The following is a 72,089-nucleotide window of genomic DNA, read 5'->3' as shown; positions in this document are numbered from 1 at the left end:
CAGTCTCATAACAGTGTGGATGTAATGGGTCCGCACGCGCCTGGAGTCAAACTCGGTGCGTCCCTGAGTGTTTCCACAGCTGTCCTGAGTGCAGCCGCAGGGGAAGTTCAAGCGGTCCACCTGTGGGTGAAGGGAGATCCACTCAGGTTAATGTGGCAGATTGAAAAAAATATGTCACGTTCGATAAATATATTTTGTTTTGTAGTATGCACTACCGTTCAAAAGTTTGGGGTCACTTAGAAATGTCCTTATATTTCAAAGAAAATCACTTTTTTTTCAATTAATATAACTTTAAAGGTGCATTATGTAATAAATCTAAAGCAACTGGCCATAAAATCCTCCTAATATGTCACAGAGACTCAGGAATAATGTTCATATAATAAACTGAACTCACCAACAACAACAGTACAGACAAAATATTTGCATTAAAACATTTTTTTTGCAGACTGCAAATCATGTTTATGTTTTGAAATCATGTTTTTGGCATGTGGCGCCACCTACCGCCGTCTACCAATCATTGCAGTCAGTAGAGTCTCAGTTGCAGAGCAACCACGAGTTGCCAGTTATGTCAGAAAACAAAACCTAAAAGACCTCTGTATTTTGAATTTAAATATAGTAACTGTTTTTGGCCACATTCTTACATATGGCACCTTTAAATGAATCAGAAATACACTCTATACATTGTTAATGTGGTAAACGACTATTCTAGCTGCAAACGTCTGTTTTTAATGGAATATCAGGTGTATAGAGGCCCGTTTCCAGTGTTCTAATGGTACGTGGTGTTTGCTAATCATGTTAGAAGGCTAGTGGATGATTAGAAAACCCTCGAGCAATGATGTTAGCACAGCTGAAAACAGTTTTCTATTCACTTTGCAACTCTTTTGATGAAAAAAAGTGTGACTTTTAATGGAAAACACAAGAAAATTGTATTGGTGACCCCAAACTTTTGAACGGTAGAATAAATATTTGAGACGCTTAGAAAGCTCAATTACATATTTCATATTTCATTTACACCAGAAATATGAATCAAACCTTCTCACAGTCAGTGGTTATGTATATGCATGAGTGTTGTACCTGGCACTTGATGCCTGCTAGACTACAGGCGCAGGTCTCTGGCTCACAGAAGCCTTGGCAGTCACATCCACACGCCTCTCTGGAAAGACGCAGAGTGTGAAGCTGCCTCTTCTCCTCCCTGTCGATGCGCTTCACCCCCGCTAACTGGAGGAGCGCTTGCCGCTGTCTGGAGGAGTACGGCTGAAGGAAATTCCTCTCCTTCAGCTCATCGTCACTGATGTGGACGTTGCGGTCTTCGTCTGGGACTTGATCCACGGTGAGCGTGTCTGCTTCTTGCTGGTCCATTGCCCCACTGGTGATCAGCTGGATTCAAAAACAAACGGAAAGCGTGAGAGGACTGTGAGCGCAGAAGTGTCATGCTGACGAATGCAAAGAGGCAGCGTACGCACTTTGTGTTTTAGCGCCTTGAATCTCTCTTCTCTGCGCCTTTCCCGGAGCCTCTCCCTGCGTCTGTGCTGTTGCTCCAGTGCGTGCTCGGCCACGGTGTAGCTCTGGATGGTGCTGTGCCTCTGCGCCATGCCCAGAGTGGAGCCTCCACGTCTGGGCACGCTGGTGAAGCCCTGGCAGCGCGGGAAACTGAACACTGACACGTGGTCAAAGCGCACGCTGCTCTGGGCAATCCTGAGCCTTGGTCTCTTCAGAATGGAACGAACTGAGAGGGTTTGTAAAAGAGACAAAAAAAACCTGTATGTTAATTGTGCATGGATTTTGCTCCTGAGTGACAGCTGAAGAAACCAGTTAATTATGATTTAAATCTCTTCAGTGGCATAAAATGACATCAAAGTGATGATAAGTCATATTTCCCAAAGTGTGTTTGTACAATGCATGAATAATATATACATTTTAGTCAATCATATATTTTACAATTGAATAATTATTATTCTATTCTTACTGAATTATTGCCAAACCCTTATCAGGCCTGTTTTTTTTTTTAAAGTAGTCAACAAAACAAAAACAAAGACAATGAAGCTTTATTTCTATAGCATTTACGTAAACAAGGTTATACAAACAAAACAAGATGAGGAAAACAGATTATAGATCATTTCATAAAAATATATGACTATATAGATTTGAATAGATTTTTAAACTAGACTATGGGAAACAAATAAAACTACTACTTTTATGCTTTAAAAGTCATAAATGTAGTTATTTTATTGTAAAGTGCATTTGTACAAAGTGAAAAGCAAAATATAAATAAAATATATTGAAATGATCATGTATTGTTGTCCTGAGTCATAGTCGGGAAACTCCATAATAAACTTAAGTCGGTAAGAAGTGAAGTCCTCCTGAGTTTCTGCAGGTCACTGTTTGGCCACTAGGTGGCACACTGTGCACTTCACTGACTCACTGAGTTGATTCAGTTGGATAAGGAAATGAGATAACAAAGAGGGTTATTAGGTCTAAATGCTGTTCATTTGTGCTCAAACGGAGTGTGATTAGACTCTTTCTGCCAATTTGGGTGTTAATACCCTGTCGCTTGCTGTTGGGATTTCACAGTTTGGCTTCAGCAGACTGTGTCTGACTGTCTCGCACACGACTGAGGCTAAACTCCAGTTGCAAAGGTCACGAAACAACTGAGACCAGCTGACTAAACCTGTCTCAGCTGCTTTGTGTGTGTGTGTGGTGTCGTTGTTCTTTGGGGACATTTTCTGGCATAAACACTGACTTTGTCAGGACCTAGTAGTCCTCATGGAGACCAAAACCTGGTCCTAATAAGAGAGAACCTCACACCTGAGGTACTGGTTAAGTTCAGGGCTAAGATTTGGACTGTGGTGAAGTTGTGGTTAAGGATAATGCTTTGTTATGGCCGTCCAAATGAATGGGTGTCAATGAGGATCCTTAAAAGGATAGATGTTTGAATATGTGTGCATGTGTGTGTGTGTGTGTGTGTGGAGCTGCACACTGGGTTGCACCAGTTGTGAAACCTGGAAACAGACTCAAACAAACTGTAACACATGCGTTTTTTTTTTTTTAGAGCGAACAATAAAAAACCTTTGCAGAATGTTTGTGTCCCCGCATGACCTTTGTGACACGATGACAGGCCCATTTGATCGGTCTCCTATTAAAGGTGAACGCCGATATTCAAATCAATTCCACAACGTCCCAATGCCCAGGCAAATGATGGTTTACACGAGCGAACAACAGACAGGCGAGTCGTTCTCACTGCTGCGTTATCTCGAATGGCCCTTTTAGGTTTGGGGTTTTCATATCAGCAGCTCATTACAGCGCTGCTGCGTGCCGATAAGAGACACTCCTATAAAACACTGACGGGGAAATGGGCAGATAAGGAAGAAGTTTGCATTATTTGAAAGTGGTCATCACTGGTTTCGGTGACTTACTGGGAGGCGACGGCGAGTGGCGAGCGGCGAAATCCCGGTTGTTGTCGGAGGAGCTGCTCTCCCCATCTGACTCCCACTCTGAGGAGGCTGGGGAGGAGGAGGAGGAGGAGGAGGAGGAGCAGGAGGGATTGTCAGCTACCTCCCCAAACTTTCTCTTCGGGATGCCTCTCATACTTTGGCTGTGATGCTTGCTTCTCATTCTGCGCGGACACAAAAATAAAGTCCAAAACGTTGGTCGGGAAAGTAGAGCAACGAAAACACGAAAAAACAAGACGGTCGCCTGAACATGAAAATGAAACATTACAGTCATGATGATGATGATGATGATAAAATCTGGCTCATTCCACAACTGCTTGTGCTTAACAGACAAAAATGACAACTGGAGGAATGAGGTCTCCTTCCTGTTGAGAGCTGCAGCTCTGCTGGTTAAGCTGGTTTCAGGCCAAAAGTTTGTTTAGGCTAATTATACTTTGATGGAGATTATTTAGCGTTGTGATGTTTGGGGAGTTGGTGCAGTGGAATCCCACTTTTTACACACACACAGAGAGAGCGAGAAATCGACAGCTCTTTTTCATTTCCCTGTAGAGTAATTAACATTCCGATGATTCCTCAAGTTTTTTTTTTTTTTTTTTGCGAGAAATATGTGGAAACAGAGGGTCCAGCGGTCACGTGGCAAGCGCTCGGAGGTGTAACGCCCTTCGATTGGCTGCTATTTTTGGGACGTGGACGTGGAAAAATAAATCTAAACATGTGTAATTTCAGGGTCGCGTAGCTAAGCAGGACAAGTTACCATATAAACAGAAATCTAAGCAGAGTGTGTGCTATTACCAAATATGAATATAGAAACCTATGAAAAACATTCAGGAAGCTGCAAACACACAGTAAAAAAAATAAAAGTTGAGAAAACTCCAAATTTCAGGGCAATTTGATGCAATCATTTTTTGAGTTTACAGCCCAACAAAAGATCTAATTTTTTTCATCAACTAATATTATTTTGTTAGACAAACTTGTAAGTTAGAGTTGTGCCAACTCACATTCTCTTTTCAAACACTTTGGCTAACTAATCTTGTTCAGATAATGTAAAAAATGTATTAAAAAATAAAAATGTTAATTTTGAGCTGGCACAACTCTAACTTACACGTTTGTCTAACAAAATAATATTAGTTGATGGAACTCGAGATCTTTTGTTGGGCTGTAAACTCAAACATTGATTGCAGCAAGTTGCCTTGAAATTTTGAGTTTTTTTTTTTTTTACAGTGCAGCATATGTTTTATCTCGTCATCAGCGACAAATCAAGCCCTCACTTGCTCGTTTCGAATGTCTCGTTATGAGTAATGGCGAAAAATATTTCATAACCGAATCATCACCATCTGACTTGAACTCTTGGCCCCTGCGGGATGTTTGATCACAGTCACTCTGCTTCTGGTCAGAGCTGTGTGCACAGGCTGTGCTCGCCGGCCACGCTTTTGCACTGACACACAGTCCCTCCACAAGACAAGGGCTTTCTGATAGTCTGTAGTAAGCAAATACTCAAATACCAGTGAGGCTGTGCATGTGTGTGTGTGTGTGTGTGTGTGTGTGTGTGTGCATGTGTGTGTGTGTGTGTGCTCGCAGAGTGAGCAGCTTCCTGGATCCATCAGCAAATAAGAGGTGAAACAAGAGACAGCTTATTGTGCCATTTCAGTGTTTGCACAGTAGAACCCTCTGCTGCACACAGACAGCGAGGAGGAGTAAAGGGATTTATGATCTGTGCCGGGGAGAAAAAAAAAAGAAAAGAAAAAGAAAAACACATCTGCACCACTTTCCCCGCCGTGTCTAAAAATAATAAAGGGACAGTATTTCTAATTAAATCTGCACTGCAGCAACTTTTTTTTTTTTGTCTCTCCTCCATCACATGTATTACATTTAATAAAGAGAAGAGTGGAGAGGCTTCATGGTGCATGTGGGTATCCACTGAGACTGCATTAATAATTTAAAGGCTCAAAGCAGCAGCAGCAGCAGCAGCACTTACTGCATGTTCACATGCAGCAGGAGGAGATGAGGGAGCTTTAAAGTAAAAGACAGTGAGACTACGAGGAAGTGTAACCGCTAAAGGTTTATGATAATTGCAGTGCAGCTTTGAGAGGACACGCGTTAACCCCCCTACAGCGGACCACTTCCAAACGTCACTGGATTTAGGCTTCTAAAACATTTTCAAGCCCCAGATTTGAACCATAGACCATATGGTCACCTGCACAAAGACACCAGCTGTCAATCACTCACACATCTTATCAAATATTTTCAGATTTCCACATGTGTTTTGACATTGTTAGAAAGCTTAGAAACTACACTTTCAGAATCTGTAAATGACTCCAAACGCTCCCTCGGGAGACTTGTTCCTGTTTTTTTTTTCCATGGCTGGGCACATTCTGTGCTGTGCTTTATCTTTTATTTTCCTCTAAATGAGGACATCATTTACAAAAGTGACATCCTTTTCTGCTGAAGAAGAGCTGAAACTAGCCACGGAGAACGTTGAGAGTGGACTCATTACCCATCGACTTCAATTCCGTCTCCCCCTGGTGGCTATCTTTGTCCTACTTTCTAGACTTCACTTTTAAAAACAATCATTTTTGTCCCGATTACCCAATAAAAATGGGATCTCAATGTTGATTATCATTTTTTTTTTTTTTCAATTATTTTAGGGTCCTTTGCAGAGCATGAATGAATGATGGCTGAGTTCCATTTCGGTTCCTCAGTTTCAGGATTTCATGCAGGTCACACCACCGTGTTGACTTGACATAAACTAGAGCCATTGTTGACGTGATCAGTAACACTTTTGCTTTTCCTGCTAAAACATGGCCGCTGTGCAAGGACCCTTGATTAGCATTCTAGCATTCCATAACTAAGAAGCCTAAGGACTAAACTACAAAACTTTTATTTTTGTTGCAATTTTTCCGTCCCTGTCTGAAGTCCACCTGCAATGCCCTCCATGGCCCACCAGAGGGCCACGGCCCACACTTTGAGAAACACTGCCCTACAGGAATGCAACTTTTTTTTTTTTTTTTTTTGATTGGAGGGGAGAAGGAGTTGTTTCCTGTTTGACATTGTAGTCGTCATTATCCAGCTGACCTCACTGACAACACTGTCTCCCCCCTCTGTCTCACTGGCAGCCTCATTCCCATTTAAACCAAAGCAAACCTGTCGCTGCAGAGTCAACACAACACAACACAACACAACACAACACAACACAACACAACACAACACAACACAACACAACACAACACAAATCCGAGTTTACATAAACACTTCTGAATTAGAAACATCGATGTAACGATTTCTACAGTAGTTATCTGCCACATCTGACTCCCACACAAACACTGAGTGATAATAAACATCATAAAAGACTATAACACCTGTATATTAAACAGCACGAGGAGAGTGCCGTGACTTTACGTTACTCACCACGAAGGAAAAGGTAACATAATAAGAAAGAAAAGGGCTGAATGTGACAGGAAGTTGAGCGTGCGGGTCCGTGGAGCAGCCAGCTGAGCTCTGTGATTCCCTGCGTGTTTATGTGCACACACACAGTAGTACTAGTGTGTACATGAGCGCTGTGGCTGCGAGCTCACAAAGAGTCGATGCTCAGGCGAGATCGTTCACCCCCACCTTACTCCTCCTCCTCCACAGACATGGCGCATGCGCCTCGTTGAGTTCGGGCAGCGGAATTCCGGAAGTGAAAATGCCGTTTTCTCAAGATTTCAGCCATAACAATCAAGACAGATTTATTACAATACGCAAGAGTCAATGCTATATAATGCTCTCATGTAGATGGATGGGTAGGTAGGTATGTAGGTAGGTAGGTAGGTAGGTAGGTAGGTAGGTAGGTAGGTAGGTAGGTAGGTAGGTAGGTAGGTATGTATGTAGGTAGGTAGGTAGGTAGGTTGGGTGGTTTGTCGGGTAGGTAGGTAGGTATGTACGTCCGTCAGTTTTCATAGGTAGGTAGGTTGGTTGGATAGGTAGGTAGGTCAGATAGGTAGGTTGGGTGGTTTGTCAGTGTTGGCAGGTATGTAGGTAGGTAGGTATGTAGGCAGGTACGTCTGTCAGTTGGATAGGTAGGTAGGTTGGATAGGTAGGTAGATAGGTAGGTAGGTAGGTAGGTAGGTCAGATAGGTAGGTTTTTCGGGTTGGTAGGTAGGTAGGTACGTCAGTTGGATAGGTAGGTTGCTAGGTTGTCATTAGGTAGGATGGTTGGTTTGTCAGGTAGGTAGGTAGGTCAGTTGGTTGGCGGCTAGGTAGTTAGGTAGGTCGGTAGGTTGGTTGGTTGGTTGTGGCTAGGTAGGTATGTAGGTTGGTTGGTTGGCGGGTGGGTTGGTAGGTAGGTAGGTAGGTCTGTTAGTAGGATAGGTAGGTAAGTCGCTCGGTTGTCATAAGGTAGGTCGGTTGGTTGGTTGTCAGATAGGTATTTAGGTAGGTCGGCCAATTGTATAGATAGGTCAGTTGGTCGATAGGTAGGTCAGGTACATTGGTCGGATAGGTAGGTAGGTTGGTAGGTAGGTAAGTCTTTGGAGAGAGATTATTTTCACTTTCTTCCATTTTCCAGTAATAATTTTCTCCAAATTAAAGATAAACAGATTATCACAATTCATCTCGTACCGGGTCAGCATGGTTCCAGGCTTAAAACCCTACGATAAGATTGCATAGTTTAAAAAGTTAGCCAACATCTGCCCTGATAGCATAATCTTAACACTTGCTTGCTATGAGAGCTCGTGCTGGGGAGGCATCCTCTCGCTTCACATGTCCTCTCTGAGGCTCTCCTGTCTGTCATGACGCAGACAGTGACACAGTCAGAGGCAGAAGACGTGTTTGACAGACGCTCCTCTCCACAGATTCCTGCCTGTTGGTGCTCACACTGTGTCCTCACTCACCGTGAGGTAGTGGTGAATAAATAACATCATTGTCTTTCTTTCTTTTTTTTTAGCAGAAGGCAATCAGGGACCTTTATAAACACATGAAGTGTCTCCATGGTGACGTGTAACACTCTTTTCCTTTGTTATTATAATAATTGTTTATGTCAAATAAATAAGAAAAAACTCACTTGGATCTAGGTGGACAGAATGATGACAGCCCAGAGGAACAAAAACATAAAAGTGTGTGGTATTCAATAGTGCTTACATTTCACTTCTGAGGATTCAGTTTCCTGCATGTCTCTTTTATCTTTATGTCCTGTCTTTGTTTCCATACAGCGTCTGCTCTTTTATGTCTGCAGAAACTGCCATGAAACCTCTCGTGAATCCGGCGCTCAGACCTACATTAAAGGTGTCACACACTCCCGTGTTATTCATCTTACATTACTGTAATATGAGTCATCGGTGTTCGTCAGCGATGATGATTTTATTCTGACACTCCTCAACTCCAGTAAGCTCCCCGAGGCGTATGGAGGAGCTGTTGGACAAGCAGGATTATGGGCTGTTGGTGTAAAGCCTCTGCCTTTTCTGCTCCAAGAAAAAAAAAACCCTCCTCCTCCCCTTTTCTTATAAACAGATGTCAGTCATGGGCTGAAGTCTATGTATGCACATATTTGCACACACTTGTGTTGAACTTAAGTTTTTACAGAGAGCCTTGTCAATGAGGAACAAGTAAAGTGACTGGATTAACATGTCAGTGTCTCTGCTTTAAAGATAATTATGGAATACTGCGAAAATGAAGCTTGGTGCAGGAAAAACCAGAACAGATGGACGGACAGAAAGACAGGACCCAAATATACCCCTGAGCTTGACCTTTTGACCTCATTGTTGATACATGATGTCAGTGAATCAGTGAGGAGTTCAACAAACAAAAAAAGATGCCGCATTACAAAAATATCTGTCGGCACTGCTCATCCCCACCTCCAGCAATCAGTGCAAGTGTGTTACAAATGGTTTGACCCACTTTGCCTGGGATCACTCTCGTCTACGTGTATGTGTGTTTTCTGTTCCACTGACCTGTGCGGGCAGTAATGTGAAAACACAGTGAAGGCAGCACGTAAACATCATGTAGCGACTTTAAAGCTGCAGTGTGTAACTTTTAATATGAACACATGTCAAATGAGTTCACATGATACTGAATAAGCCTGTCAGCTACACACGATTCTCTCTGGGCTCCTCGATATAAAGCACAGTTTGAGTAAAGTTTTTTACATCACGACTGATGCAAGCTTTAGGTTAAGGCACAGGTGTCAAACTGGCGGCTCGTGGGCCATGTGCGGCCCGCCAATGGATTAAATTTGGCCCGTCACTTAACATCATGTTACAGCGCTTTAAACACAGAATAATGACAGAATATCATAGAAATATTTTTTTTACGGCAGTTAACGCACACTAATGCATGACACGTTTCCATGACGACTGAGCGGAAAAAGATGCGCGTGATGCCGCACGTACGCAGTACACAGGTACGCTGGTTATTTGTAGCGCTGCTCTTTTCCTTTAATAAACAGACCGCTCCAGTTCAACTGTAGCCACGCTAACGGCGCTAAAGGAGCTAACGGAGCTAACTGGTAACGGTGCCTGGACTCCGGTGCCGTGGCACGTAAACATGGCGTCACACGCGTCTTTTTCCGGTCAGTCGCCATGGAAACGCGCCATTTGTTAATGTGCGCCGTTAACGCGCTAAAAAAAACTTTGTTTGTTTATAATTATAGCATTACTAAATATATTATAGTCAACATTAAATGACCTATATATAAGCTTGTTAACATTCTCAAAATGATTGACTTTATCTTGCATCCTAAATATGTTTTTATTGTGAAGTGCACATCATTCTGTATCAAAACAAACACTTTTACTTTGAAATCTTGTGAAATATCATGACGACTATCTGTCATTGAGTGTTATTATTCTGTGACGCGACAGTCGCAGTGGTTTTGGGGGCGACAGAAGTTACACACTGGAGCTTTAATGGGATGCTCAAACATGGGATTAAATTATTGATATTTTTAGTCTCAGAGTTACTTACTCAGCGAAAACACATGACCAAAGTGCTACGCGAGGCTTTCAGCGCTATTTATAGCAAAATCACATTGTGTGGACAAAAATACATTTATGCAACACAGTTGGAGTTTCCTGTTCCTTCTGCTGCACATTGCTGTGCACAATCTGATTCTGTGTGGTGTGCACTGTGCTTAAAAGTGTCCGGAGGCTGATTCAGACTCTTCTTAAATACAATGATTATATGATAATAATAATAATGATAATGAAAACTGTAGTCAGTACAAAGGAAAGAAAAGATCAACAGCAGTAGATCAATGTTGGTCTCTTTGACTACACGAGAGAGCAGCGAGGATAATTCTATTTTGGTGTCCATGAGACGGCAGCTGAGGGAAAAAAATCACTCAGGAGTAAAATAGTTCCGGAAACAGGCATCGTCAAAATAAAATATATCTGATGAGCTGAGAGGCAATCCTCTTCTGCAGCATCACAGACTGTTTAGAACTAACAGGGAAAGAGATGAGTCACAGAAGTCTGATTTATACTCTCACGGCCACTTTATTAGGCACACAGGGCACCAGATAGTGTGTCATATGAGGCACTTGATGTGGTTTTGTGCTGGTGCTAGTCCATCTGCTTTTACATAATTGTGTTCGGAGATGGTTTTCATTTAAATGCTTGGTTTGACCATGTCTACATGCTGAAATGCATCATGTTGCTGTCATGTGATTGGCTGATTAGGTATTTGAATTAGCAAGCAGTGGAACAGGTGTACCTAATAAAGTGGTAAGTAAAAAAACAACGCAATTGACTGTATCCACTTTATCAAAGTCTGGCTGACCCACTTTCCCAGACTTATTTCTTTTTTTTTTTATCATTATTCCACATTGAGTTATGTAAATAGGTATTGTGAAGTGACATACAGTATTGTCCAGCTTCATTATTCCAGACGATGCTGCCTCACAAATGAGCCGCGCGAGTAAACTGTTACTGTGCGTTCAGTCCAGAGTCCACATTACACAACTTATCGTTAACCTACAATGTGACAGCAGCCTCTCAGGTTGCTGCCACCGGCTTCTGTGGCCGGTGGCAGCAGAAGCTGCCACCGGCTTCTGTTTTTTTTCTCACAGTCAAGCTGTGCCAGAAATGGCCCACATACAGCAATACAGTGAGTTTGACAAAGCGTCAGGCATGTGAAACTGTGCCCCAGTTTCTCCTCTTCCTTCCTGTGCATTCTATCTCTGGCGTTTAGCCACGTTTGAGAGACCACTCTCACTTTTCCTGGGCAAAACAGGATCCGTCAGGATTTGCGATGTTGTTTGTGCCGCTGTTGTTTCCCAGACAGGTGGCGGCGTAAGACGCCAAGTGGAGACACGTGACGTGCTGCCAGGCCAGGAGGGACACTGTTATTTTCCTGAAACACACTTCCTTGATAACAGAATCCAACAGGGTAGATGCAAAAGACATATAAGACAATAAAGAAATGACACATGGCCAGTCACCACTTCAGTAATTGAAGTATTACCATCAAATATGCTTCACGTTAATACATGTTAATAAAAGCATTTATGCTGCCTTACTTACTCTTTACTCCTCTTTCTTTTTACGGCCTCTGATGTCACATCCTGATGATCTTCACCATGGTCACAAAGGCAATAACACACAGTGGTTTCTATTTCAGGGAGGAGAAGAGACAGTGAATCATGACTGTTTTCATCGTCATCATCATCAGCAGCAGCATCATCGTCTTTGCTGTCATCAGGGTGAAAGCTTCATACGGAACATTTTGAATTGATTGATTTTTCATCACTTCAGGTTCTTCTTTTTTTTTGCTTTATTTTGTATATATATATATATATATATATATATATATACAAAATATATATATATAAACCTAGCAACCCCCTGTACATGCATTTTTTTGTCTAGCATATTTAAAGCTCATGCCTCAAATAAAGACAAAATCGCAAAAACACAAGCTCGCTCCATTCTTACCATGTTCTCAGATGCCTCCACTTACAGTATACTCTTAGAAATACCGGTTCCAAAAGGATCCTTCAACAAGGGCTGAGGTTCTACCTGGAACCATTTGCTTCAAGGGCTCTTGGTAACACTAATGGTTCCAGTAAGAAACATTTTTGATCCAGAGAACCCTTTAAAACCCCTTTCCTGAATAAAGGGTTTTAAAAGAGTTCTTGGTGGAACCCTCCAAAAAGGTTCTTCGTGGAGCCAAAAAGGGTTCTTCTATGAGGACAAGCCGAAGAACCTTATATGGTTCTACTTAGGACTTTTATTTCTAAGAGTGTAGCAGGGGGGACAGGTGCGTCGCACAAGCTTAATGTCGTAAAAACCCCCTGACCCCTGACTCCTACCCCGATCTTACTTCACCGACAAACCACTGAAATAAAAACAGAAATAACCCAAATTGGTAAAGTTCCTATGCGTTCACGTAGGAGAATGACTTGTAAAACTCAGATTCTGGGGGGGCCTTAAAACTCGCCTGTTCCAAACATCTACCAAAGAGACACCAATCTCACTTTCTCCACTGCGAAAATGCCCTCAGATGAACCAAAATGTCACAACACTGACACCTGAGGTGACGAACGGTCGGCTGTCCTTTTTGTCTGCGCCGTGGCATCAATTCACGACATGAAACCAGAGACATTGACACCCGAATGGTGAGATCAGGCCAAAGTGTAATCCTGGTCCTGGTCCAGTGGTGATATCATCTTTCTGCAGAGGAGCTAGTGGGGCTACAACAACCTTGAGTCCAAGGCTCTGTGCAAAATGTTACATTGAAGGAGATTAATGCTATAGCAGCGAGTAAAACCTGTATGCACGTATACTGAGATGAACTGTGATGTATAATTCACACGGCTTCTCTTAACAGGCTTGTCATCAGAGCGGAGGACAAAGCTGTGTCACTCATACTGAGCAGTCCTGTGCTGCTCTATAATGTTGTTCATTCAGCCAGTAGTGTAAGGCGGTAATTATGTTATGTTATGTATAATTACCAGTGTTGTAATGTAATTAAGTACAAATACTTTGTTACATGTACTTAAGTACAAAATTCACATATCTGCACTTGACTTTATTTATATTTCGAGCACCTTTTACCTTTACTCCACTACACTTACTACACTACTACTTCCTCTAACTCTCTTTGTGACTCTTTACTACCAAATAAAATCAGAAGAAGAAGAGTCGGTATTATGGTCTGTATTTATATAGAGCTTTTTCTAGTCTACAGTTTTCACCCATTCACACATCTTTCAAGGTTAAGTGTCTTGCTCAAGGTCACATATAGACAAGCAGAGCCAGGAATTGAACCAACAACCCACCACCACTGAGCTACCATGACCAATACCAACATTACATATATTTTATATCAGAAAATGACTTTTGATACTTAAGTAAATACAGTAAATGTCATATACACTAAGACTTTAACAAAAAGTGACTTGAACTTCTACCAAAGTCGTTTTCTGGTAACATACTTACTCAAGTATCCCTTTAAAGTACTTTATACAAGACTGACAATTAGTAAACAAAGTAATGCCGAGTCTGCAATTTAGATCACAGCTGCCATGTTTGCAGTTCAGTCGAGCCACCTGTTGAACATCACTTTTGGGAGTCACAAGTGATCGCCAACTATGTCAACTGTAGACTTCAAAACAATAATATGACTCGATTCACACATTTACAAACTCATACTCGCTGTGTACGAGACGTTGAAGCTGCAGCCCGGAGTGCAAAGTAGGTTACACGAGTACAGTTTTCAACATGGGTGATCTTATCTGCTGCCTCTGCATGTGAGCAGTGAAAGCTGTAACAGCAAAGCAGCTGTGTGATTGGGTTCGACACCCCTCCCTCCCTCCTCCCCCCATTTTTTTTATTTTTTTTATTTCAACAATGACCCTCTTGTCAATATTAGCCAGGGAGCTGCTGTGACCTTTCTTACTAACTTACAAACTGGCCTGTGTGTTGGACACGGATGCTTAATGCATTTTCCCCTGAAGGAGAATTATACAATGCACCGCTGGTCAGAGATTTGTATCTGAGTGTGTGTGTCTGTCTGTGTGTGTCTCCGCTTTGGCTGCTTCACCAAGTGTCCGTGTTCACACTGTGTGTGTGTGTGTGTGTGTGTGTGTGTGTGTGTGTTCCTGTTGTCAAAGTGCCACTGATTGCATCTGGATGTCAGTCCTGCAGTGGGAGCTCCTGAGTTCCTGCACAGTATGCTCTGCTCTCAGTGTTTGGCCGTCACATGTGACTGCATGTGAGGCTTTCTCAGCAGTACTTAGCAGCAGCCAGAGGAGGAGGAGGAGGAGGAGGAGGAGGAGGAGGAGGAAGGAGACCTGCTCTGTTCTCAGCTGTTCAAGACAGGATTGACTGTTCTATGTGGGTGAAACTATCCGACTCCCCAATCCCTACGCTTCACACTCACTCCCTCGCCGATTACTCCCCTTCGTTTTCAGCTGGCAAAGCACATGCATCGAAGGCCGATAACACAAGTGAGGCACCACTTATGCACAGGACATGACTTTCGCTGACTTCTCCGTCTCACAGTGGACAAACACAGGCAAGACTTCCTTCAGCATTGCACAGTCGTGTATGCACGTATAATCACAGAGCACTTCATGACAGCAACAACAAAGCCTCTGTCAACAGTGCACACTGTTCTGCTGTGTTGCCCTTTAACCACAATATTGTGTGTGAGGTGTCGCTCTGGTGCCACCTTCTGGCTTTGAAATGAACAGCAACATTACAGCATTACTTTTTCTCTAACCTTAACCATAACTAATACTGGCCTCATCCTAACCCTGACCTCTTAAGCCTGACTTTAAAAACACATCTTCACCTTAAAATGTAGTCATTTACATTATGGGGTCATGCAGACCCGGCTGCAGAAAAACATTTAAGGGGGGGCATTACATTTTTTCAGGGGGGCAAACTTTTTCAACCTATTTTTTATAGCCTATTTTATTTATTTATTTGCTTCAGGGTGAACAGTATGGCTCTGTGACCACTCCTACAGTGTGGAGAAATAATTTTGCTCTTACTAAAAAGGGGCAGTTCATCACAAAATCTACAAAAAAAAAAATGTGTCGTGCTGTGTACATTTATCAAATAAAGCATGTATTCAAGAAGATAGCACCATGCAGCTGCTTCACTACTGGAAAAAGAAGCACGGATGTCAACCTGAACACTGAAGTAAACATTCATACTGGAAGAAGTAGCTAAAGCAGCTGGGGAGCACAAGGAGCAGCACAAAGCAGTGTTACCCTTCTGCCTACACGTAACCTAAAGTTTGTGAGTGAGTGAGTGTAACTCGCCTGCATGATGCAAACTAGGCTCACCTGGAACCTAGTTTTAAGGATTTTTTTTGGCAAATGGAGCAAAGAAACCAGACAATATTCACATTTAAGAAGACATATCACAAAGTTTGTATTAATTGTAAAACAAAAAACAAAAAAAAAACCTCTCTAAAGATTTATTCATTGTTGCAGCCCTACTGGTTACCTAAATGTTTCACGAATATTACATGATAACAAAAAAATCTAAAAAAATATTTTGGGGCGCTGGGCACTATACGCCGCATGACACGTTTCCATGGCAACTGACCGGAAAAAGATGCGTGTGACGTCATGTTTACGTGCTCCCGATTGTTAAAATGTGTCTCTAAAGTAACGCTAAAATTTAAAAACAGAGGCACACATACGCAGTTACACAGGTACGCTGGTTATTTGTAGCGCTGCTGTTTTCCTTTAATAAACAGACCGCTCCAGTTCCACTGTAGGCACGCTAAGCGACACAAGGAGCTAACGGAGCTAACGTGAACAGTGCATGGACTTCGGTGCCACGGCACGAAAAACTAATTTTAACAATCGGGAGGCACGTAAACGGGCATTGCCCTGTAGCTAAAATAACGGACAATGCTGCGAGCGAAACGAAGACTTGTGGCACCCCCTGATGAATGTTTACGCCAGTGTTACTCTTTACTTCAGTGCTTCGGTTTCCAGTAGAAGTGAATGGCGCTGCTAGTAACTAGCGACCATAAACGTCAAGTGCTAACAGCGTACCATCTCATCGGTGACCCGCCCCCACCACCTGTGATTGGCCAGCATGTTGCCTTCGTTCGTTGGTTGGATTGGTTGAATTGTATGATCGATAAACCAAGATAGAAATAATAGAGAGCTGGCCACTCCGATGTAAAAAACAAAACCCAAATAAAATAAAAAGATCCCAGCCATGGACTGTATAAAAAGCCCAGGGAGGGCACGGCTGACTCTGTGGGCGGGCACGGCCCCCCAATGCCCGCCCATGCCGCCGGGACTGGGGTCATGGTTGTTTGTCCCAATAAGGAAGAAAAGTCCCCATAATGTGACTGTGTAAACAGATTTAGGTCCCCACCAGACAAGGAATACCAGGTACACACACATGTTTATGCAGCATTCAAAGTGAGGACCCTCATTGACATAATGCAATCCTGAGCCCCTTACCTTAACCATCACAACTAAGTGCCTAACCCTTAACCATAAGCCAAACCTAAACCTAAACCAAATTCTAACCCTAACCCTAACCTCAAACCAAAATGTCCTCACTCTGCATGGTTTATAACAGTGTTTCCCAACCCTGGTCTTCAGGGAACACCGCCCTGCCATGTTTTACATGTTGCCCTGCTCCAAAAACACCTGATTCAGATGAAACATTACATTTTTGGATAACAAAAAAACCCCCCAAAAAATAACAAAAGTTGAAACATTACATTTTTGCTATTTTGGGGGGATAACATTTGAAACATTACATTTTTTTTTTTTCTTTTTTTCTTTTCTTCAAAAATGTAATGTTTCATCTGAATCAGGGTTTTTTTTGAAGCAGGGCAACATGTAAAACATGGCAGAGTTCCCTGAGGACCGGGGTTGGGAAACACTGGTTTATACGATTGTTGGTCCTCACAAAGCCGCAAATATAAGAACACACACACACACACACACACACACACACACACACACACACACACACACACACACAACACACACACACACACACACACACACACACACACACACACACACACACACACACACACACACACACACACACACACACACACACACACACACTCACACACACACAGGACATTACATCAACTTACATTAATTTCCTGGAGACTAAATTAGACCATAATTCCTGCTGGACTAATCCCAACCCTGACCCTTAACCCAGTTCTAACCCTAACCCTGAAACCATATTTTAACCCTGAAAAGGCCCTTTCAAGTTGTGAGGACCAGCCCAAAATTACACTTTCTTTATTGTTATTTAACAACAACAATAATAATAATAATCTTAGGGTCTGAGCATTAGTTATTTGATTTAATACTGTATATCAAAAGCCTATCAACTCTATTTTCTCTTTATTCTGGATTAAAGGGACTTTAACTGTCACATTTTATAGAGTAATAATGTAAAAGTGTGCATTTAGTGAATCCTAAAAAGTTAACGGTTACCCAGAGTTTACTGTGTATGTGTGCAGCATGTGTCATTTCACCGCGTGAGCATGTTGGCCGTCATGATCAACACAGGTGTGAAACGCAAGCATCAGCGTTTTCCTGTTCCGCAGTTGAGTGCCGTGCCGGCAGAAACAGCAGCTCCAACCTGACACATTATCATATGAAGGGATATTAGAATGAGCGGTGGACGACTCCTTCCCCCCAAGCGTTTTACGAAAGCACGTGAAGATAAAATGCCTCTGCTCATGTTTTTGGCATGAGATACAGTAACAGAGCGGCTATGTCAGGAATCTCAACACTGGCATCTGCCTGCACCAGCTGTCATTGTGCACACAGGTCTGCTCGCTGGCTCTTAGAGCCTCGTCCTGTCATCACTGTCATATTTTTTATCAGCAATAAACATGAAATCCTAAAAAAAAAAAAAAAAAAAAAAAGCTTTGAAAGTGTCATGAAAATTCAAAATAAAAATCACGACAAGGGCAAATGTGTGCATCTTATTTCTGGTTTGTGCTTAATATTATTTAGATTTTTTTCAAGATATATCTTGTGACTGAGACTGTGGTCATGTGTTTTATTGATCCATTAGCATCAGGTCACGTTATAGTGGCACATATTTCTTTTTTATATATATACAGTATATATATCCGGACACCTTGAATCACAAGGTCTTGAAAGGACTTTGGTCTCTGGGAAAGTGCTGCGTCTGGAGTGAGATGCTCGTGAGCCACAAGTCAGCCTGACAGACTGACATGCACAGGTGACTTCTGCTTCTCTGCAGGTATGGGATTGAATATATATATAAACATTTGATTATTATTGTTGTTGTTTTTTTTGATTTCACAGTCAGATTAAGTGTTTTATACCATGTAACTTCTGGTTTTCATTCCCTGAATGAGTTTTACGGAATTAGAATTAGAACGTAGAACAAATTTGTGCTTACGTTTTGATATTTGTGACTTCTTTTTAACGTCCTTTACAAACAAACACATTATACAGTTTATACAGCAGCACACACAGATGTGTAACTTTGGCTTGTCTGTCAGTTTAGATGCTCATAAACATTAACAGAGTCATATGACCATCAGCGTGACACTCTATTATATCATCAAACTGAGTTAAAGCTCAGCTGTAATTCTAACGGCGACAGGTGAAATCATCTCAGTTCTGTCTTTCAGCGACTGGTTGACGCGTCACTATGGAGACATTTCAACTGAGGAAGACTCAGTCCCTGAAGAGTCTTTCGTGGACTAAGGAGGGGTCAGGGGTCACGACCAACCGAACCTCCTGGAACAGGAAGTCTGTGTCTCAGCTGGTGCAACAGTAAGTTTTACACCAGTGAGGGTGGAATGGCTGAGAAAGTGAATCAGATGTGTTGGTATTATGTCGTCAAGTGAAATTTTGCAGATAATTACACACTGAGCGTTGACGTGCCTGTGCAAAAGACCAGCAGAATCAGAGTAAAAGCAATAAAGTGTCGTCCTCCAGAGTTTGCTGGTTCAAATCCCCACCAGCTCAAAGGCTGGGGTAATCCCCCATTGCTCATTTTTACCTGGACACTCTAAATTGAGAGAGGGTCACATCCAGTTTTTCTCCTCGGGCCATCCAGCATTAAAACCTCTGACAACATCAAATATGTAGATTATCCACTGTGGCGCCCCCTAGAGAGGGAGAAGCCAAAAGAAACAAAAGATTAATTTGTGAAGCAGTAAATGTATGTTTAATCCAGTGTTTCCCAACCCTGGTCCACAGGGAACGCTGCCCTGCCATGTTTTACATGTTGCCCTGTTTCAAAAACACCTGATTCAAATGAAATATTACATTTTTTGAAAAAAAAAATAACAATAATAATAACAAAAGTTGATTTTTGGGGGATTTTTTTTTTTTTAAATTGTGATTTTTTTTTTCTCCAAAAATGTTATGTTTCAACTGAATCAGGTGTTTTTTGGAGCAGGGCAACATGTAAAACATGGCAGGGCAGCGTTCCCTGAGGACCAGGGTTGGGAAACACTGGATTAAACATAATCAACAAAGCAATCAGTTATTAATGGATAATGTGTAGAAGTCTATATTGCCGTTTCTGTGCTGTGTCCACATGCTTAAGTGTTTCATTCACGTTGACTTTTCACAGCTTTTGCCAGCTGATCCTTGAGTTTTAAATCCCTGTCAATTATTAATCTTCTTATAAATGTGCTCCAACAGGTATCAAAGCTGTGCTGACCTGAGCAGCATTGACAAGGTGCAGGAGCATACAATCCAGGTAATGCATGATTCATTTTAAAACAAGCATTTTAACATGGTTAAAAAAATACAACCTAGAAAGCATTTTTCTGCCACTGCGAGCAGGTGTCAGAACACTGTGCGGAGGGTCGATGGGGGAGGCAGCAGGAGAGCAGTGGGAGCGTGAGCCTCTGGGGATCAAGAAGAAGCTCCAATCTGTCCAGGAGTCGCTCCATGGACGTCCTCCCTCAGAGAGAGTCTGCGGGCACCAGAGCTCTGTGCGCCCTCTTTGAGTCCAAGGCCAATCTCGTGCAGCAGAGCTCCAACCTGGAGTGCACGTCTGCAGCAGGCAATAAAATGAGAGGAGACTGCCCCCTGCAGGAAAAGAGAAGTCACAACACTCCATTAAAGAATACTACTACTCAGGTTTGCAAGATTATATTATTATATTATATAATATTATATTATCACAGTGTGACAGAAACCGAAGAAAACCAACAAAGACAAATTATACGATTGTCCTGGCACGCATCTCTCTAAATTCGAGTGAACAGATTGTGGAAACAGACGCAAAACAATACACTATGTTCAGTTCTTATAAAAGTCACAGTTTAACATTTTAAGGAGTCTGATGAACAATACTACGTCTGTGTCAACTCTTAAAGGTTCCAGCGCTCGGTCGTACATCTAACGGTAAAACTGAACAGAAAAGTGTTTTTGGGTGGAGCCAAAATGAACGTGTGATAAAAACATGGCGGTCTTTAATGCGCTTGCCTCAAGTACACATATGAAAACCAGTCATACATAAACATAAACTTATGGCTGGTATATTACATGGTTATACACTGGACCTTAAATACTCTTAAAGGTACATTATGTAATAAATCTAAATCAACTGGCCATAAAATCCTCCTAATATGTCACAGACTCAGGAATAATGTTCATATAACAAACTGAACTCACCAACAACAACAGTACAGCCAAAATATTTGCATTAAAAAAATATTTTGCAGACTGCAAATCATGTTTATATTTTGAAATCATGTTTTGGCATGTGGTCTACCAATCATTGCAGTCAGCAGAGTCTCAGCTGCCGAGCAACCAAGGGTTGCCAGTTACGTCAGAAAACAAAACCTAAAAGACCCTGGTGTTTTGAATTTGAATGTAGTAACCGTTTTTGGCCACATTCTTACATATGGCACCTTTAACTTTTACCTGTATCACAAAACTGTTGATCAATGCCATATTTACCGTTTTTCAACAGCGAGCTGAAACCGTCTTCGTGATTATTCCATATGCTCTCGATCCACAGGGAACGACCCAGGTGGAGAGAGGAAAGTCCATGAACCCGCTCCAAGAGTCTACCGACAAAACATCCAGATACTCACACAGTGAGTAATGGTCATGTTACTCGTACTCACTGGGAACTCAGTGAGATGTGATAGGGCAGGTGGGATTAGTGCCACTGCTCCTCCAAATGCATGAGGTCACTGTTGTACTTTGGAGTCGCGGCTCATAGTTAATAATACTTGTGAAATCAAACATCATATGATTTGACCGTATTCCTTGCCAATTCTCTGTTTGTTTTCCCCTGATGAGCTATATACACATAATGTCTGAGCTGAGATACGAATGTGGACATTAGGCCTCACACACGCGATATGAACACATGAACCTATATTAAGTTCCCACTGAGCAAAAGGTATTTGACGTGTCACCACTCAAATCCTGACAGAGGAGAGTAAAGAGTAACCTCAAAGTGTTCTTTGGCCCTGAGATGCATCATCAATCAGCTAAATAAAGACCAGGATGTGCGAGTGTAAATACATAACTATGCATGAGGGGCACATGCTGAAGATAGGAGCGAGGCTGTCGCTGATGGCTCCGACAGTGACGCAGACACTGGTTTACTGATACTGATCATAGGGTACAAACCAAAACAACATTATTTCTTAGTTAATTTGGATAAAAGCATGTTTTTTGGGGGCGAAATATGAATGATTGTCTACCTACCTACCTACCTACCTACCTACCTACCTACCTACCTACCTACCTACCTACCTACCTACCTACCTACCTACCTACCTACCTACCTACCTTACCCTACCTACCTTACCCTACCTACCTACCTACCTACCTACCTACCTACCTACCTACCTACCTACCTACCCTACCCTACCCTACCCTACCCTACCCTACCCTACCCTACCTACCCACCTTTCTACCTACCTACCTAAGGGCTGAGGTTCTACCTGGAACCATTTGCGTTTGAAAAAGAAGAAAGGGGTTTTTCAAGGGTTCTTGGTAACACTAATGGTTCCAGTAAGAACCATTTTGATCCAGAGAACCCTTTCAAACCCCTATCCTGAATAAAGGGTTTTCAAAGGGTCCTTGATGGAACCCTCCAAAAGGGTTCCAGGTGGAACCTTTATAAAAAAAGGTTATTCCTGGAGCCAAAAAGGGTTCTCCTATGAGGACAAGCCGAAGAACCTTATATCGTTCTACTTAGCACTTTTATTTCTCAGAGTGAACCTTCCCACCTACCCACCTACACACTTAGAAATCAAAGTAAGAGACTGTACCTTTTGCTGTCGCTCCAGTTGTAACCTATCAGGGTACAAGCACTGTACCTTTCTCAGTGTGTACAGGTATATTTTTGTCACTAGCGTTGCAGAAATGTTCCTTTAGTCTCGTACAATTCTATCAAGAGTAAACACTTTTCTTCATTCATACACTTATAATCCACCTAACAGATTTCTTGAATGTAGTTTTAGTGTATCCAAACAGATTATTCACTATTATTATCATAATAATAAGACAAAAATAGTGTCTTTATGTGACTTCAGTTTACCAAAATAGGGCTTTTCGTGTGTTCCTGTTCCTGTGCTTTTTTTGTCTGACCCCACCAAACACCAGTGACACACATATTATAGGTCCCACCCAGCGCCTGTTATAGTGGGTGACAATGTAGCGATGGGAATGGGAGGTGGAGGGGTGCCCCAGTCCTTGGGTGACTAACGGGGGTGATTGCAGCAGCAGCAGCAGCAGCCGCCGCCGTCGCCAGCACACCCTCCCAAAAATAGCCAAAGTCTTCCACTGAGGCGGTGGGCTCTGATAAAAATCAGCTGTCGCTGAGGCCACAGCACCAGAAAGAGTTGAGTGAAGGCAGAGAAGAGAAGAGAAGAGGCAGCCAGCTGTATATCACACATCACACAGGCCCAAACACAGAGGACATACGCCGGGCACAGGGAGCGACAACAACGCTGAGTGAGTATCGTGAGGATTCATGTTATATATTCATGATATGGAGAAAGGCTGCTTTTACTACACGGTTTTATAGTATAATAGTAATTATAATATAGTCTAATACAACGTGGTTTGATTTTTTTTTTTTTTTTTTTAAATAAGCATGTTTGAAGGGTCACAGTTTGATGTTATTTTAACAAAATAAAATTCCTGTTCTGAAAATAAATGACAAGAATGACAACTCATTTTCATACAATCCAGTCTCGATCTACCATTGATAATAAATGGACATTTGTTTCACAGTTTTTATAGTAGTAATAACAAAATCACCAAAGTGCAAAGTGTTCTTAAATATGGTATACAATTTTAAATTCTATAAGGTTGATTTATCAGTTGCAGAGTGAGACGTTGGCACATTAGTAAACAGTTAATTGCTTAAACTGATCTGTTTGATTTTGTTGACACATTACTTGATCAGTTATCCCATTGTTTCCAATCTAAGATAATTGAAGCCCTGCCACAGATGGATGTGAAGTGACTGCGCTGCTTATACAGGATATAAAATCCAATCCTTTTATTGTGCACTGTTTGGGGGGTCTGAGACCCTCCGCTATGAGCTACCTTTTGGCGTGCAGGTTTTCATTACAGTCTGTGAATGTGGCTACAATTGACAACAGCTGATGGCGGTGAAGATGGTGGTGGTGGTGGTGACGAGCAAATACCAACTGCATCTCACCATCATTTGTACAGCTGCCAGCAGCCCAAAAAACGCCCTCGCATTGCTGTGCTGCTAATAGCTCCTCTCCATTCTCGGAGAATTCACCCACATCAAAGACATCATGTCAGCATGTAAAAGTCTGTCATTCCGTTTCGATTATTGGACAACAATTATTGATATTGTTGTGTGTTTGTGTGTGTGTGTGTGTGGTGTAGTTGAAGTTTTGGAGGGCGTGGACGCGTGCTGCACTTATTCTTTCTGTTCACCCAGCTATGAAAAATGCTTTAAGTCTGGACTCGTGAGAGGCGCCAGCTCGCTGCTGCATCCTTTTGTCCTGCGTGGGCTTAGTGTGTAAAAAGGAGAGATGTGCTCAAATCTGGCCATTAGTTACAGCCGGGCGGCTCGTGACCTCCATCCATTTTGTTCACTGTGCTGTACGTGTCCAGACAGCCTCTGAAGTTACCACATCTACTTGATTATTCATGATAATAATTAGAATAATAGCTAGTACAATCTTTTTTATGTCGTACGACAAACGCTCTCAGAGTTCGCTCATTTACGTAAGGTGCAAATCGCTAAAAATGGACACGAAAATTCAAAATGGCCGACTTCCTGTTGAGTTCAGGCCATGGTTCCAACTTTTCTGTTTGTCTTGGGCTTTAACATCTTCCCACCAAGTTTCGGGAAATTCTGTGGAACTCAATTTTGCTTCTGTTGGGTTCCCCTGTTTTCACCATAGCAACATTAGCAACCTTAGTCAGGACCCTGAGCAACGCACAGGCCTGCCAGTTCTCCGTGCAAAGTTTCAAGCGTCTTTATGCAAATTAACCCCCCTCAAAAATTACCGCAACGGGTGTTACCTGTTTAATTCAATTCAGTTTTATTTGTACGTTGCCAAATCATAACATACTCAAGACAACATCATGCAGCGCAGAGAAACCCAACAATACACACAATGAGCAAGCACTAGGCATCAGTGGAAAAACTCCCCTTTAACAGGAAGAAATCTCTGACAGAACCAGACTCAAAGATGTGCAGCCATCTGCCTCGACCGATTGGGGTGAAAGGAAAAATGGAGGACAGTGGAGAGGTGTTAATGCAAGAAAAAACAGAAAGAAGTCCAACAGATCACACAATGACAAAATCAAAGTCAAAGATCTGTCTCGGCTGGTTGGGGCGAGTGCAAAATAGGGGACAGAGACAACAAATCAACAAATCAACAATTATGTTAAAATAAGGGCAACAAGAGAGGGGGAGCATGACAGAATAACAATTATTCATTTTTATTCTTAATATTCACTTGCTTTAATAAATGGTAGCAATATTCAACTCCAGGTTAAAGCTGAGCTCATTTCCCTGTTTTTCAGTGGGTCAGGCTGTCACATTCCTTTAGGCAGGAGTTGATGGTTTGATGGCAGGGAGCTCACATAAACAATGTGCAAACAATCTGTTTCACCCCAGCTGAGCTTGCAGTTGTTGTTTTTTTTGTGTGTGTGTTTTTTTTTCTCTTCTTGGCGTCACAGTGTCCTGGGCAGCAGGCCAGCTGTGAGGGCCGGTTTATCTTGTCAGCTCCCAGCCATCCAATCCAATCGTAAACATATTGATTTGATGTTAGGATTGTTTAAAAAAAAAAAAAAAAAAAAATCAGCACAGTGAATCAAAGCGTGTGGTCGCCGTGCTACTCGAAGCCACTGCCAAGGTGCCAGACTGTAGCGGATGAAATTGTTTCCACAAGTCGACAGTGATAAGAAAGGTTCCAATATCACTATAAATACACACACTAAGAGCATCACTATAAATACACACACACACACACACACACACACACACACACACACACACACACACACACACACACACACACACACACACACACACACACACACACACACACACACACACACACACACACAGTTATTGCTGCCAGTCCACAGGTTATTTTACTCTCCTTATTGTTGTCTCCTATGGCAATCCATTTTAACATTTAATAGCTAGACTGGTTATGTATTACAGATATCTGTAATTCAATTCTTCCTAGTCAAAAACAACATTTCAGATATCCACAACGGCATCCTTCCCATCCACAATTGTCATTTCAGATATCCACAATGACATCCTTCCAAGGGCAAATGACATCACTTTTGCCATTCATGATTCAGATTACATTCTGGATATCTAGAATGAAACTCTCATTTCAGATATCTTCAATCCAATTGTTACTAGTCATTTGTCTTCGGAAGAATGACACTGTGGATAGGAAGAATGACACTGTGGATAGGAAGAATGTCATTGTGGATAGGAAGAATGTCTTTGTGGATATCTAAAATTAAAAACCCAATACACATGAATGGCAAAAGTGACGTCATTTGTCCCAGTAAGAATGACATTGTGGATAGGAAGAATGTAATTGTGGATAGGAAGAATGAGATTGTGGATAGGAAGAATTGAATTACAGATATCTGTAATACATATCCAGTCTAGCTATTAAATGTTAAAACAGCTTGTCATAGTCTCACTGAGTAAACTATTTCTAAACCCGTGATACCTTTTTTTGTTGTTGTTTTTTTTAATTACAGGTGATAAAAGCAGTCTATCAGCGACTAAGGGGGGCTCCCCAACCAGACCAACCGGAGACAAAATATCTACTTCCTCCTCCGTGAGAGAGAGATCCGCTCTATATCTGTCACGAGCAACAGCTATCGACTCCACAGGAGGCTCAGCACAGCCAGTGAGTTCTTGGAATTCCTCTCATTCCTCTGCACACACCGAGGTCAAGGGCTTCAGTAGAGAATGGCCGCTATGCTCCATCACAACAGAGCAACTCAGCGACACACAGACAATCTATTGCACACAAACATAAAGCGTCTATGCAGAAAGTAATGAACCAAAGTGCACAAAGAGAAACTGCAATATATATATATATATATATATATATATCCTTTTTTTCAACAGGTCATCAGTGTTCCAGCAAAAATATCTAAAAACACAAAGGTATTGTACTGTTTTCATGCCTTCTGTTGTTAACCGTGTGCTGTGGTTGTTCGCCAATTTTGCTTTGCTTGCATCAAACCCCCCCCCCCCACACACACACACACTTTAAAATGTTGTGGTACACAAGAAACAACTAAACGGTGACATAAAATGACACAACTTTTTGAACAATTTTCTTTCAGCGAAAGAAACAATGACCACAATATTATTTGAAAAATAAAAATATTACGCCTCAATTATTACTATATAAGACGTTTACAGAACTAAAACACCAATCAATCTGAAAATGCAAAGTTTTTAATAAATACAAATGTACATTTATGTGACGGCCTCCTAAATAATATCATTTTAAATAAGTATATATACTTCTTATGAGTACAACACAGTATGCCATGCAAGATCTTAGCTCAGTAATCTACTAAACTGGATTTAAAATTAAATGATAGTTCTGAATTTCACTGTTTAATCCATGTAATAATCCTGATTAACTGATCACTTGTCTTGCTATAAGTCAAAGTGGTTAATTTATGAAGAGCTTTTCCTACACCTGCAGCATTTCATACAGGTGTGAATATTGCACTTGCCTTGTCTTTAAAAAGAAAGTTTAAAAAAGTTAAATAAGAACAAATAAAAATTGGTTGAGCTTATGTTATCAAAGCCACTCAGAGTACAGGCTGAGTATTTGGCTGACATCTGCCTACTAACAGCTGTGAAGTGTTTCATTAACCCTGGTGTGACTGTGACGTGATAGCATGGTGGTGACAGGATGGTTTGCGATGAGATGACATCGAGACAGCTCAGAGAAAGGTAAAGTATGGCTTCAAATGTTCAATGCATGCTTTTCTACCATTTGCACGTGCATTCACTAATACTTAATTCTCAAAACTGAATCCTGACAATATTACTCCCATCTCTTTTTTTTTATTTCAAGATGGCTGACGCAGCCAGGAAAGTCACAGTTACACAGTCTTCTCTTGATGAAGATGACCTGCCTCTCCCTCCACCTCCTCCTGTGCCACCAAGACCCCTGGATTATGAGGTGCCTCCAGCGTTAGGTAGCCCCCCCGTGCTCCCACCCAAGGAAACCTTCTCCACGTTCTACCAAGAACGGCAGAAGAGTGAACTGAAGAGGCTCTTTAAACACATCCATCCAGACCTGCGGGCAAATATCGATGATGCCGTGGATGATGAGATAGTGAATGCCGTGCAGCCAGACAACACAAGTGCAGCAGACGCAGCTTATCAGTGTGAGGTCCAGTCCATGAGGTGGATTTTTGAAAACTGGAATCTGGACAACATTGGGGATCCTCATGCAACCAAGAAGATGCTGGATGAGGAGGAGTTAAAAGGTGGAGATGTCAGAAGCACGTCTTCTAGGTTTGAGAATATTACCGGCGTCCAACAAGGGCCTGCTCTGAGACAGACCTCCGTCTGCGGTGATGTGAGAGCATCGACATGGCTGTTTGAGACTCAGCCCATGGATTCTCTAAACAAATCCATACGAGAAGAAGGTGAGCTGGTCGAGGCGGTGCTGAAAGAACCCATCCAGCCAGGAGATGTGTCAGGAGCTCGTCTGCTTTTTGAGTCCAAACCACTCAGTGACTTGGGACGCTGCAACTCCATAGAAGATCACAGCTTCCTGAAACTTAAATCTGAGCTCCAGGAACAAAAAGGAGACATCCAGAAGACTCTGAAACTCTTCCAGGCAGAACCTTGCTGTGCTATCAGAGACAACAGCGGCAATATGCATGAAGTCAAATCCATCTGCCGGGAAGAGATCAACAGCAGCAACATCAGCACTGCCCGTTGGCTTTTTGAAACGCAGCCTTTGGATGTGATTAATAAGGGATCTGATGGAGTGAAAGTAATTCGGGGGATATCGCTGGAAGAGGGGCAGAGAGGAGGGGTTGACCAAAAGAAGTGGATGTTTGAGACTCAGCCATTTGACACGATCCAAGAGGGTGTCGGAGTGGACAAGTTTGAAGGAACGGTGGCTGAATGCACGGGAGATGCTGATGTTGTCAACAAGAGGAAGTTTTTTGAGCTGCAGCCACTGGCAGCAGTGAAAGGAGAGTCAGCAGAGATGGGAGACATAATGGGGGGAGATGTCAAGACGTCCCTGTGGCTATTTGAAACTCAACCCATCGAGACACTAAATGACACTTACGAAGTCGGGCGTCTGAAGAAAATTCCCCTTTCTGCTGACGAACAAGGAGAAGTGAAAGGCAGAAAGCAAATGTTTGAGAGCTGCAGTATTAAAGAAAAAGCCCCATTCAAAAACCAAGAGATCGAAAAGGGAGACGTTAAGGGATTCAAACATCTCTTTGAAACAATTCCTTTGAGCAAAATCCTGCATTCTGATGAGGAGATCACTGAGAAGGGAAATGCCACTGCAGCAGACAAAGCAACTCATCTTTATGCAATAAAGGACAGCTCTGGAAACCTCCATAAGGTCACAACAGTGAGCCGAGAGGAAATCATCAAAGGGAAGGTGAAAAACTACAAGTGGATGTTTGAGACCAAACCTTTAGATGGACTTGCAGAGGAAAAAGAAAATGTTGAGGTAATCAAAGGCATCACCAGACAGGAGGATATAAAGGGCGATGTCAAAATGGCAGCGTGGCTTTTTGAAACACAGACCATAGAGGGGATTCATTCCAAGTTCAACGTGGCAGAGCAAACTGCCTCCACAGAAGAGGAGTCTCGTAAAGGTGATGTGAAGGCTTGCAAATGGCTATTTGAAACACAACCAATGGATGTTTTGTATGACAAATCAGAAAAAGTGAAAGATAAAGAATCAACTGACAAGGCCAATGTGAAGTCCATTACTTGGCTTTTTGAATCGCAGCCTTTTGATAGCATCAGGGATGGAGAGGAGTGCAATTTGAAGCTCTGCAGCACCACACAAGATTCTGTGAAAGCAGAGGTTGGTGTTCAAACAGTCAAACATCTCTTTGAAACGGAAACCCTGGATAAAATAAGAAAAGATACTAGTTCAGAACAAGACATGAGATATGTTAGCCAGGTGGACTTTCAGTCGGGAGATGTCTCACGAGTCAAAGAACTCTTTGAATCCCAGTCACTTGATGAAATAGGAACCGAAATGGCGACATCATCGGATGTCCATATCCAGAGTGATCAAACCGAAAAAGGTTCAGTCCATAAATATACTTGGATGTTTGAGAACTGTCCCATGAACCTGATCAATAAGGACACTGATGATGCAAGCACTCAGAGAGTGAGCGGTGCTGACTGTGGCGATGTCCCGAACAAAAAGTTTGTATTTGAAACCTCTTCACTGAACAAAATCCACAGTGAACCTCTTGAGCAGAACTTTGTCCCTGAAGAACAGTCTGTGAGCAACGTAGATGTGAAATCCAGCACCATGATGTTTGAGTCGCTGCCGCTATACGCCATCAGAGACAAAGAGGGGCAGTTTCACGAGGTCACAACTGTGAAAAAAGAGGAGGTAATGAGTGGTGACGTAAGAGGAGCAAGGTGGATGTTTGAAACCAAACCACTCGATGCCATCAAGGCAGAGAACGAAGTTTACGTGATCCGAGCTGTCACACAAGAAGATGTCAAAAAAGGAGACGTCCAATCGGCCAGATGGAAGTTTGAGACGCAACCTTTGGACTCCCTTACCAGCCACGAGGAGTCCTCTTTCAGAGGCATTGAAGACTTTGGAAGCAATAATGTGCAGCTCAATAAACAGATATTTGAATCTGAAGAATCCTGCAAGAACTTTGTGCGAATGGTTAGTGTCACTGATGTCCAGCGAGGTGACGTCAGGACGTCCACCTGGCTATTTGAGAATCAATCAATTGACAGTCTGAAAGGGGAACCCCAGGAAGAAGGTCAAGTAAAAACAGTCCACAGGGAAGACAGCCAGAAAGGAGACGTGAAACGCTGCACTTGGCTGTTTGAATCTCAGCCTCTGGACAAGATCAAGGAGCCCGAGGATACCTCAAAGCAAGATGTTGAGGAGCAGCTACCAAAGACTGATGTGAAGTGCACTACATGGCTCTTTGAGACCACTCCATTAGACAAAATTACTGCCAACAGTGTTGCTGACAGCCTCTCCTATCTGTACCAAATGTCTTTTGTTCACTCAAGTGGCATCATAATAGAAGCAAATGAGAGTAGGAATGTGAACATGGTGAAATACCTGGTTGAAAGAAACGAAGGTGTGCAAATCCAGAAGGAAGAGGTTATTGAAGGAAACATAAAGAACATCATGTTGAAACTCTTACTCAAACCAACCCTAAAACCTCATGTGACTCTCCTCAGAGAGGTGGAGAAGGGTAATGTGGAAACCACTGTGGCAGAAATCCCTGTCTATCAGTCAGACCTCGAGAGGGATGAACAAATACAAAACATTGTCCACATGATCAATGAATTGTTTGTGGACGACAAGGCTTTGAAAAAAGGAATCATAATGCAAGAGACTCCAGAAGGACAAGCGGAGATGTCAGTCTATTCACTCATGTGCAATTATGAAACCAAAACTGAGAGTCACGTCATAGAGAGAGGAGATGTAAAGTCGGCAATTGGAAATCTGTTAGCCACTGCCAATAGTCAGAGGACTGCAGCGTCCTGTCGAGTGGATGAAAATGAAAAGGGAAATGTGAACTTGTATAAGAGCTGCATTGAGAAAGGAGATCTGCACTACCTGAAAAGTCTTCACACTGAGCTGTCAGAAGACGAAGTCGATCACGGCCTTGCTTCTAAAGAACAGATTGAAATAGTTCAAGGCAATGTGAAAGAGGCGAAGAGAAGTCTCTGCCACCACAAAGAACAGGTGGAGCGAACCATTTCTGATGTGCTGCCAGGGGATGTACAGAGTACAAAAAAGGTTTTTTCCGCAGAGGGCTCTTCTAGTGTTGAAAACTGTGTTTCAAAGGAAGAAATCATTCGTGGGGATGTCTTATCGGCAAAGCAACAACTTACAGTAAAGCAACAAGTCATCGTAGAAAAAGAAGAAATTGTTGCTGGGGATATTAAGGCCACAATGCAGTCCTTAGAACGCGCAAAGCAACAGAGCATGTGTGTAGAGCGGGAAGTCATCAAACCTGGAACTATCTATGACATCGATCTGTCGGTGCAAGGCACCGAAGAAGAAGGAAGCACAGTACAAAAAGAGGTCATCATATCTGGAGACGTGAAAGCAGCTAAAAGATCCCTTGAAATGGCGAAGCAGCAAAGCATGCACGTGGAGCGTGACGCCGTCGTTCCCGGAAACATATACAACCTCAATGTCTCAGCCCAAGAGGAACGCTCATCTGCAAGCATGCAATCTACGTGTTCGTCTGCCTCCAGAGGCCAGCAAGTCAGGACTTACCCAAAGGTCAGTGATGCAATAAAAGATCAAGAACACCATGCTTCCTTTGAGGCTTGTCAACAAAGAGCAGTTGTAGTCAGTAATTGTGCATCAGAATCACTGCCACCTTTTGTAAGCTATGACTGTAACGGCCACACATCAGAAGATGAGAGAGAAGTGATCAGAGGAGATGTAAAGGCAGCGATTAGGTCTCTGCAGACTGCAGTGCAAGAGCAAAAGCTCCCAGATAAAGAGGATGTTGTGAGAGGTAACGTTCAATTGGCTCTGCAGTCTCTTGAGAAATCTAGTGTAAATGTGTCCAAAGGAGACTATAAGGCCGCAATGATATACAAGAACTCAGGCAGGGCTTGTTCAGAGAGGAGCAAGACTGTGCACAAGCAGTGTGTTGTGGTGCCTCTGCCTCCGTCTGACACAAAATTGTCTCCTTCAATTTCAGTAACCTATGAAGAACAACCACCCATTACGACAAAGAATTCAACCCCCGACTCTGTTGCAAACGGAAGCCCAAACTCGCCGAGGTCTGAACGCGTGACCTCACCTCCACCACTCCCTCAAAAGACTAGTGAAAAACCACAGGAGCAGAAACCAGCGTTACCACCAAAGCCACAATGGGCAAAGTCAGTAAATGTGGAGAGACTGGTTCCCCCTGCCAACAAAGCTGATTGCCCCACAGATGGTGGAAAAAGTGCAACGTTTCCTCCAAAACCAAGCAAACCGTTCCCCGTACAAGAAAACAAAACCAATGAGCAACCCTTACGTGAAACACACCAGCAAAACCGTGTTCATGAAACAGTGCAAGGTTCAAGCCACACAACTGAAAATCCATCAATGAAGTCAAAGACTCAAGAAATGAAGAAGGAAAAGAATGCAACTCCACTTAATGAGGAAACATTGAGCCAAGCAACGCCCAACACTGTGGAAATGGAGAGAAATGTGATAAAAAGAATTAACGCAGCTGAGGAGATTCAAATGTGCATGAAGAGTTGCGCAGAAGATGGCGCACAGGAAATGAACGTGAGCTTACAGGCAGCGCTGCAGAACTTTCAAAAAAAAGAAACTGAGCATCTAGATAGAAGAGTGCCCTCGTTATCCAAGAAGGTAATAGTAATAAATGACGGCAACAACAAAATCCCTTCTCACAAACACAAATCAAGTCTCAAACACGGCAAAACTGAAGAATCGCCTGTGTTGACCAGCTGCCAGGTGGATACATGCCGCGTACAGCAAGACGACGAAAAGCGTCAAAAGGTTGAGGATAAAGTTGTCATGAGAGAGAAGAAAGCACGCGAGACAGAGGATCAGCGGCGGCAGAGGCTTTCCGTTCACAAGGAGGAGATCATGAAAGGAAACGTGAAGGAGGCCATGGAAATATTTGAAAATATACGAAAACGAGAGGAACTCAAAGGAATCCTGTCTCAGGTCGAAGAGATAGAGGAGGAGAGCAGCAGCGCCGACACAAAATCACTGAACACATTTTACGACAACGTCCCCGAATGGATTGATACGCCGAGCAGAAACGCTAAGCAACGTAAAACACAGGAAAAGAAAGCTGAAGCGGAGGCGCAGGACGACGATCTAGAAAGCATCTCCTCAGTGGACACTGCATATGAAGATCTGGAGAAGGCGAGCAAGGAAATAATGAACCTGAAGCAAGAAACATTGGCAAAACTTCTCGACATCGAAGAGGCAATTAAAAAGGCGCTGTACTCCGTTTCCAATCTGAAGTCTGAGGCTGACATCGCAGGCCTGTCAGGACTATTTGATGAATCTTTAAAAACGGAGCAAAATCTGCAGCCTGTCAACAACATCAGGAAAATAAGCATTGGGTCAAGCAAGGCCAAATCAAGTCCGACCAAAGACACAACTAATGTGAGTCAGCAAGCTGTTGCAGATTCAAGTCCCTCCCAGCAAGAAGTGCCCAGACAATCGCACAACAAGCCACTTGTCAGACAATCCTCTTCGCAGTCCTCTCCATCGTTCATCTCAATTCACTCCGCTGCCAGAAAGTCTGCCGAACAACCAAAGCCGCCCCTTTCCACGTTCAAACCGAAAACGAATGGGAGTTCCCAAGTTCCCAGAGCCGCCGAACCTGCTGCAAACACACCACGCAAAGTCAGCGTGCTCGAGGTGAAAACTGTTCCGGAACAGCCGAGAGGAATCTTCGGGACAAAGACGGTCAGCGAAACATACGAAGAGACCGACGGCTTTGGCAACGTATTCGTCTCCTCCACGACTTCGACGGTCGTCACCAAACAAAACGACGCGAAATCGTCTGCTCTGTTTGAAGTAGTTGGGAGTCCGACCCGATACGAGGTTGTGACATCGCCGTCAATGCAAAGATCCGGCCGCAGCTTTGGAGACAAAGCCAAGAACGACGGGACAGTGTTTGTAACATTTAGCCAACCAAAGGAAAAGCACTAAATGTGCCTTTAATTATTAGACAGTGTATTTCCTAGTCCTTTCATTTTAGGAGCGCAGTTATTCTGCTTGTTTGTATATGACTTTTATGATAATAAGATGTTTTGTTAGTTATTATACCAATGATCTAATATAAAAGAAATGCTGAGTTTTTATTGACATGAAGTGTCTTACAGATTTTATACATGTGCAAATTGAAGAAAATAAAGATAAATATGTTGTATTGGTACCAATTTCGTTTATTTCTTGTGAGTTGGGAGTATAGGAACTTAAAAGACGTTCAACACGTTTGCTGAAAGGACTTGAACTTGACAGAATAATCTTAAAGCAGAGAGAAACCCAATGATTATCATCATTGTGGGTTTGTATCATGATCCCCTAAATCAGTTATGTACTTGAAATCTTAAATCCTGATTTAATTTCAAAGTGCAAACAAATGCCTTCTTCAGGTTTAGTTCTAGACCAGTTTGATAAAACCATGTTGACTGGTCACCAACTGCCAGTCTTCATTATTTGTTCACTGTGTGGGATAATATTTGAGTATTCTTTGACTGAAAACTACACTACATGGACAAAAGTATTTGTCCACACCTGTTAAGTATTGAATTCAGACGTTTCACTCAGGCTTTGGGCTCAGCCCCTTATCTCCAATGAAGGACAATCTTAACACTTTGGCATACCAAGACATTTTGGACAATGCTATGCTTCCAATCTTTCTATCTATAAAGCCATGGTTGGACGAGTTTGGTGTGGAAGAACTTGAATGACCCGCAGAGAGCCCTGACCTCAATCCCATCGAGCACCTTTGGGATGAACTGGCACAGAGATTGTGAGCCAGGTCTTCTTGTCCAACATCAGTGCCTGGCCTCATACATGTCCTACAGAATGAAATAGGCACAAATTCCCATAGAAACATTTAAAAAAATCTTGAGAAACGTCTGTTTCAACTGCAGACGAGGGCACAACTCATATTAATGCACTGTATATGTGCCTGTTATGCAATGGTCAAGTGTCCCAATTATTTTTTCCATATAGTGTCTAATGTGAACTGTATTATGGATCCAAAACTAAAAACACTAATTAAATACCTTCCAATTGTTATACATTTTCAATTGTTATTGTGGTTAAGCCACACTGAAGCTAAATATACCATATTTTGCCCCTTAACATGGAAAAAAAAGGACTCGGTTATCTTAATGCACATTTGTTTTCAATATAGTTCCAGTCCACTACCAAGGAAATGTGCTCTGCCTGTTTGACACCGGTCTATCCGATGGAAAAAATGGTGGCCAATAAACTTATCCTGCACAACAACTGTTTCTGCTGTAAACACTGCCACAAGAAGCTCAGGTGAGGGCGTTTGTTTCATTGTAAGATATAATGACAAATCAGAGTTTTTAAACACAAGATTTAAGAAGTGAATACAGTGAAATCACTCACTGAAGCTGATCTAATACGGATAAAGAATCACAAAATATATATTTTTTTTTACTTTAATTCAAATTTTAAATGTAGCCGTTTTTGTTTTTTATTTCAGCATTCACAACTATTCGTCTCTCTATGGGGAGTTCTACTGCATCACTCACTACCAACAGCTCTTTAAAAGAAAAGGAAATTACGATGAGGGGTTTGGTCACAAACAGCATAAAGACCGCTGGATTCTCATAAATAAAGGGACAGATGAACCGGATGAAGTGTCCACCCTCAAATCTACAAAACCCAAGTCAAACACTGGCGACCGCTCCCGTGACATCTCTGCTAAAGCGTTGGTTACAAAGTCACCCGTGAGAGAGGCGGGGTCTAACAGCGGCGCCGACGTTAAGGGCAAACTGAAGATGAGCTGGCCACCAGAGACGAAGAAGACTACTGGTGTTGTTAATACTTCACAGAGGACATATACACCGAGTATGAAAGATAAGGTAGTCAACTATAGCAAGGCAGAAACGTACAACACAAGCTCTGCAGAGCGTCATAAAAATCAGAAGAACCAATTAGAGATGAACCACAAAGGAGAAAAGAAAGTCCAATCGAAGGCAGCAGGGATTAACTTGGCTCATTCGCCTGCAGAGGAACCAAACCCAAACAAAGCTGGACGCATCCAAGACGGCTTTTCTTCAGGAAAAGCTTTAACCGTCACAAATAGAAAAAACGAGCAAACTAACGATGTGCCTGTCTCCAAAACCAAGGACAACCCTGTAGTGAACAAACTGGATAAAACTAAGAAAGCTGTACGGTTTTTGCCAAATGTTGACATAGCTCAGTATGACCAGCCTCAAAATGATCTCACGTTGGGAGACAAAAAAGAGGACAATCAGGTGAATGTTGAAAAATCCGAGAATAAATGCGCTGAAGAAATGACCGACAGATTGGACCAGGAGTCTCATGTTAGAGCAGACATCGGTCAAGAGAGTCCACGAGCTGATATCGCTGTTCTGAATGGAGTTGCTGAGAGGGTTGAAGAATCACACCACATACAAAGTGTCAGTGAATCCATCAAATCCACTCAGGATCAAAACAGACCAGCTGTTATTCCAAGAAGCTCAGTCCATCCGTCACAAGATCCAAGCGCTCTGCACATTTCTGCAGGTGGTCAAAAGCCTGAAATAGAGGCTACCAGCTTCGTCAATGTGCAGGAACATGATGATGTTCAGAAGAAACCAGCTGTGGTTGTAGATTCTATGAAGGGCTCTGCTAAACAGACTGAAAAGACAAAGGCCAAATCTGGCTCCGTGTCCAAAGGAAAGAGTCCATTATCAAAGTTCTTCACGTCAGGTGGGAGCGACAAAACGAACAAAGCTGACCCGAAAGATGCCAAGAAAGCAGATGTCAAAGCGAGCGGTGGACTTTTAGGAAGACTGTTTCAGTCGTCCGCAGAGAAGCCCGAGGACAAGACCAGATCAGACACAAAGGGCGAGAGACAGGAAAAACCACATGCTGATAAGAAAAGGTCGGAGGTGGCAAAGGAAGCCATTACAGAAGAAATGCAAAAGGAAGATGGCGCGCCTCAGGTTCCCCCTCTGGAACGAGAGAAATCAACTTCTGCCGAGCCCAAAACACTGCAGAGCAGCAAAGATGAGACATCCGACCTGGATTGTGCGAACCCAACAAAAGATCGAGAGTCTGATTTACAGCGCTGTGAGACTGAAGTACCGACTGTGACTGATCCCGGACCAGCTGAGTCTGAAGATCCTCCTGAGGCAGTGAACCAAACATCTGAGGAGCCAGACACAGCCGAGAAAAATGGTGGTGAAGTCACATCCGTCTCTGCCGACCCACCGTTCGGTCAGATCATCGGCGGCGACGACGTTGTTCAAAATCCAAACGAATTCTTAGAAACGCCAGAGGGTAACGAGGGAAACCTGACGCAGGGAGCAGTTTCCGATCGCGACCACAAGCCTTTTCGAGATCCCTGCGATCTTTTCGGTCCGGTTTTCGGGAACACACCCGGCGACGTGTTTTCCTCGCCTGCGAGTGAATCTGCAGCGGAGAGCGAGGTGATGCTCAGCGTGACAGTTCAGCCCACAGTCACTGAGCCGGCGCTTCCGGCCCGAGACGACAGTCAGACGTCCGATCCTTTCATGACGCACGGCAACACCAGTGACCTTGACATATTCGGTGTCAATGACGTGCTGTTCTCTCAGCCTCCTGCTCTTAACGTGCCTGATCGGGGAGGAGCTGAAGCCTCCGCAACACAAACATCCGCCTTTTCCAATGACATATTTGGACTCGATGTCATTTCGAACGACACAGATGTGTTTCCTGCCGCTGCTAATCCACTGCAGGATGCACTGGGGTCAGACATATTCTTCGCCGGTGCTCCTTCAGGCAGCCACACCGATCTGTTTGCTGATGACATTTTCACATCAGGACAAAGTCTTCTGCCGTCTGTGTCCACGGCAAGCAACGCCGATTCATTTATGGACATTCTTACAGTGACTGACGGCAAAACTGCAGAGCAGTCGACAGAGAACGCGGTCACAGACAGCAGCTGGATGGACGATCTGCTCGGCTGATGTGATGATTAACGAATTATATGAATCCTGTTGTTCAAAATGCACTTTTTAAGGATACAATAAATCACCTGACAGTTAATTAGTTCAACATTTTAGATGTAAAAACCACAACATATGGATATGCACATTAAAAGTTAAAAATCTAAACGTTTTATTGTGAAATACATGAGTATATATAATTAAAAGAAGCTCTGCTAATGTAATAATCAAGATGAAATGTGATTTTAAAATATTTTGTAAATCAGGTACATTTTCAGGTAAAGATTATCTCTGGTCAGCAGAAAAGTACAGAAAAATTCCAAACAAAAAAAAAGAAAACACAGACTTTAATATTAGAGAGGAAACCTGTGAGATTCACCAGACTAAAGAATTATCTCTATGGGTTTTATTATTATTAATAATAATAATAATAATAATAATAATAATAATAATAATAACCTGAACCAGAGGCAGCATACATGTATATGCACAACACCTCTGTTAAACAAGGTGCTTCAACATCAGAACATATATATATATATATGTTGTTGTTTTTTGAAGTGTCCCAGTGACGTTATCTGCCTAATCCCAGCTCAAGATAGAGATAAAAGGTTGGAGGCTGTAGCATATTGTGCTTTAGACTGAACCATCTCTGAATAATGGGAAGATAAACTCAATCCAGAACACAAATAGCAAATTATAAGTTGATGTTTTTTGCAAACACTGATGAGTAAAAGTGAACAAATTCACTTAAATATACTGGAGTGTTTTATTATTTTACTTTGCACCATGCAACAGAAACATTCCACATTTTATTTAAGTATTAAATGGTTATTTGGTCTTGTAGGTACAGACTAGAGCAGAGGTGTCAAACTTTTGTGTATTATGCGTTTCTTTGAAAGATTATATATATAATACAATATCATAAAAGTACATGAAGACAATACAGCATATGATTTATTTTGGTTTGACCTGATACGTTTGTGATTTGTAGTAAACTGAGTTAATTTTCAGCAAGCCAGACGTACGGTACATTCTCTCAGTATTTCATTTAAATACTTGAATTTAAATCAACATTTGAACACAGTCCACGTGCATATTTCCTTCTCAACAATATACAGGTAACGTAACAGCAAATGTAATTAAACAATCTAGAATTTGGTGGCTTTTGTGCCGCTGTTTTCAGCCGTGTTGAGAACTCTTTCACTCTGCTTGGTGGCAACAATCCTGAAATGAAAAGGAACACAGCATTTACATGATTTAATTTCAGTATTTTCTTCCAACAGCCTCTTTGTTTCGTCAATACTGTTTCCATTAAGAAATGTATCAAAGGAGAGGTTTTACTTTAAGTTGTGGATGTAATTTTGATGGGCTAAAAATGTTAATCAAAAGAACACGATGGACAATAAAGCCTATTATCTATTTGAAAACATTCTATTGGCTCCTCTCATCATTTTGCTCAGAAATTGTGTTCCAACAAGGTTTGATGACATGAATCAAAGAATCCTGCTTTGCTTACCTGTTGTTCTCAAAGAAATCAGCTGAATCAGGCAGGTCTTTGTCCCCGGTTTCAGGGAGAAGAAGAGCAAGAGCGCCACTGACCAACAAAAGGCTGCTGAAAACAACGATGGGTATGGACTGGTGGTATATGGACAACATATTAAGCAGCGCAGACAGTGGCCCTGATAATCTGGAAAATGTGTTGACCAAGCCGACGGCAGCTTGCCTGAAATAGTGGAAGATGGAGTGCATGTTTTTAAATAAAGACATTGTTAAGGTTAATGTATATATACAATATCAATCTCTTTAAAGGAGACATATTATACCCTATTTCTCCAAGTTAACCTAGTGCCTGTCTCTTTAAATGCAAATGAGACACAGGAAACTACGTCAGCGACACTGAGGCTCCGGCAGCTAACAGCAGTTAGCATTTGGAAAAGCCATCATTTGCCGAATCTAACCGTCACATTGAGTCTGGAAGTTTGTGTAGAACTCTGTGCTGCACTGTGCAGCCAAGAATAGAACACTTTGCAGACTTCGGCTCTTCCAGATACTATTGCCCTCGCCTGCACTCTCGCGTTTTTTGGGGACAAAGCGGAGCTCTGTGAGACAACAATTCCAGGAATGTCTCATTGTGACGTAGCAATGAGTGCGGAAGTCAACATCTTTTCAACAACTAGTCAACATCGTTTTTTCATCTTTTTTCACACTTTGCCTACTCATAGGGCCTCCAGAGTCCCAAATATAAGTATTAAAATGATTAAAAAGTTGATTAATAATATGTCTCCTTTAAAACTTAGTTTTACCTGACAGAAGTGGGGAACAGCTCCTGCGTGTAAACAGTGTTTACTGAAACACCCCAGGTGAGGAAGAATTTCCCTGTGGTTACAAGTGCTGTGATAACAGCAACACTGTCTGGAATTTTAAAAAAAAAGAAAAAAAAAAGTATATTAACACATTTGTTCTCATGTACTTAATGTGAAGGGCAACAAACTCACCTCGAGGGAAAACCACTGTGGAAATGCACAGGATTCCTCCTGCCAGGATGGTTAATGTCCTAGATTTTTTCCTCCCTGCCCGCTCCAGAAACCAGTAACACAGACCATGTGCTGGAATCGCAGAGATCCCAAACAGGGCCTGCACCACGAAGATGCTGACGCCGAACGTGCCCACATTCAGTTTGATGCTAAATAAGGCTAGATTCATGGAAAAACTACAACCGCACAATGAAAGTGTATTAAATGATAATAATAATAATTATTATGTTAATTATAGTAATACTCTTAAATGTATTCCACTTACTTAACAAGAGATGAAATGAAAAGATATTTCATCAAGATTTTTGAGGTAAAAATCATTTTGATTCCTCCACTGTCAACTTTTTTTTTCTCAGTTACCTGAATGACAGATACATTATTATTAGTAGTAGTTGTAATAATAATCTGAATCTTCATTTTTTAGAAGAACCTCATGCTTTAGCCTGAGGACACAACACCAAACACCAGACATTCCCACCAGAGATTTTGTATTTAGTGTAATATGAAAAACTAAGTGATTAACTGTGCACGTGCTGAATTTAGCTCTGAGCTAAAAGCAGACTCACAATAACCACTATCCTTAAATAACCCCTATTACCAAGACAAGCAGATCCTCTGGGACACTCCTTTTATTGACCCTTGCAACTCTTCGTATAGTTTCATTCGCTTCCTCAAATCTTCCTTTTTCCAGCAGCCACCTCGCAGATTCAGGAATCCACCTTTAAAAGAAAATAACATATTGTCAGTGTTTAAATCACGTCTGCAACTCACAACCAGGTGAATGGCACATCAAGGGTTAGAGTTAGGTGAAGATTTCGGAGGATTTAGTTGCAGATATTGAATAAAAAGTTGAAAAGATCAGCCTTTTATATGTGCTTTAAGCAAGGACCTTGCTTTACAGTAGACGCCATCTTCATCATCATCAACAACACAGACACATACACATGTCGTGCTAAACCTAATTTCGTGATGATAGAAATAAACTTACCATATGTACACACATACGATGGCTTGCATTGCTGTCCAGATGTACTGAACGATCCTCCAGTCACGCACAAAGTAGTTCACCAAAGCGATGACAACCTGTCCAACGGCTGAAGACATCTGACATATGCAGGTGGCTAAAGACCTTCTGACTCCGAGCCACTCAGTCGCTGTAGAATGCAAAGATAATTCCTTAAAAACTGAAGAGAGAAAATATATATATCAAAGAAAAAAACAGCCATACCTAATAAAACTGAGTTCATTTTCATTCCTGCAAATGAGGCACCGAGGATGAACTGTGCCACCAGGTACGTGTAATAATTTTGAGACAAAGCAACGACTAACACAAATATTAGCAGGAGTATCGCTGGTAGCTGTGTGGTTCTCCTGCGGCCGTACCTAAAGGTTACACGATGGGAGAAAGAGAGAGAGTTAGGTCATATTTTGCCAATTCAATTCAATTCAATTCAATTCAATTCAATTGAGTTTTGTTTGTATAGCGCCGAATCACAACATACATGATCTCAAAGCACAAAGACAACATCATCGAGAGCAGAGAAAACCAACAAGTGGAGAGAAAAAAAACACTCTCTTTTAACAGAAGAAGAAATCTCTGACAGAACCAGACTCAAAGATGTGCGGCCATCTGCCTCGACTGGTTGGGGTGAAAGTAAAAATGGTGAACAGAGGAGAGAAAGGAAGCAGAGGTAGAGATATACACCAATTGTTAGTTATAAGTTGAGACAAGACAGTCATTTACACAGGCAGCAGCAGCAACAGCAGCAGAGATTCTGTCCTTAAATATCACTTTAGGTCACTTACGACTGACCGAATGGTCCGAAGATGAACGCACCCAGAACTGAACCACTCATGAAAACTGTTTTCACAAATCCAGGCATCAGTGACATGTCACACACAAAGTCAAACTGCATAAAGACACAAAAAGAACAGAAAATGATGCTCAGAAGAAGGAAGTCAGCACAGACGACAGAAGAAAACTTGTAATACTTGTACTGAACTTACATCAGTGACTATTGTCGCCTCATACTGTGTGTTATAGTAAACCCAGCCATTCAAGCAACCAGTGGTTTCATTGAGTCTGTGCTGCCTGATGACACTAATGTTCTGGTCCACGGGGACAAACATACGACACTGGCTGAACGTTCCATTCTCCTCCCTGGGCACGGTCAGGTCCAGCTGCTCATCGACGCTCAGGTTAGAATCAGCTGCGAGGATCCAGTCTGTGTTACAGTGTCTGTCTGGATCGGACTGGATGAAAATGAAGCTGGTCACTAAAAACGGAAATAACACAAATTGGAAAGAAAATCCCAAAAGGAGCATCTTCTGAAATAATCCAAAGTCTCCGATGGCTGTGAGGATTTCTTTAGTCGTCACTGCCATTTTGACACCGTGGATGAGAACAGAGACTCGGTCATGGTTCTTCTTTTTAAAGCTCAGAATTGCACGTGAATTCATGTTTAACCACTAGATTAGTCAAGAATAAGCTCATGCGTAAACATCACATCATTTAATCCTGTTGAATACGTTGTAAAATGTGTCATATTAACAGGAACTGTGTTAAGATGTAATTAAATGAAATTCCCTTCACGTGTGCGTGAAAAAACTGAAAACAAATCTACAGCCTTGCTGCGAGTATCCCATAAACGAGGGAACGACAAGATACAATCACATGGATCGAGGACTAGGTCTTCTCTGAAAAATCATGATTAACGCTCTGACAACTAACAAGGGAAGAAGGGAACTTTTGAAGGGGCAGTGGTAATGAACACCAGGTGCAATGGGGACGCAGTGAAGACAGAGACAGTGAGCACAGACAGCGGAAACCCTTCACTAAAATAAAACAGGTGTGAAGAAACAAAAACCGAAAACCCTAACTAAAACTCCCAACTTCACTAACATAAGCGCCGCTTCGTGACAGTACCCCCCCCAAACTTGGTCCAACTCCTGACGGACCAGGATTGGCAAGGTTACTTCGCTCAAAGTCTATGATCAGTCGTTTGTCAACGATGAAACTGGAAGGAACCCAGTTTCACCCACAACCTTTCTTCGGGGGCCATAGCCCTCCCAGTCCACCAAGTACTGTGACCTCTGCCTCTCTTTCTGGCCACCAGGAGTTTGTTGACCGTATATACGGGACGCCCTTCAACGATCCGAGGTGGGGGGGGGGGGGGCGTGACCGGGGGAACCAGTGGACTCCACAGGTTTGAGCCGGCTTACATGGAACAAGGGGTGTACCCGGAGCGACCTCTGCAGACTTTAGACACTGGAAATGGGCCTACAAATCTGGGGACGAGCTTCCTAAACTCCACTTGGAGTGGAAGGTCCCGGGTGGAGAGCCAAACCTGCTGCCCCGGCCTGTACCCTGGTGCCGCTTTCATCTGGTTGGCAAATTTGGACTAAAACCTTGCAGGCGGCGGCCCACACCCGGTGGCACCACCACCTCCCTTTCTGCACTGGGGAACAAAGGAGGTTGAAAACCGTGTGCACAATGAAAAGGGGACAGACCAGTAGCAGAGGTAGGCAGTGTGTCATGAGCATACTCCACCCAGGCCAGGTGCTCGCTCCAGGAGGCTGGGTTTTTGCAAAACCAAACATCGCAGACAGGTCTCCAGCTCTTGATTGATGCGCTCTGTCTGCCCATTTGACTGCGGGTGGTAACCTGACGTGAGACTGACTAAAAGAATACGAATCTCCTTCCAGAATTAAGAGGAGAATTGGGGACCCCGGTCTGACATGGTATCGCACGGTATGCCATGGAGTCTTACTACTTCAGATAACAGGCAATTGACCGCTCTGACCACATGGGAAGGTGGAAGGATGGGTTCAGGGTCCTTGGCCATCGGCACTGGCTCATACAATCGTGAGAGGGCATCTGGCTTACCGTTCTTGGATCCGGGTCTGTAAGACAGCGTTTAGCTTTGCGAATGTACTCAAGGTTTTTGTGATCGGTCCAAACTATGAACGGGAGCCCAGCCCCCTCTAGCCAATGACGCCACTCTTCCAGAGCCGCTTTGACAGCTCATAGTTCCTTGTTACTGACGTCATAATTTCTTTCTGCTGGGGTTAATTTGCGTACGGAGGAAACCTGTCGTCTCGAGGAGAACGCTGGGACAACACCCCACCTATTCCCTCATTGGAACCATCGACCTCAACTACAAACTGGAGCTGGGGGTCAGGGATTGTAAGAATAGGTGCGGAAGTGAAGGCATGGTTAAGGCATTCAAAAGCCTTGGTGGCTTGCGGGGTCCAGACAAAAGGAGAATTCACCGAGGTCAGCGGGTGCATCCTGGGAGCAGGACAGTCATAGGTGTGGGGGAAGAGATGAGGCCCGAGTCTTACTGAACAGCTCCCTCAGGTGGTGACAGCAAGTAGGTGCACTGACTTGGTCGGGTGAGACGGTTTGATCTTGTTCTTGTTTCGTGAGGGGGAGCTTGTGTACAGAGAGAGTGCTGCTTCGTGACACAAATACTCCAAGTGAAATGCCGCATTTGTGGATGCACACATTTGATAATTAAGCATTTGTTTTTTTGTTTGTTGCAAGTTCAACATAATTGATAAGGCCCCAAATCAAACTGTGTGCAACGAGTGAAGCTCTATTGAAAGGATAACAGTGGAAAACACTAGTGAACAGAGTAAAATATCAATCTCAGGCCAGGTTCCCTTCATGCTTATTTACAAGAAATTCACTCAGCATCATGATTTGCGGTTGTGCAGTTTGACACTCAAATGTTATCTAATTATTATTTTTGTTTTAATATTCCTGCAAATTGATTGTCCCAGTGACGTAATCTACCTAATCCCAGCTCGAGGTGGCGATAAAAGCTGGAGGCTGTAGCATATTGTGCTTCAGACTGAACCGTTTTTGGCAAGATAAACTCAATCCAGAACACAAATAACAAGTTATACAGGTTGTTTTTTTTTGCAAACACCGATGAGTAAAAGTAAACAAATTCACATAAAATATACTGTAGCGTTTTTATTATTTTTCATTGCACCATGCAACAGAAACATTATACATTTAATTGAAGGTCTTGTAGGTACAGTCAAGAGCTGAGGTGTCAAACTTTTGTGTCTTGTGCGTTTCTTTGTAAGATTATATATATAATACAATATCATAAAAGCACATGAAGACAATACAGCATGTGATTTATTTTGGTTTGACTTGATACGTTGAAGATTTGTGGTAAACTGAGACGTACGGTACATACTCTCAGTATTTCATTTAAATCCTTGAATCTAAATCAAAATTTGAACACAGTCCACATGCATATTTCCTTCACAACAATATACAGGTAACGTAACAGCAAATGTAAGTAAACAATCTAGAATTTGGTGGCTTTTGTGCCGTTGTTTTCAGCCGTGTTGAGAACTCTTTCACTCTGCTTGGTGGCAACAATCCTGAAATGAAAAGGAACGCAGCATTTACATGACACATACATTCATTTCAATATTTTCTACCAACAGCCTCTATTTTTTGTCAATATTGTTTCCTTTTAGAAATGTTTCAAAGTTGAGGTTTTACTTTAAGTTTTGGATGTAATTTTAATGAGCTAAAACTGTCAATCAAAAGAACACGATGGACAATGAAGCTTTTTATCTATTTGAAAACATTCTATTGGCTTCTCTCATCATTCTGCTCAGAATACTTTTTCAATCGTGTTCCAACAAGGTTTGATGACATGAATCAAAGAATCCTGCTTTGCTTACCTGTTGTTCTCAAGAAAATCAGCTGAATCAGGCAGGTCTTTGTCCCTGGTTTCAGGGAGAAGAAGAGCAAGAGCGCCACTGACCAACAAAAGGCTGCTGAAAACCACGATGGGTATGGACTGGTGGTATATGGACAACATATTAAGCAGCGCAGACAGTGGCCCTGATAATCTGAAGAACGTGTTGACCAAGCCGACGGCAGCTTGCCTGAAAAAGTGGAAGATAGAGTTCATGTTTTTAAATGGAAACATGGTTATGGTTAGTGTATATATACAATATCAATCTCTTTAAAGGAGACATATTATACCCTATTTCTCCAAGTGAACCTAGTTCCCTGGTGTCCTAATGAACATGTCTGTGACATGCTTTGGTCAAAATACCTTAAGGATGAAGCACCACAGCAGTTCAATCACTCTGCCAAAACAGCCCTGTTCAGAACGCTCTGTTTTGAGTGTCTGTCTCTTTAAATGCAAATGAGACACAGGAAACTACGTCAGCGTCACTGAGGCTCCGGCAGCTAACAGCAGTTAGCATTTGGAAAAGCCATCATTTGCCGACTCTAGCCGGCACATTGCCATGTGTCATATATAAACTGTATCCACTGGACACGAAAATCATCTGAGGCTGGATGTTTGTGTAGAACTCTGTGCTGCACTGTGCAGACAAGAATAGAACACTTCGCAGACTTACGCTATTCCGGATACTATTGCCCTCGCCTGCACTCTCGCGTTTTTTGGGGACAAAGCGGAGCTCCGCGAGACAACAATTCCAGGAATGTCTCATTGTGACGTAGCAATGAGTGCGGAAGTCAACATCTTTTCAACAACTAGTCAACATCGTTTTTTCATCTTTTTTCACACTTTGCCTACTCATAGGGCCTCCAGAGTCCCAAATATAAGTATTAAAATGATTAAAAAGTTGATTTTGAATAATATGTCTCCTTTAAAACTTTACGTTTTACCTGACAGAAGTGGGGAACAGCTCCTGCATGTAAACAATGTTTACTGAAACACCCCAGCTGAGAAAGAATTTCCCTGTGGTTACAAGTGCTGTGATAACAGCAACACTGTCTGGAATTAAAAAAAAAATATATGTGTATATATATATATATATATATATATATATATATATATATATATAAACACATGTGTTACTTAATGTGAAGGGCAACAAACTCACCTCGAGGGAAAACCACTGTGGAAATGCACAGGATTCCTCCTGCCAGGATGGTTAATATCCATGATTTTTTCCTCCCTGCCCGCTCCAGAAACCAGTAACACAGACCATGTGCTGGAATCTCACAGATCCCAAACAGGGCCTGCACCACGAAGATGCTGATGCCGAACGTGCCCACACTCAGATTGACGCTAAATAAGGCTAGATTCAGGGAGAAACTTCAAACGCACAATGAAAGTGTATTAAATGATAATAATAATTATGTTAATTATAAGAATATTCCTTGATGCATTCCACTTACCTAACAAAAGATGAAATGAAAAGATATTTCATCAAGATTTTTGAGGTAAAAATCATTTTGATTCCTCCACTGTCAACTGTTTTTCTCTCAGAGACCTGAATAACAGATACATTATTATTATTATTATTATTATTCGCAGACCTCCACTAGGGCAGCTCAGCCCCCCACAAAATATTGATAAAAATAGTGATAGAGTCTTAATCGCTTGTTCGTGGTCCCATTGCAGACATGTCCTGAAAATTTCCTCGAGTTATGTTGCTAACAGTCAGACAGACAAACAAACAACCTCCGGCGAAAACATACACCTCCTGGCGGAGGTCAATAATAATGATAATGATAATAATACTCAGGTAAAGAGAGGGGCGGAGCTGTCAACTGATCGTCACCTGGTGGTGAGTTGGCTCAGATGGCAGGGGAGGATGTCGGTCAGGCCTGGCAGACCTAAGCGTGTTGTGAGGGTCTGTTGGGAACGTCTGGCCCCTGTCAGAGAGAGTTTTAACTTGGACCCCGTCCAGAGGGAGAAGAGAAACATTGAGTCCGAATGGGACATGTTTCGCACCTCCATTGTTGAAGCGGCTGACCGGAGCTGTGGCTGCAAGGTTGTTGGTGCCTATCGGTGCCTAAGGAGTCCTATCGGGCCTTTTTGGCTTGTGGGACATTGTTGGTCGGTGGCAGAATTACTTCGAAGACCTCCTCAATGCCACTGACATGCCTTCCAACGAGGAAGCAGGGTCTGGGGACTCGGAGGTGGGCTATCCTATCTCTGGGGTAGAGGTTGCCGAGGTGACTTAAAAGCTCCTTGGTGGCAGGGCCCCGGGGGTGGATGAGATCCGCCCGGAGTTCCTTAAGCTTCTGGATGTTACAGGACTGTCTTAGTTGACGCGTCTCTGCAACATCGCGTGGATGTTGGGGACCGTGCCTCCGGATTGGCAGAGAAGGGTGGTGGTCCCTCTCTTTAAGAAGGGGGACCGGAGGGTGTGTGCAAACTACAGGGGTATCACACTCCGGGGTAAACCCTTTTGATGGGTCCTGGAGAGGAGAGTCCGTTGTAAAGTCGAACCTTTATCGGAAAACAGATTACCGGTCGATTTACGCTCCTATCCTCAACTATGGTCATGAGCTGTGGGTAGTGACTGAAAGAACAATATCGCAAGATCATCTGGGCTCTCCCTTAGAAATAGGGTGAGAAGCTCGGTCATCCGGGAGAGACTCAGAGTAGAACCGCTGCTCCTCCGCATTGAGAGAAACCAGATGAGGTGGCTCTGGGCACCTGGTTAGGATGCCTCCTGGACACATCCCTGGTGTGGTTTCCAGGCACGTCCTACTGGGAGGAGACCCCGGGGGAAGACCCAGGACTTTATGGAGAGTCTTTCTCGGATGGCCGGGGAATTTCTCGGGATTCCCCCGGAAGAGCTGGACGAAGTGGCCAGGGAGAGGGAAGTATGGGCTTCTCTGCTCAAGCTGCTACCCCCGCGACCCGTTGTCGGATAAGCGGTAGAAGATAGATAGATAGATAGATAGATAGATAGATAGATAGATAGATAGATAGATAGATAGATAGATAGATAGATAGATAGATAGATAGATAGATAGATAGATAGATAGATAGATAGATGGATGGATGGATGGATGGATGGATGGAAGATAATAATAATAATAATCTGAATCTTTCAGATTTCCTGTGTGGAAATCCATCTGTCTCCTCTCTCTCTCTCCCTCGTGTTCTTACATCTTCTCAACACACTCTGTTCACCTGTTAGTACATTTCCTTCTCTGTCCTTAATCACTCTAACCTGCTGCACATTATTTTTTAGAAGAACCTCATGCTTTAGCCTGAGGACGCAACACACCAGACATTCCCACCAGAATGTTGTATTCAGTGTAATATGAATAACTAAGTGATTAACTGTGCACTCACTAAATTTAGCTCTGAGCTAAAAGCAGACTCACAATATCCACTATCCTTAAATAATCCCGTTTACCAAGACAAGCAGATCCTCTGGGACACTCCTTTTATTGACTCTTGCAACTCTTCGAATAGTTTCATTCGCTTCCTCAAATCTTCCTTTTTCCAGCAGCCACCTCGCAGATTCAGGAATCCACCTTTAAAAGAAAATAACATCTTGTCAGTGTTTAAATCACGTCTGCAACTCACAACCAGGTGAATGGCACATCAAGGGTTAGAGTTAGGTGAAGATTTCGGAGGATTTAGTTGCAGATATTGAATAAAAAGTTTGGTTGTAGCCTTCACATCAGCCTCTTATATGTGCTTTAAGCAAGGACCTTGCTTTACAGTAGACGCCATCTTGCCAGGTACCTAGCATTGTTTTATACACGGCACAAACCAGTTAGTCAGAACATTAGAGACCTCTTGGACGCAGAGGGTGAAACATCTTCAAAGTCGCCTACAGCGAACTGCTGAAGACAAAGCTACACAGACACATACACGTCGTGCTAAACCAAATTGTGTGTGATGTTAGAAATAAACTTACCATATGTACACAAATATGACGGCTTGCATTGCTGTCAAGATGTACTGAACGATCCTCCAGTCACGCACAAAGTAGTTCACCAAAGCGATGGCAACCTGTCCAACGGCTGAAGACATCTGACATATGCAGGTGGCTAAAGACCTTCTGACTCCGATCCACTCAGTCGCTGTAGAATGCAAACACCAAAATCACGGACAATTCCTTAAAAACTGAAGAGAGAAAATATATATACATATATACAAATAAAAAAACAGCCATACCTAATAAAACTGAGTTCATTCGCATTCCTGCAAATGAGGCACCGAGGATGAACTGTGCCACGAGGTACGTGTAATAATTTGGAGACAAAGCAACGACTAAGACACATATTAGCAGGAGTATCGCTGGTAGCTGTGTGGTTCTCCTGCGGCCGTACCTAAAGTTTACACGATGGGAGAAAGAGAGAGAGTTAGGTCATAGTTTGCCAATTCAACTCGATTCAATTGAGTTTTGTTTGTATAGTGCCGAATCACAACATACATGATCTCAAGGCACTGTACAAAGACAACATCATCGAGAGCAGAGAAACCCAACAAGTCTCAAAGATGTGCGGCCATCTGCCTCGACCGGTTGGGGTGAAAGGAAAAATGGAGGACAGAGGAGAGAAAGGACAAGAGGGAGGTGAGGTTTGTATCAAGTTTTAAGTTTAGACAGTAAGACAGTCATTTACACAGGCAGCAGCAGCAGCAGCAGAGATTATGTACTTAAATATCACTTTGTAGGTCACTTACGACTGACCAATTGGTCCGAAGATGAACGCACCCAGAATGGTACCACCCATGAAAACTGTTTTCACAAATCCAGGCATCAGTGACATGTCACACACAAAGTCAAACTGCATGAAGAAACAAAAAGAACAGAAAATGATGCTCAGAAGAAGGAAGTCAGCACAGACGACAGAAGAAAACTTGTAATACTTGTACTGAACTTACATCAGTGACTATTGTCGCCTCATACTGTGTGTTATAGTAAACCCAGCCATTCAAGCAACCAGTGGTTTCATTGAGTCTGTGCTGCCTGATGACACTAATGTTCTGGTCCACGGGGACAAACATACGACACTGGCTGAACGTTCCATTCTCCTCCCTGGGCACGGTCAGGTCCAGCTGCTCATCGACGCTCAGGTTAGAATCAGCTGCGAGGATCCAGTCTGTGTTACAGTGTCTGTCTGGATCGGACTGGATGAAAATGAAGCTGGTCACTAAAAACGGAAATAACACAAATTGGAAAGAAAATCCCAAAAGGAGCATCTTCTGAAATAATCCAAAGTCTCCGATGGCTGTGAGGATTTCTTCAGTCGTCACTGCCATTTTCACACCGTGGATGAGAACAGAGACTCGGTCATGATTCTTCTTTTTAATGCTCAGAATTGCACGTGAATTCATGTTTAACCACTAGATTAGTCAAGAATAAGTTCATGCGTAAACATCACATCATTTAATCCTGTTGAATACGTTGTAAAATGTGTCATATTGAGCGTTTGACCTCACAGGAACTGTGTTAAGATGTAAAGAAATGAACATGTTCCTGAAATGACCTTTCTGCATGGAGTTTGCATGTTCTCCCCACAAAACAATGTCTGGTTATGACGTGGGATGTTAAAATAATCCTCCATATAATCCCTGAAAATAAATTGCTTTGTTTGGTGTGTGTAGGCCTGTCTTATTTATTTAACATTTTAGTTTTAGCACTTTTTCCCTTAACACATTATTTTCAAAGTCAAATTTACATTAAAAAAAAAGTTATTTAAGTCTCTGACTTCCTGTTGATTTGCTCACTGTAAACATCCTGTGATGCTCTAATGTATGGAGTTAAATTTGTTCCACTGATATTTGTATATGTGCAGATTGTGATCCACACGTATTTCTTGATTTGAATGCATGTTTTGAGACCCACGAATAAATAAAATCCAATTTGTAACTTGAATATTGAGTTTTACAAATATAATAATTATTTTTTGCAAACACTGATGAGTAAAAGTGAACACATTTACAAAAAAATATACTGAAGCGTTTTATTATTTTTCATTGCATGAAGACAATACAGCATATGATTTATTTTGCTTTGACTTGATACTTTGAAGATTTGCAGTATATACTCAATACTTGAATTTAAATCGTAATTTAAATCAAAATTTGAACACAGTCCACATGCATATTTCCTTCTCAACAATATACAGGTAACATAACAGCAAATGTAAGTAAACAATCTAGAATTTGGTGGCTTTTGTGCCGTTGTTTTCTGCCGTGTTGAGAACTCTTTCACTCTGCTTGGTGGCAACAATCCTGAAATGAAAAGGAACACAGCATTTACATGATTTAATTTCAGTATTCTACAAACAGCCTCTATTGTTGTCAACACTGTTTCCATTAAGAAATATATCAAAGTTTGTGGATGTAATTTTAATGAGCAAAAACTGTTAATCAAAAGAACACGATGGACAATAAAGCTTTTTATCTATTTGAAAACATTCTATTGGCTTCTCTCATCATGTTGCTCAGAATACTTTTTAAATTGTGTTCCAACAAGGTTTGATGACATGAATCAAAGAATCCTGCTTTGCTTACCTGTTGTTCTCAAAGAAATCAGCTGAATCAGGCAGGTCTTTGTCCCCGGTTTCAGGGAGAAGAAGAGCAAGAGCGCCACTGACCAACAAAAGGCTGCTGTAGACGACGATTGGTATGGACTGGTGGTATATGGACAACATATTAAGCAGCGCAGACAGTGGCCCTGATAATCTGAAGAACGTGCTGACCAAGCCGACGGCAGCTTGCCTGAAATAGTGGAAGATAGAGTTCATGTTTTTAAATGGAAACATTGTTAAGGTTAATGTATATATACAATATCAATCTCTTTAAAGTAGACATATTATACCCTATTTCTCCAAGTGAACCTAGTTCCCTGGTGTCCTAATGAACATGTCTGTGACATGCTTTGGTCAAAATACCTTAAGGATGAAGCACCACAGCAGTTCAATCACGCTGTCAAAACAGCCCTGTTCAGAACGCTCTGTTTTGAGTGTCTGTCTCTTTAAATGCAAATGAGACACAGGAAACTACGTCAGCGTCACTGAGTCTCCGGCAGCTAACAGCAGTTAGCATTTGGAAAAGCCATCATTTGCAGAGTCTCGCCGGCACATTGCCATCATATAATAAATGTAAATCCTCTGAGGCTGGATGTTTGTGTAGAACTCTGTGCTGCACTGTGCAACCAAGAACAGAACGATTCACAGACTTCCGCTCTTCCAGATACTATTGTCCTCGCCTGCACTCTCGCGTTTTGTAGGGACAAAGCGGAGCTCTGTGAGACAACAATTCCAGGAATGTCTCATTGTGACGTAGCAATGAGTGCGGAAGTCAACAGCGCGTGTTTTATCTCCTGTACTTAGACTGAAGCGGACCACAAAAACATGAGTGAGTCATCTTTTTTCACACTTTGCCTACTCATAGGGCCTCCAGAGTCCCAAATATAAGTATTAAAAAGTTGATTTTGAATATTATGTCTCCTTTAAAACTTTACGTTTTACCTGACAGAAGTGGGGAACAGCTCCTGCATGTAAACAATGTTTACTGAAACACCCCAGCTGAGGAAGAATTTCCCTGTGGTTACAAGTGCTGTGATAACATCAACACTGTCTGGAATTTAAAAAAAAGTATATTAACACATTTGTTCTCATGTGCTTAATGTGAAGGGCAACAAACTCACCTCGAGGGAAAACCACTGTGGTAATGCACAGGATTCCTCCTGCCAGGATGGTTAATGTCTGAGATTTTTTCCTCCCTGCTCGCTCCAGAAACCAGTAACACAGACCATGTGCTGGAATCTCACAGATCCCAAACAGGGCCTGCACCACGAAGACGCTGATGCCGAAGCTGCCCACATTCAGTCTCATGCTAAATAAGGCTAGATTCATGGAAAAACTACAACCGCACAATGGAAGTGTATTAAATAATAATAATAATAAAAGTTATGTTAATTATAGTAATACTAATAAATGTTTTTTTTAGCTGCATTTTTTGACTCATAAATAAAATTAATAATCAATATTCCAAACTGCATTTTCATTTTCAATGTCAAGACTGTTCATTCTGTGACATAATTAATTGAAAACGCAAACAAACACAAACGAGTGGAGGATCATCTCAGACCAGAATTCTCTGTTAAATATTGAGATGTCATATTATAGATTAACGCACATTTTTCAACTTGATGCATTTTTCAATGAGACTTAAAGTGTGGTCGACCAAATGGTTGAGTAGTACCTTAAAGGGTTTAGGGACAGGAAATGACATCAGCCACAGAGGCTACTGGGAGCTAAGTGATCATTTGCAGGCTCCAGCCGGCACATTGCCATCATATATAAAATGTATCCACTGGATACGTAAATCCTCTGAGGCTGGAGGTTTGTGTAGAACTCTGTGTTGCACTGTGCAGACAAGAATTGAACTTCTCCCGGACTTCCGGTTTTCAGATGCTATTGCCCTCACCTGCATTTGAGCGTTTTACGGACACAGCGGAGCTCCGCGAGACAACAATTCCAGGAACGTTTCCCCCGGCACTCTGGCCAATCAGTCTGGCGACGTCACGTATAGTACCTACTCGGCCAATAGTCAACAAGGGGAGTGGCCAGTGACGTCACTCTCTTGCGCCGCTCCGTATTACCAACTCATTTTGAATTATAGGACACTTTTTGCAGGGCGAGCATGAAAGGGAAAATACACTTCTCTGATTGCTTTTTCTTTTCATGAAGTCACAGAACGAGCAATCTTGAAGTTGACAATGAAAATGCATTCTGAAACATTGATTATTCATTTTATTTATGAGTCAAATAATGCAGCGACATTTTGAAAATGAAAAAGCATTTCTGATCATGCATTTTAATTTGGATTACGACCCACATTTGCTTACATTTTAAATGTATTCCACTTACCTAACAAAAGATGCAATGAAAAGATGTTTCATCAAGATTTTTGAGGTAAAAATCATTTTGATTCCTCCACTGTGAACTTTTTTTCTCTCTGTTACCTGAATGACAGATAAATGATTATTGTTATTAGTTGTAGTAGTAGTAATAATCTGTAGCTTTCAGATTTCCTGTGTGGAAATCCATCTGTCCCCTCTCTCTCTCCCTCGTGCTCTTACATCTTCTCAACACACTCTGTTCACCTGTTAGTACATTTCCTTTTCTGTCCTTAAAGGGATAGTTCGGAATTTTGAACATAAGACCTATTTTCCAACTCAGCCGGTGTGATGGAGACGTCTGGAGACGTTTTCAAGAAATTTCATTCAGTTCTTCTAGTTGCCGAGTTCGCTGACGCTATGGCTAGCGCAAGTCAATGGTACAAGTTAGCATGGCATTAAAAACACTCATACCGACTCCACAGTGCACCAGAGGCAAATCGATTGTAACGGCAGACTAACGATGTACATATCTGTGTTGATAGAATGATATTTGAAACAAAACTAACGTCGCATCGCATGAATTTTTGAGGGACTACTTTCTCAGCACTATACTGCCGCTATACTACGCTGCCGGAAGTATGACGCGCTGCTGCTGCTGCTGCTGAGACATAAATCCTTCAAATTGCAAGGTTGGTTTTATTTCAAACATTCTATCAACACAGATATGTACATCGATAGTCTGCCGTTACAATCGATTTGCCTCGGGTGCACTGTGGAGTCGGTATAAGTGTTTTTAATGCCATGCTAACTTGTACCATTGACTTGCGCTAGCCATAGCACCAGCGAACTCGGCAACTAGAAGAACTGAATTAAATTTCTTGAAAACGTCTCCAGACGTCTCCATCACACCGGCTGAGTTGGAAAATAGGTCTTACGTCCGAAATTCCGAACCATCACTTTAATCGCTCTAACCTGCTGCACATTCTTTTTTAAAAGAACCTCATGCTTTAGCCTGAGGACGCAACACCAAACACCAGAGATTCCCACCAGAATTGTATATTCAGTGTAATATGAATAACTAAGTGATTAACTGTGCACATGCTAAATTTAGCTCTGAGCTAAATGCAGACTCACAATATCCACTATCCTTAAATAATCCAGTTTACCAAGAGCAGCAGATCCTCTGGGACACTCCTTTTATTGACTCTTGCAACTCTTTGAATAGTTTCATTCGCTTCCTCAAATCTTCCTTTTTCCAGCAGCCACCTCGCAGATTCAGGAATCCACCTTTAAAAGAAAATAACAACTTGGTGAAAATTTCGGAGGATTTAGTTGCAGGTATTGAATAAAAAGTTTGGTTGTAGCCTTCACATCAGCCTTTTATATGTGCTTTAAGCAAGGACCTTGCTTTACAGTAGACGCCATCTTGCCAGGTACCTAGCATTGTTTTATACACGGCACAAACCAGTTAGTCAGAACATTGGAGACCTCTTGGACGCAGAGGGTGAAACATCTTCAAAGTCGCCTACAGTGAACTGCTGAAGACAAAGCTACACAGACACATACACATGTCGTGCTAATTCAAATTGTGTGATGTTAGAAATAAACTTACCATATGTACACAAATATGACGGCTTGCATTGCTGTCAAGATGTACTGAACGATCCTCCAGTCACGCACAAAGTAGTTCACCAAAGCGATGGCAACCTGTCCAACGGCTGAAGACATCTGACATATGCAGGTGGCTAAAGACCTTCTGACTCCGATCCACTCAGTCGCTGTAGAATGCAAACACCAAAATCACGGACAATTCCTTAAAAACTGAAGAGAGAAAATATATATACATATATACAAATAAAAAAACAGCCATACCTAATAAAACTGAGTTCATTCGCATTCCTGCAAATGAGGCACCGAGGATGAACTGTGCCACGAGGTACGTGTAATAATTTGGAGACAAAGCAACGACTAAGACACATATTAGCAGGAGTATCGCTGGTAGCTGTGTGGTTCTCCTGCGGCCGTACCTAAAGGTTACACGGTGGGAGAAAGAGAGAGAGTTAGGTCAAATATTGCCAATTCAATTCAATTCAATTGAATTGAGTTTTGTTTGTATAGCGCCGGATCACAACATACATGATCTCAAGGCACTGTACAAAGACAACATCATCGAGAGCAGAGAAACCCAACAAGTGGTGAGAAAAATAAACTCTCTTTTAACAGAAGAAGAAATCTCTGACAGAACCAGTCTCAAAGATGTGCGGCCATCTGCCTCGACTGGTTGGGGTGAAAGGAAAAATGGGGGACAGAGGAGAGAAAGGAAGCAGAGGTAGAGATATACACCAATTGTTAGTTATAAGTTGAGACAAGACAGTCATTTACACAGGCAGCAGCAGCAGCAGCAGAGATTCTGTCCTTAAATATCACTTTAGGTCACTTACGACTGACCGAATGGTCCGAAGATGAACGCACCCAGAACTGAACCACTCATGAAAACTGTTTTCACAAATCCAGGCATCAGTGACATGTCACACACAAAGTCAAACTGAATGAAGACACAAAAAGAACAGAAAATGATGCTCAGAAGAAGGAAGTCAGCACAGACGACAGAAGAAAACTTGTAATACTTGTACTGAACTTACATCAGTGACTATTGTCGCCTCATACTGTGTGTTATAGTAAACCCAGCCATTCAAGCAACCAGTGGTTTCATTGAGTCTGTGCTGCCTGATGACACTAATGTTCTGGTCCACGGGGACAAACATACGACACTGGCTGAACGTTCCATTCTCCTCCCTGGGCACGGTCAGGTCCAGCTGCTCATCGACGCTCAGGTTAGAATCAGCTGCGAGGATCCAGTCTGTGTTACAGTGTCTGTCTGGATCAGACTGGATGAAAAGGAAGCTACTCATTAAAAATGGAAATAAAAAAAATTGGAGAGAAAATCCCAAAAGGAGCATCTTCTGAAATAATCCAAAGTCTCCGATGGCTGTGAGGATTTCTTCAGTCGTCACTGACATTTTCACACCGTGGATGAGAACAAAGACTCGGTCATGATTCTTCTTTTTAAATGGGAATTCACGTTTAACAACTAGATTAGTCAAGAATAAGTTCATGCGTAAACAGCACATCATTTAATCCTGTTGAATACATTGTAAAATGTGTCATATTCAGCATTTGACTTCAGGAACAGTGTTAAGATATAAGTGACGGGAGTGACCTGTACTAGAACACTATCACAAACAAACCAAAGAAGAAGGAGGATTATTCTGGCATGATTTGGCATCTTTTTGCTGTTGTGCAGTTTGACACTGAAATGTTATCAAATTATTATTTTCGTTTTAATATTCCTGCAAAGTGTCCCATTGACGTAATCTGCCTAATCCCAGCTCAAGGTGGAGATAAAAGCTGAAGACTGTAGCATATTGTGCTTTAGACTGAACCTTCTTTGAACAATGGGAAGATAAACTCAACCCAGAACACAAATAGCAATATTATAAGTTGATGTTTGTAAAAGTGAACAAATTTACAAAAAACTATACCGAAGCGTTTTATTATTTTTCATTGCATGAAGACAATACAGCATATGATTTATTTTGGTTTTAACTTGATACTTTGAAGATTTGCAGTAAACCGAGTTAAATTTCAGCAAGCCAAACGTACGGATACATTCTCTCAGTATTTCATTTAAATACTTGAATTTAAATCGTAATTTAAATCAACATTTGAACACAGTCCACATGCATATTTCCTTCTCAACAATATACAGGTAACGTAACAGCAAATGTAAGTAAACAATCTAGAATTTGGTGGCTTTTGTGCCGTTGTTTTCTGCCGTGTTGAGAACTCTTTCACTCTGCTTGGTGGCAACAATCCTGAAATGAAAAGGAACACAGCATTTACATGATTTAATTTCAGTGTTTTCTACAAACAGCCTCTATGTTTCGTCAATACTGTTTCCTTTTCCAAAGGTATCAAAGGTGAGGTTTTACTTTAAGTTGTGGATGTCATTTTAATGAGCTAAAAATCAAAAGAACACGATGGACAATAAAGCTTTTTATCTATTTGAAAACATTCTATTGGCTTCTCTCATCATGTTGCTCAGAATACTTTTTAAATTGTGTTCCAACAAGGTTTGATGACATGAATCAAAGAATCCTGCTTTGCTTACCTGTTGTTCTCAAGAAAATCAGCTGAATCAGGCAGGTCTTTGTCCCTGGTTTCAGGGAGAAGAAGAGCAAGAGCGCCACTGACCAACAAAAGGCTGCTGTAGACGACGATTGGTATGGACTGGTGATATATGGACAACATATTAAGCAGCGCAGACAGTGGCCCTGATAATCTGAAGAACGTGCTGACCAAGCCGACGGCAGCTTGCCTGAAATAGTGGAGGATAGAGTTCATGTTTTTAAATGCATTGTTAAGGTTAATGTATATATACAATATCAATCTCTTTAAAGTAGACATATTATACCCTATTTCTCCAAGTGAACCTAGTTCCCTGGTGTCCTAATGAACATGTCTGTGACATGCTTTGGTCAAAATACCTTAAGGATGAAGCACCACAGCAGTTCAATCACTCTGTCAAAACAGCCCTGTTCAGAACGCTCTGTTTTGAGTGTCTGTCTCTTATAATGCAAATTAAATGAGACACAGGAAACTACGTCAGTGTCACTGAGTCTCCGGCAGCTAACAGCAGTTAGCATTTGGAAAAGCCATCATTTGCAGAGTCTCGCCAGCACATTGCCATCATATAATAAATGTAAATCCTCTGAGGCTGGATGTTTGTGTAGAACTCTGTGCTGCACTGTGCAACCAAGAACTGAACGCTTCACAGACTTCCGCTCTTCCAGATACTATTGCCCTCGTCTGCACTCTCGCGTTTTGTAGGGACAAAGCGGAGCTCTGTGAGACAATAATTCCAGGAATGTCTCATTGTGACGTAGCAATGAGTGCGGAAGTCAACAGCGCGTGTTTTATCTCCTGTACTTAGACTGAGGAGGACCACAAAAACATGAGTGAGTCATCTTTTTTCACACTTTGCCTACTCATAGGGCCTCCAGAGTCCCAAATTTACGTTTTAAAATGATTAAAAAGATGATTTTGCATAATATGTCTCCTTTTAAACTTAGTTTTACCTGACAGAAGTGGGGAACAGCTCCTGCATGTAAACAATGTTTACTGAAACACCCCAGCTGAGGAAGAATTTCCCTGTGGTTACAAGTGCTGTGATAACAGCAACACTGTCTGGAATTTAAAAAAAAGTATATTAACACATTTGTTCTCATGTTCTTAATGTGAAGGGCAACAAACTCACCTCGAGGGAAAACCACTGTGGTAATGCACAGGATTCCTCCTGCCAGGATGGTTAATGTCTGAGATTTTTTCCTCCCTGCTCGCTCCAGAAACCAGTAACACAGACCATGTGCTGGAATCTCACAGATCCCAAACAGGGCCTGCACCACGAAGATGCTGATGCCGAACGTGCCCACACTCAGTCTCATGCTAAATAAGGCTAGATTCATGGAAAAACTACAACCGCACAATGGAAGTGTATTAAATAATAATAATAATTTTTTTAGCTGCATTTTTTGACTCATAAATAACATTAATAATCAATATTCCAAACTGCATTTTCATTTTCAATGTCAAGACTGTTCATTCTGTGACATAATTAATTGAAAACACAAACAAACACAAACGAGTGGAGGATCATCTCGGACCAGAATTCTCTGTTAAATATTGAGATGTCATATTATAGATTAACCCACATTTTTAGGATCGTTAAAGTAGTTTTAACTGACCAAATGTTCGGCACTGTTTGGCTTGATCCTTGTGTCGGAGTTCTCCGGAGCATAGACTCTGTGTGACACAACCACACACAGCTGCAACATCTATGCAGCCGGTCGCAATCAGAGGTGCTGTCCTTAAACAGACTCCTTAAAGGTCCCATATTATACCCCATTTCTCCAAGTGAACCTAGTTCCCTGGTGTCCTAATGAACATGTCTGTGACATGCTTTGGTCAAAATACCTTAAAGATGAAGCACCACAGCAGTTCAATCACCCTGCCAAAACAGCCCTGTTCTGAACGGTCAGTTTAATAGTATCTCTTTAGGTCCACCTTAAAGGTCCACCTTAAAAAAAAAGTAAAACGAAACTTAACCCTTTTAGGTACGCACCAAGAAATAAGCAAAGGAAAAATTATTTATTTGCATTTTTCTTATTTTATTTTATTTATTTATGATTACAATAACGACAATCAATATATATATATATAAAATATATATATATATATATTTTTTTTTTTTTTCAAATTAGACCCATAGTATTATAGATACAGGCCTCTACCAAACAGTTGAGATGTCTGTTCATAATAAACCTGGTTTGCATAATTCATAAAGTACAACATTCAGAACAAGTCACATTAATTTAGTTTCAGTGAGTTCAATTTGATGCATTTTTCAATGAGATATAGTGACTTAAAGTGTGGTCGACCAAATGGTTGAGTAGTACCTTAAAGGGTTTAGGGACAGGAAATGACATCAGCCACAGAGGCTACTGGGAGCTAAGTGATCATTTGCAGGCTCCAGCCGGCACATTGCCATCATATATAAAATGTATCCACTGGACACGTAAATCCTCTGAGGCTGGAGGTTTGTGTAGAACTCTGTGTTGCACTGTGCAGCCAAGACTTGAACTTCTCCCGGACTTCCGGTTTTCAGATGCTTTTGCCCTCACCTGCATTTGAGCGTTTTACGGATAAAGCGGAGCTCAGCGAGACAACAATTCCAGGAACGTTTCCCCCCGGTAATTGTTAGAGATTAACCCACATTTTGGGGATTGCTAAGTAGTTTCTGATCAACAGTTGCACTTGATTTTTGTGTGGGACGTCTCTTCCTGTGACGGCACTTTGGCCAATCAGTCTGGCGACGTCATGTTTAGTACCTACTCGGCCAATAGTCAACAAGGGGAGCGGCCAGTGACGTCACTCACTTGCGCCGCTTCATATTGCCAAATCATTTTGAATTATAGGACACTTTTTGCAGGGCGAGCATGAAAGGGAAAATACACTTCTCTGATTGCTTTTTCTTTTCATGAAGACACAGAACGAGCAATCTTGAAGTTGACAATGAAAATGCATTTTGAAACATTGATTATTCATTTTAATTTATGAGTCAAAAAATGCAGCGACATTGACATTGATCATGCATTTTAATTTGGATTATGACCCACATTTGCTTCCATAATAAATGTATTCCACTTACCTAACAAAAGATGCAATGAAAAGATGTTTCATCAAGATTTTTGAGGTAAAAATCATTTTGATTCCTCCACTGTGAACTTTTCTTCTCTCAGTTACCTGAATGACAGATGAATTATTATTATTATTATTATTATTATTATTATTATTATTATTAACACACTCCGTTCACCTGTTAGTACATTTCCTTCTCGGTCCTTAATCACTCTAACCTGCTGCACATTCTGTTTTAGAAGAACCTCAAGCTTTAGCCTGAGGACGCAACACCAAACACCAGACATTCCCATCTCACACTGTCCTTAAATAATCCAGTTTACCAAGAGCAGCAGATCCTCTGGGACACTCCTTTTATTGACTCTTGCAGCTCTTCGAATAGTTTCATTCGCTTCCTCAAATCTTCCTTTTTCGAGCAGCCACCTCGCAGATTCAGGAATCCACCTTTAAAAGAAAATAACACCTTGGTGAAGATTTCGGAGGAGGATTTTTTGCAGGTATTGAATAAAAAGTTGAAAAGTTTGGTTGTAGCCTTCACATCAGCCTCTTATATGTGCTTTAAGCAAGGACCTTGCTTTACAGTCGACGCCATCTTGCCAGGTACCTAGCATTGTTTTATACACGGCACAAACCAGTTAGTCAGAACATTAGAGACCTCTTGGACGCAGAGGGTGAAACATCTTCAAAGTCGCCTACAGCGAACTGCTGAAGACAAAGCTACACAGACACATACACATGTCGTGCTAAACCGAATTGTGTGTGATGTTAGAAATAAACTTACCATATGTACACAAATATGACAGCTTGCATTGCTGTCAAGATGTACTGAACGATCCTCCAGTCACGCACAAAGTAGTTCAGCACAGCGATGGCAACCTGTCCAACGGCTGAAGACATCTGACATATGCAGGTGGCTAAAGACCTTCTGACTCCGATCCACTCAGTCGCTGTAGAATGCAACACCAAAATCACAGACAATTACTTAAAAACTGAAGAGAGAAAATATATATTTATATATAAATATATCAAAGAAAAAAACAAGCCATACCTAATAAAACTGAGTTCATTCGCATTCCTGCAAATGAGGCACCGAGGATGAACTGTGCCACGAGGTAGGTGTAATAATTTGGAGACAAAGCAACGACTAAGACACATATTAGCAGGAGTATCGCTGGTAGCTGTGTGGTTCTCCTGCGGCCGTACCTAAAGTTTACACGATGGGAGAAAGAGAGAGAGTTAGGTCATAGTTTGCCAATTCAATTCAATTCAATTCAATTGAGTTTTGTTTGTATAGCACCGGATCAAAACATACATGATCTCAAGGCACTGTACAAAGACAACATCATCGAGAGCAGAGAAACCCAACAACTCTCAAAGATGTGCGGCCATCTGCCTCGACCGGTTGAGGTGAAAGGAAAAATGGTGGACAGAGGAGAGAAAGGACAAGAGATAGGTGAGGTAGAGATATACACCAATTGCATCAAGTTTTAAATTTAGACAGTAAGACAGTCATTTACACAGGCAGCAGCAGCAGCAGCAGAGATTCTGTCCTTAAATATCACTTTAGGTCACTTACGACTGACCAAATGGTCCGAAGATGAACGCACCCAGAACTGAACCACTCATGAAAACTGTTTTCAAAAATCCAGGCATCAGTGACATGTCACACACAAAGTCAAACTGCATGAAGAAACAAAAAGAACAGAAAATGATGCTCAGAAGAAGGAAGTCAGCACAGACGACAGAAGAAAACTTGTAATACTTGTACTGAACTTACATCAGTGACTATTGTCGCCTCATACTGTGTGTTATAGTAAACCCAGCCATTCAAGCAACCAGTGGTTTCATTGAGTCTGTGCTGCCTGATGACACTAATGTTCTGGTCCACGGGGACAAACATACGACACTGGCTGAACGTTCCATTCTCCTCCCTGGGCACGGTCAGGTCCAGCTGCTCATCGACGCTCAGGTTAGAATCAGCTGCGAGGATCCAGTCTGTGTTACAGTGTCTGTCTGGATCAGACTGGATGAAAATGAAGCTACTCAGCAAAAATGGAAGTAAAAAAAATTGGAAAGAAAATCCCAAAAGGAGCATCTTCTGAAATAAACCAAAGTCTCCGATTGCTGTGAGGATTTCTTCAGTCGTCACTGACATTTTGACACCGTGGATGCGAACAGAGACTCTGTCATGGTTCTTCTTTTTAAAGCTCAGAATCGCACGCGAATTCACGTTTAACCACTAGATTAGTCAAGAATAAGAACATGCGTAAACATCACATCATCTAATCCTGTTAAATACGTTGTAAAATGTGTCATATTCAGCATTTGACTTCAGGAACAGTGTTAAGATGTAAAGAAATTAACATGTTCCTGAAATGGCCTTTTTGCATGGAGTTTGCATGTTCTCCCTGCAAAACAATGTCTGGTTATGACGTGGGATGTTAAAATAATCCTCCATTTAATCCCTGAAAATATGTTTGGTGTGTGTAGGCCTGTCTTATTTATTCATCATTTTAGTTTTAGCACTTTTTCCCTTAACACATTCTTTTCAAAGTCAAATTTAAAAAAAAAAAAAGTTACTTAAGTCTATGACTTCCTGTTGATTTGCTCACTGTAAACATCCTGTGATAACTGAAAATTGCATTTGTGGATCGCCAGCACACACATTTGCATTGAGACGGTGTATTTGTCTCCGTAATGCCTCTCTTCTTCAGCAGGAGGCAGTGTTTTACAAGTAAATTCGAGATTCAATTTGTGCATCATTTGTTCATTCGTTTTTTAAAAAATAAAACCAGAAATAATAATAAAAAACGACTTGTTTTCTCAATATTTGTTAACAAAATTGAAATGTAAAAACAGATAACGACACGTTTTTTCAATTTTTTCCGATTTTGTGTATCTGGAAATTTCTGTGCTGAAATGAAAAATGCAAAAAACGGATAACGAGTGTTTCCAGTTGAATCCAATTTAAGTGACCTGTACTAGAACACTATCAGAGGGCCTGCAAAACAAACCAAAGAAGGAGGATTATTCTGGCATGATTTGGCATCTTTTTGCAGTTGTGCAGTTTGACACTGAAATGTTATCAAATTATTATTTTTGTTTTAATATTCCTGCAAAGTGTCCTAGTTACGTAATCTGCCTAATCCCAGCTCAAGATGGAGATAAAAGCTGAAGACTGTAGCACATTGTGCTTTAGACTGAACCTTCTTTGAACAATGAGAAGATAAACTCAACCCAGAACACAAATAGCAATATTATAAGTTGAGGTTTTTTGCAAACACTAATGAGTAAAAGTGAACAAATTTACAAAAAACTATACCGAAGCGTTTTATTATTTTTCATTGCATGAAGACAATACAGCATATGATTTATTTTGGTTTTAACTTGATACTTTGAAGATTTGCAGTAAACCGAGTTAAATTTCAGCAAGCCAAACGTACGGATACATTCTCTCAGTATTTCATTTAAATACTTGAATTTAAATCGTAATTCAAATCAACATTTGAACACAGTCCACATGCATATTTCCTTCTCAACAATATACAGGTAACGTAACAGCAAATGTAAGTAAACAATCTAGAATTTGGTGGCTTTTGTGCCGTTGTTTTCTGCCGTGTTGAGAACTCTTTCACTCTGCTTGGTGGCAACAATCCTGAAATGAAAAGGAACACAGCATTTACATGATTTAATTTCAGTATTTTCTACAAACAGCCTCTATGTTTCGTCAATACTGTTTCCTTTTCCAAAGGTATCAAAGTTGAGGTTTTACTTTAAGTTGTGGATGTCATTTTAATGAGCTAAAAATCAAAAGAACACGATGGACAATAAAGCTTTTTATCTATTTGAAAACATTCTATTGGCTTCTCTCATCATGTTGCTCAGAATACTTTTTAAATTGTGTTCCAACAAGGTTTGATGACATGAATCAAAGAATCCTGCTTTGCTTACCTGTTGTTCTCAAGAAAATCAGCTGAATCAGGCAGGTCTTTGTCCCCGGTTTCAGGGAGAAGAAGAGCAAGAGCGCCACTGACCAACAAAAGGCTGCTGTAGACGACGATGGGTATGGACTGGTGGTATATGGACAACATATTAAGCAGCGCAGACAGTGGCCCTGATAATCTGAAGAACGTGTTGACCAAGCCGACGGCAGCTTGCCTGAAATAGTGGAGGATAGAGTTCATGTTTTTAAATGCATTGTTAAGGTTAATGTATATATAAAATATCAATCTCTTTAAAGTAGACATATTATAGCCTATTTCTCCAAGTGAACCTAGTTCCCTGGTGTCCTAATGAACATGTCTGTGACATGCTTTGGTCAAAATACCTTAAGGATGAAGCACCACAGCAGTTCAATCACTCTGCCAAAACAGCCCTGTTCAGAACGCTCGCTTTTGAGTGTCTGTCTCTTTAAATGCAAATGAGACACAGGAAACTACGTCAGTGTCACTGAGGCTCTGGCAGCTAACAGCAGTTAGCATTTGGAAAAGCCATCAATTGCCAACCCCTTGCCAGCACATTGCCGGCATATATAAAATGTATCCACTGGACACGTAAATCTTCTGAGGCTGGATGTTTGTGTAGAACTCTGTGCTGCACTGTGCAGCAAAGAAAAGAACACGTCGCAGACTTCCACTCTTGCGGATACTATTGCCCTCGTCTGCACTCTCGCATTTTTTAAGGACAAAGCGGAGCTCTGTGAGACAACAATTCCAGGAATGTCTCATTGTGACGTAGCAATGAGTGCGGAAGTCAACATCGTTTTTTCATCTTTTTTCACACTTTGCCTACTCATAGGGCCTCCAGAGTCCCAAATATAAGTATTAAAATGATTAAAAAGTTGATTATGCATAATATGTCTCCTTTTAAACTTAGTTTTACCTGACAGAAGTGGGGAACAGCTCCTGCGTGTAAACAGTGTTTACGGAAACACCCCAGCTGAGGAAGAATTTCCCTGTGGTTACAAGTGCTGTGATAACAGCAACACTGTCTTTAAAAACAAGGGTTAGGGTTAGAGAATTAAAAAAAAAGAAGTATATTAACACATTTGTTCTCATGTGCTTAATGTGAAGGGCAACAAACTCACCTCGAGGGAAAACCACTGTGGTAATGCACAGGATTCCTCCTGCCAGGATGGTTAATGTCTGAGATTTTTTCCTCCCTGCTCGCTCCAGAAACCAGTAACACAGACCATGTGCTGGAATCTCACTGATCCCAAACAGGGCCTGCACCACGAAGACACTGATGCCGAAGCTGCCCACACTCAGTCTGATGCTAAATAAGGCTAGATTCAGGGAAAAACTACAACCGCACAATGAAATTGTATTAAATAATGATAATAATAATTATGTTAATTATAGTAATACTCTTAAATGTATTCCACTTACTTAACAAAAGATGCAATGAAAAGATGTTTCATCAAGATTTTTGAGGTAAAAATCATTTTGATTCCTCCACTGTCAACTTTTTTTCTCTCAGTTACCTGAATGACAGATACATTATTATTGTTATTATTAGTAGTACTAGTAGTCTCTCTGTCTGTCTCGTGTTCTTACATCTGTTCAACACACTCTGTTCACCTGTTAGTACATTTCCTTCTCTACACCAAAGCAAACACAAACACCAGAGATTCCCGTCAGTATTTTGTATTCAGTGTAAGATGAAAAACTAAGTGATTAAGTGCAGACTCTCACTATCCTTAAACAATCGCACTTACCAAGAGAAGCATATCCTCTGGGACACTCCTTTTATTGACTCTTGCAACTCTTCGAATAGTTTCATTCGCTTCCTCAAATCTTCCTTTATCCAGCAGCCACCTCGCAGATTCAGGAATCCACCTTTAAAAGAAAATAACAACTTGTCAGTGTTTAAATCACATCTGCAACTCACAACCAGGTGAATGGCACATAAGATAAGAAGTCCTTTATTCGTCCCGCAGTGGGGAAAGGGTTAGAGTTAGGTGAACTTTTTCAGCAACTTTTTGCCACAAAAAACATAAGCAATATGTGTGAACTTTGTGATATTTAATTCTCTTGTGAAAATATAATTTAAATGTATAATGTGAATAAAAAAATTTTAAATCCAAATGTTAAATATTACATTTAAATGTTAAATATACTTGGTGAATATAAATATAAATGCTAAATCTAAATCTAATCTTTTGTTTGAAACTAAATATTTGGCTAATGTGCAAATTCACACTGGCTGTAACCGGATGTAACAAAATAAAACGCTCGAGGAGGTCAGGCTGTGTTTATACAATCAAATAAAGAATTAAATCAAAACACACACTATCGTGAACTACCTACAATAACAACAAAACATGTTCAGAAGTGTTTTCGCTGCGCCCGTTTCACCAAGTATGCATCGGGTGCGCCATGTATCGCAGAGTGCATTTCGCCGGAACACAGCGGCAGAGAAAACAACATAAATAAATAGAATTCTGTGTCCCGGAACGCAGTTTTAAAATAATTTCACGCGAGAAATTAGTAATTTCACATTCAAAAATGTAGTTTGTGTCTTAAGATACGACGTATTTATAGTTTGGCAGTGACGTTGTCGGAGATGATAAGCTCCGCCTCTGTGGACGCTGGGTGCACACACAGTGGCCGGCACAGAACAGCGTTACCTCGGCATGACCTGATGAAATGATCCGCTGGCTCAGACGTCTCTGTCATCAGATACTTGGTGTGATCGATAGATTTGTTGTTGACGCGCGATTTTGTTTTTAATGTAAACGTTTTGACCTGACAGCTTGAAAAACGTTTACATAGTTTAGGTAGTTATTATGACGATAGTGTATGTCCAAGTTTATTTAGTTCGTTATTTGATTGGATAAACACAGCCTAACCTCCTCGAGCTTTTATTTTGGTACATCCGGTTACCGGCATTGTGAATTTGCATATATTTTGCATATATATTGCAGAATATTTAGTTTCTAACGAAAGATTTAGATTTAGCATTTAGATTTAATTTTATATATAGCATTCAGATTTAACACCTATATTTAATATTTAACATTTAGATTCACCGTTTAGATGTATATTTTGCATTTAGATTTAATTTTATATTTAGCATTCCGATTTAACATTCAACATAAACATTCAACATAAACATTCAACATAATATTTAGTATTTAACATTTAGGTTTAGATTTTTTTATACAGATTAAACATTTAAATTATATTAAATAAAGTAAAGTATAAGTAAATATCACAAAGTTCACAAATATTGCTGTAAATCTGGTCAAAACTAACATAAAAAAATTCACATTTTCTATATAAGTTTTTTTGCTGAATGTGGCAAAAAGTTGCTGTTTATTTTAGCATGCGCAACTTAACAATCGGGCGCCCCATATGTAGCTGCAGATTTTTGGTTGTAGCCTTCACATCAGCCTTTTATATGTGCTTTAAGCAAGGACCTTGCTTTACAGTAGACGCCATCTTGCCAGGTACCTAGCATTGTTTTATACACGGCACAAACCAGTTAGTCAGAACATTAGAGACCTCTTGGACGCAGAGGGTGAAACATCTTCAAAGTACTGCTTTCGACAAAACTACACAGACACATACACATGTCGTGCTAAACCAAATTGTGTGATGTTAGAAATGAACTTACCATATGTACACAAATATGACGGCTTGCATTGCTGTCAAGATGTACTGAACGATCCTCCAGTCACGCACAAAGTAGTTCAGCACAGCGATGGCAACCTGTCCAACGGCTGAAGACATCCGACATATGCAGGTGGCTAAAGACCTTCTGACTCCGATCCACTCAGTCGCTGTAAAATGCAAAGACCAAAGTCACGGACAATTCCTTAAAAACTGAAGAGAAAGTATATATATATACATATATATATATATGTATATATATACACATATATACATATACATATATAAAACAAGCCATACCTAATAAAACCGCGTTCATTTTCATTCCTGCAAATGAGGCACCGAGGATGAACTGTGCCACGAGGTACGTGTAATAATTTGGAGACAAAGCAACGACTAAGACAAATATTAGCAGGAGTATCGCTGGTAGCTGCGTGGTTCTCCTGCGGCCGTACCTAAAGGTTACACGGTGGGAGAAAGAGAGAGAGTTAGGTCATAGTTTGCCAATTCAATTCAGTTTTGTTTGTATAACATACATGATCTCAAGGCACTGAACAAAGACAACGTCATCGAGAGCAGATAAACCCAACAAGTGGTGAGAGAAAAAAACTCCCTTTTAAGAAATCTCTGACAGAGCCAGACTCAAAGATGTGCGGCCATCTGCCTCGACCGATTGGGGTGAAAGGAAAAATGGGGGACAGAGGAGAGAAAGGACAAAGAGAGGGGTGAGGTAGAGATAAACAACTATTGCATCAAGTTTTAAGTTAAGACAGTAAGACAGTCATTTACACAGGCAGCAGCAGCAACAGTAGGTCACTTACGACTGACCGAATGGTCCGAAGATGAACGCACCCAGAACTGAACCACCCATGAAAACTGTTTTCACAAATCCAGGCATCAGTGACATGTCACACACAAAGTCAAACTGCATAAAGACACAAAAAGAACAGAAAATGATGCTCAGAAGAAGGAAGTCAGCACAGACGACAGAAGAACTTGTAATACTTGTACTGAACTTACATCAGTGACTATTGTCGCCTCATACTGTGTGTTATAGTAAACCCAGCCATTCAAGCAACCAGTGGTTTCATTGAGTCTGTGCTGCCTGATGACACTAATGTTCTGGTCCACGGGGACAAACATACGACACTGGCTGAACGTTCCATTCTCCTCCCTGGGCACGGTCAGGTCCAGCTGCTCATCGACGCTCAGGTTAGAATCAGCTGCGAGGATCCAGTCTGTGTTACAGTGTCTGTCTGGATCGGACTG

At 41.6% G+C, this 72,089-nt stretch overlaps 5 protein-coding genes and 1 long non-coding RNA gene across 10 annotated transcripts in view; 3 read left to right on the top strand and 3 right to left on the bottom strand.

Annotated features, from left to right (window-relative positions):
- The window catches only part of LOC310927485 (cysteine/serine-rich nuclear protein 3-like), a 14,167-nt gene extending 7,200 nt beyond the window's left edge, over positions 1-6,967 (bottom strand). For 2 of the 4 annotated variants that reach the window (XM_083889782.1, XM_083889784.1), the window contains exons 1-4: positions 6,855-6,967; positions 3,414-3,613; positions 1,464-1,726; positions 1,075-1,377 (exon numbers count right to left, since the gene is read on the bottom strand). In XM_083889782.1, coding sequence (XP_083745908.1) covers positions 1,075-1,377; positions 1,464-1,726; positions 3,414-3,612 — 765 coding nt within the window. In that variant the 5' untranslated portion in view covers position 3,613; positions 6,855-6,967. Of the gene's footprint in view, positions 121-1,074; positions 1,378-1,463; positions 1,727-3,413; positions 3,694-6,854 lie in introns of all 4 variants that reach the window. The other 2 variants (XM_083889785.1, XM_083889783.1) reach the window with 2 other exon arrangements.
- Positions 6,968-11,467: 4,500 nt separating this feature from the next.
- Positions 11,468-20,314, bottom strand: LOC310926943. The gene is made up of 4 exons (XR_014592821.1): positions 20,181-20,314; positions 19,418-19,526; positions 11,942-12,029; positions 11,468-11,785 (listed from the first exon to the last, which is right to left on the bottom strand). It is a non-coding gene; the product is annotated as an uncharacterized lncRNA (long non-coding RNA).
- Positions 20,191-32,957, top strand: xirp1 (xin actin binding repeat containing 1). Of its 2 annotated transcripts, XM_083889155.1 has the most exons (6): positions 20,191-20,511; positions 21,398-21,476; positions 26,626-26,778; positions 27,000-27,040; positions 27,972-32,387; positions 32,818-32,957. In XM_083889155.1, exons 1-6 carry the CDS (start codon positions 20,320-20,322, stop codon positions 32,818-32,820), a joined length of 4,884 nt encoding a protein of 1,627 aa, XP_083745281.1. In that variant the 5' UTR covers positions 20,191-20,319; the 3' UTR covers positions 32,821-32,957. The 2 variants fall into 2 exon arrangements, with proteins under 2 accessions (XP_083745281.1, XP_083745280.1); XM_083889154.1 differs by lacking the exons at positions 20,191-20,511; positions 21,398-21,476 and adding an exon at positions 23,180-23,352.
- Positions 32,958-33,062: 105 nt separating this feature from the next.
- On the top strand, positions 33,063-35,028 carry LOC310926941 (xin actin-binding repeat-containing protein 1-like). The gene has a single exon (XM_083889156.1). It carries the CDS (start codon positions 33,210-33,212, stop codon positions 34,800-34,802), a length of 1,593 nt encoding a protein of 530 aa, XP_083745282.1. The 5' UTR covers positions 33,063-33,209; the 3' UTR covers positions 34,803-35,028.
- A 1,028-nt stretch (positions 35,029-36,056) lies between these two features.
- LOC310926939 (uncharacterized protein) lies at positions 36,057-39,312 on the top strand. Its single transcript, XM_083889153.1, has 2 exons — positions 36,057-36,149; positions 36,337-39,312. Exons 1-2 carry the CDS (start codon positions 36,073-36,075, stop codon positions 38,810-38,812), a joined length of 2,553 nt encoding a protein of 850 aa, XP_083745279.1. The 5' UTR covers positions 36,057-36,072; the 3' UTR covers positions 38,813-39,312.
- Positions 39,313-59,749: 20,437 nt separating this feature from the next.
- LOC310926760 (solute carrier family 22 member 13-like) lies at positions 59,750-65,397 on the bottom strand (the record flags this gene model as incomplete). Its single annotated transcript, XM_083888948.1, has 8 exons — positions 59,750-59,825; positions 60,122-60,328; positions 61,089-61,197; positions 61,268-61,482; positions 63,989-64,154; positions 64,791-64,887; positions 64,985-65,246; positions 65,357-65,397. 8 exons carry the CDS (start codon positions 65,395-65,397, stop codon positions 59,750-59,752), a joined length of 1,173 nt encoding a protein of 390 aa, XP_083745074.1.
- Positions 65,398-72,089: the final 6,692 nt, after the last annotated feature.

Source organism: Microchirus variegatus, assembly GCF_963457635.1.
Source record: "Microchirus variegatus genome assembly, chromosome: 5".
NCBI classification, from domain to species: Eukaryota; Metazoa; Chordata; class Actinopteri; order Pleuronectiformes; family Soleidae; genus Microchirus; species Microchirus variegatus.
This window is presented reverse-complemented; position numbering and strand designations above follow the sequence as displayed.

Bases quoted from the DNA above. Each gene is read 5' to 3' on its own strand.
- LOC310926939 (XM_083889153.1), top strand. From the start codon at position 36,073: ATGGAAAAAATGGTGGCCAATAAACTTATCCTGCACAACAACTGTTTC. The intron at 36,150-36,336 runs GTGAGGGCGTTT...TTTTTATTTCAG, and splicing joins CACTGCCACAAGAAGCTCAG to CATTCACAACTATTCGTCTC.
- LOC310926941 (XM_083889156.1), top strand. From the start codon at position 33,210: ATGAAGTCAAAGACTCAAGAAATGAAGAAGGAAAAGAATGCAACTCCA.
- xirp1 (XM_083889155.1), top strand. From the start codon at position 20,320: ATGGACGTCCTCCCTCAGAGAGAGTCTGCGGGCACCAGAGCTCTGTGC. The intron at 20,512-21,397 runs GTTTGCAAGATT...CTCGATCCACAG, and splicing joins TAAAGAATACTACTACTCAG to GGAACGACCCAGGTGGAGAG. The intron at 26,779-26,999 runs TGAGTTCTTGGA...CTTTTTTTCAAC, and splicing joins AGGAGGCTCAGCACAGCCAG to AGGTCATCAGTGTTCCAGCA.